We start from the raw sequence: 71,931 nt of genomic DNA, 5'->3' as shown, positions 1-71,931 counted from the left end.
ATTCTTGTGATTTGTGCAAACACCATGACATGGTCAATTCCATCCTTTTATTTATAGTCCTTTACAACAAGTCAAACTTTGTATCGTTCTATCTCTCATTAAGTGTAACGTTCTATTTCAGGGTGTCCCGAGTAACTATTTTCTATGAATAATTAAATATAAAACATTAAACAATTCATAAATAATAATTTTGTCTTTCGAATATCCTTAATTTAAACTTGAAACAACTGTTTAACATCAAAATGATCAAATATATATGTATAATATCAAAATTTTCAATTCTTTTACAACAAAAAGAGATCAACAAAAAGAGGTCTTCTTTTACAATTGGTAGAAGGGACCTCTTAACAAAAACAAATTACAAAATATTGCTTCTAAAACTAGGTCATCTTAAAGGAGACACATGTATGGAAGATGTGACATAAACTTATCCTCCAAGGATCTCTATGTACTTTTAACCTTTTAGAAAGGTCAACCTTTGCTCCTCAAGCTTTATGTGAAACACTCCATGCATTGGGCCAAGCTTAACAATGTTCTTCTCCTCTCCGACAAGGACCTTATCCTGTCTACAAGGAGGGTTTCTCCCTCCACCTCTCCAATTTCTCCCTCTCCTCCCCAAATTTTATTAGTTTACAAAAATGGACTTTGGTAAAAATGATTTTACTTTTACTTTTACTTTTTTTTAAACCCTAATCCCCTTTCCTTTTTACTATAGTGTCGCAACACCCCCACCTCCAGCTCCACACTGATTTCTTCTCCTTCTCTCTTTCTCTTACCCCTTCTCCCACCCCCACACTTTCGGATTTTCTCTCCTACTCTCTTTCTCTTGCCGCTCTTCATCTCTTCTTCAAGTTCAAAGGCTCCCTTTCAGTCTTTATGTGCTTTCATTCTTAGGCTTGGTTCTCGTTCGTTTGATCTTCAAATTCTGGTTGATTCATCTCTTCGTTTCAATGTGTCGGTGCTTTAATTTACTAGTTTAATGTTATAAGTGTTTGATGTGGGTTTTTGATTTTGATGTATATTATTTGTTGGATCTTCAACGAAAATGAAGAACCATTGTATCTTCAATGGAAATGGAGATCCGTTGGATCTTCAACGAAAATGAAGATCCGTTGAATCTTCAACGAAAATGGAGATCCGTTGGATCTTCAACGGATGTCAATATTCGTCAATAGATATCGATATCCGTTGAAGGCCCAATGAATCTCCCATTTTCGTTGACGCCTTCAACGATTTCTTTTTATTTTTTAACCTTTTATAAGGGACAAATGTGGAATGAGGTGGTGAAGGAAAAATCATGTGGTGGTGTAAGGAGAAACCCTTTTGCAAGAGCTGTAAACAAATAACAGACAACATAAATAAAATTAACAAAATTAAGAAAAACTAACACTAAATAAAGTTAAATATAGAGCAGAAAACTCATTGTCATGCTCCTCGTAGTTTTATGCTAGGAAAGTATTTTGTATTGTATGGATACTCATCAGACCAATGAACCAGGCGGGCAAGCAATTAACAACTCTGTAACCGATTGGTAAAGACAGTCGTTAAGGTAATTAAAGGGTAATCAATCATAATAATAATCATTGATTGACACTTAATGGAATAATGAAAGTTGAAAAACTCATTTTAAATATATGTTTAAAAGAGGGTCATGTAACTAATTATGAGGAGTCATGTTTATTAAACATTATTAAACCAAGTTACTGACTTGAGCGTCGGAGTGTCTTCTGCAGACACCCTCCCCCGCGGCTAGGATAAGGAGAAGAGAAAGAATAGCGCAACTGGATGATGAAGTGGATAACTTTGAATGCTTCGGGTTAGGGATCTCAACCCTACCGAACCATTCTAACTTTTCAATCCTTACGTCCTTCTGCACATCCTAATTTTGCGTCTTCTTGGTTTTCCTCTTCTGATGTTTCGATGTCCAGAGTCTTGCCCGATGATTATTCATGGCTTTCGGACTTCTTTGTCGGTGCTTTTTGATTTGGAATGGTCGGAGACGCTTATGCGGATAATGCAATTGTGGATGTCCAAAAAAGAGCCAAGAAGGAACGCCAGCAAATTGAGGAGTTAATTAGAAGTAGAGGAATTCGTCACATTGATTTGGGTGCATTCTACTCTTTGTGTCTTGAAAATAAAATAAAAAAGAATTCACAATCACTATGCTCTAGTTTCGATGATGCGATCTTCAGGTTCTGTCACTATAATGGAAATAGGCTTAAATATTTACTTTGTCCTCATGTTAAGAGGTGAATTTATGTTTAGTACCTAGTTTTAAAAGTGAAGACATTGAGTCCCAAAATTGTAAAAATTGTATGAATAAAGTCTTATCCGTTAAGTTGGTAGGAATGACGTTCACTTCACGCTTACGTGGCTACACTTTTTTTCTCTCTCCTCTGCTCTTCCGGCCACCTTTTCCTCTCTCTTTTCTATTTCTCTCACCATTAACTAAAAGTAGAAAGTGAGAGATCTATAAGTTCGGCGGAGAGGGCAAGTCGAGCTTGGAAATGTCAACAAAAAGTGAGACCAGCGATGGTGGTTGGAATCTGGCCGGAGAAGGCGTTGGCGGAGAGGTCAACGTACTTGAGATGTAGGGAAAGTTCGGCGGAAGGCAAGTCGAGCTTGGAAATGTCGAGTTCGTCGGAGTTGGATGGTTCGACATGGAGAGAATCGGAGGAGTGTTCCAATTGGTGGTCGGTTTGGTCAAAGTGGCGGTTGAGTCCTTTGAAGGCTTCTTCACTTAGGAGGGAGGAATTGGGCGTGGTGATGGCGGAGGGGAGGAAAGTGGGAGTGGGCTTTAGGCCTGTTTTGAAGGTGGGCCTAGGGGAGTGGTGGTGTGCTCGGAGGAGGTTGTTGAAGTGAGACTTGGAGTCCAAACATTGCAATCTAACAGAGGAAGTGGAAGTAGTGTTTGGCCTCTAGTAGTGTTCGAGAGCAGGCGTTTGGTAAATGGAAGAAACGCCTATGAGAGACACCATTTTTGGAGAGGAAGAGATAAAGTGAGTGAGGAAGATGATAAGGGACAATGGTGAGAGGCCACGTTGTACGGGAATGAATGTATGGCCTTTCCAACCTCCACCTTGCTCTGCTTCCTCCAGATATATAAGCTCTCCATTATTAGATATTTTTCATTTTCAAAATTCCCCTTATCCTTTCATTCTGTCTAAATTTTCCTTCCTAAACAGATTATATGAATATTACAAGTTGGAAAAAGCTGTGATATATGATTCTGTAGAGGAAGATTATTTTTTTGGATGCCATGATGAAGACCTAGAATAGTCCATCCTATAAAATTCTAAATTCCCTCTAATTTACTTTAGATAAATTTACAAAAGAATTGGTACAAAAGAATTGGCCAGATTCCAACCACCATCGTCGGTCTTTTCGAGCTTCAGCTTATAGTTCTCTCACTTTCTGCTTTTAGTTAATGGTGAGAGAAATAGAAAAGAGAGAGAAAAAGGTGACAGGAAGAGTAGAGGAGAGAGAGAAAAGGGTAGTAAGCGTGAAGTTAACATCGTTCCTACTAACTTAACGGATAGGACTTTATTCATACAATTTTTACAATTTTGGGACTTAATGTCTTCACTTTTAAAACTGGGTACTAAACAGAAATTCACCTCTTAATATAAGGACGAAGTAAACATTTAAGCCATGGAAATAAAAACTATATCTAATGGTGGAGTCACAATTATAAGTTGTTAAGTTTCAAATTCCTCATGGTTGTGATATTTCACAACTTATTACAAATCTTACTACACGTCTTGGAACGAAGGCTGAAGTCCATGGAGGTGGTTTAGACCTGTTATTATGAGCTTGGAACAGCCAGTTGCTTGGCAACTTACCCTTCCATCAGAAGAAAAACATATTCCAGGGGATGGCATGTCATCGAATGATATAAATGTAGAAGATACAAATCTATGTATACTCTTCTTTCATTCTCTCGTTGGCTCAGATAAGGCTGAAATTGAATTCATTAAGCAAGGGGAATTAAGTCCTGAAGAGGTTGATGCTTTCATATCTTTTTACAATTAGCTAGTTACAAGTTGGGACAAAAAAGCACCCTAGAAAGAAAACCAAAGGAAGAGACTGAAAAAGTACATCGAAAGATGCTGAGATATCATGGGACAACATTGCTGGTTATGAAGATAAAAAAAAATCACAAGGCATTAAGCACTAATGTCTCAGCCATGACACATCCTAATATGGATTTCTCAGTTTGGTCTTCAAAAGTTCAATCAAAGACAGACCAAATGATATCGCTTGCTTGGTCGTCCAGCCTTATAGCCTAAGCTATCTTGATATTAATTATCTAACCTCATAAATGTGTTGGTTTGATCGACTATACTTTTTCTGACAATTCAAATTCGAATTGTTATTTTTCTTCAGTATAGATAACAAGACTCTGCATACAAATCACTTGGCCAACTAGAGCTTGTCGCTCGGTGAGGAACGCTTTCGTAGCTCTCACCTGAGCTTCTTCGACCTAGGGAACACTTTCATAACTCCTAGAGTCCCCCGCTCGATGAGAAACGTTCTTCGTGAACTCTCACTTGAGTCTCTTTGACCCAGGGAATGCTTTCGTAGCTCTCACCTGAGCTTCTTCGACCTAGGGAACACTTTCATAACTCCTAGAGCCCCCCGCTCGGTGAGGAACGTTCTTCGTGAACTCTCACTTAAGCCTCTTTGACCCAGGGAATGCTTTCGTAGCTCTTAGAGTCCCCCGCTCGGTGAGGAACATTTTTCGTAACTCTCACCTGAGCCTCTTCGACCTAGGGAACGTTCTAAGTGAACTTCTAGAGTTCATCGCTTGATAAAGAAAGGAGCGAAGACTTAAAGCGCATAAAAATACTCAAGCTCATAATAATCCATGCACAATTCTATACAAAGAAGTTGTTTGGGCTCGGAGGGCTTGTGTATTGTATGGATACTCGCTAGGCCAATGGACCAGGCGTGCAAACAATTAACAATTCAGTAACCGATCGGTAAAGACAGCTGTTAAGATAATTAAAGGGTAATCAATAATAATAACAACCATTGATTGACAATTAATAGAATAATGCAAGTTGATAAGCTCATTTTAAATATATCTTTAATAGAGGGTCAGGTAACTAGTTATAAGGACTCATGTTGATTAAATATTATTAAACCAAGTTACTGACTTGAACGTTAGTGTCTTCTGCAGACACCCTTTCTCGTGGCTAGGACAAGGAGATAAAAGATAATAACGCAACTGAATGATAGAAGAAACAACTTTGAATACTTTGAGTTAGAGATCTCAACCCTACCTAAACATCTTTTATATTTTTATGTAAGAATCTCATCACTTTTTATCTACCGCATAGTAAATAAATAGAAACAAACACATTCTACATATGTTGAATCAAACTCACAAATAATAAACCAAAGTACTAAAGAAACCTTATTTTTAAGTATAAAGATGTGAATTGGTTTTATTTTATTTTTATAAAAACTTAAAATCAATGTCTTTATAAACTTAAATGAAATTTAAATTTATTTGAAGTGGTTAAAATATTATTCAAACTTAATATTTCTCATCTATCTAAGAAAGCTCGACATGACTGAAATCACTACCGTTATTTTTTCATTCCTAATTTCCTTTCCGCAAAAAGTATATATTAACGGTCAGAATGCGACGAATTGCCACCTCCTCCACGCCATTCTTTTCTTTCATTTTACCGTTAACGGGAATCAGAAGAGAAGGCAATTCCCCTTTCAAAAGGCATAACCTAGAGAGAACAGTACACACACAACACAACATCCAAAAAGGCCACGTTAAGAAAATAAAAAACATATGTTAGAAGGAAAAAGAAATCACCGAACTAACCCCATGTGCCCTTTCTTCCAAGACATCCAAAGCACATTCCCACCACCATCATTCAGTACCGCACCAACAAACACTATAGCAGAATTGAATTAAACCTTTCACTCCAAATCCCTTTCTAATTCCCCAACCACGATGCCTGAAATGGACGGTTCCTCTGCCAAACCCCCACAAATCTCAGAAATGTTCCAGAAATTCGCCCTCGCTTTCAAGACCAAAACCTTTGAATTCTTCTCCGACGAAAACGCTTCTCCCCTTGACGACATCGACGGTTTCTCTCTCCTTGACTCCACCGAAGAGATCATCCCCGACCAAAAAGTCGTCGTCATCAAGCCCGACCCCGATCCCTCCCACAATTTTTCTCCGCCGCCGCGCTCTCCGCCTCCACAATCCCCGCATGAATCTCAAAATCCACCGCCGCGATCTCCGCCTTTACAATCCCCGCTGGAATCTCGAAACCCCCCGCCGCAGATCACTCCTCCGGCCCCCAAATCTCCCGAGCCCGAAAAGGCGCCGGCGTTAACCGAAGCTCAGATCAAAGAAACGGCACACGCCCTGATCTCTTCGGTCTTCGCTGCCGTCTCCGCCTTCGAAGCTTCCTACTTCCAGCTCCAGAGCGCGCACGTGCCGTTCGTGGAGGAGCAAGTAACGAGTGCAGACAAGGTGTTGGTTTCGCATCTGCAGAGGCTGTCGGAGCTGAAGAAATTTTACCTCGCTCCCGAACATCGTGGATTTCCATTCGGTTCGTGTTTGGAAGCTGAAGTGGAGGAGAATCAGAGCAAATTGAGAACCCTCGGCACCGTCTCGAACCGCTTGCAATGGGAGCTGGAGCAGAAGCATGACGAGGTGGTAGCCCTAAGAGCCAAACTGGACGAGTTTCACAGGGGTAACGTGAATTTGTCTAAGAAGCTTTGTGCTAGCGCTTTGAACCCCTCTTCTGATGTTTTGTTAACTGTTAAGGTGTTCGATTTATTGCTGCACGATGCTTCTAGAGCGACACATCGGTTTACCAAGATTTTAATCGGTTTGATGAGGAAAGCAGGGTGGGATTTGGGCTTAGCGGCCAATGCTGTTCATCCCAATGTTGATTATGCCAAGAAAGGTCACAACCAGTACGCGCTTCTGTCCTACGTTTGTTTAGGGATGTTTCATGGTTTTGACTCCTTAGATTTTGGAATGAAAGAAACAGTGTCCAACGAACACGTTTGTTCGGATGTGGACAAAAGAGACAGTTGTTTGAAGCAACTGCTTGAGCATGTGTCTAGCAATCCCATGGATTTGTTGGGTATTCACCCTGGTTGTGAGTTTTCGCGGTTCTGTGAGCACAAGTATGAGAGGCTCATCCATCCATCGATGGAGTCGTCCATTTTTGTCAATTTGGAGGAGAAGGAGGCTGTGTTGAACTCGTGGCGGTCCTTGAGTATGTTTTATGAGGCGTTTGTTGGAATGGCCAGTGCCGTTTGGACACTGCATAAGTTGTCCTACACGTTTGAACCCGCAGTCGAGATTTTTCAAGTGGAAAGAGGAGTGGAGTTTTCTATGATATACATGGAAGATGTAACAAAGAGGTTGACCTGGCCAAACAAGGGAAGGGCCAAGGTGGGATTCACTGTGCTTCCTGGTTTTAAAATTGGCACGGTAGTTATTCAATCGCAGGTTTATATAGGTACTTTCAGATGTACAGACAAGTCTAACCAGAGTTCTTCTTGAAGTTGTGGGCAGTGTTTTATGAGACTACTATGTGCAGGAGTCAAATGAATCCTGTTGATATTTCTAGTGTTGGGGTTTGTGTCTCCCCTTGAGTGAAACATACCACTGTTTTGCCAGAATTTATCTAAAGACACGCCTGGATTGGAAAGACGATGCCAATGTTGCCCTATATTCCTAATGATGTTTGCTTCTTTGTTTGATACTGAAGCAGGAGCAGTAACAGATTTCAAGTTCAGTATTTGGTGCCAATACAATGAGGATCAGTAGTATTTTTGTTGGTATTTGTTTATCTCTTTCTGCTTTCCTCCCAGTTTTGCTTCATGGTTGTTTTAGGTCACTTGTGTAGATTTAACTGTACAGAATATTCCTCTCATTCTCGGTACAATAACAACAAATACATCAGTAAATTGTGCATGTATCACTTGTAATGTAAAATTTCCTCTCATTACTTATATATGACAAATGACATTGGTTTTCTCAATACTCAATAGAAATTATTTGTCTCTCCAGTCTCCAGAATATTCTAAAATATATTTGTAATGTAAAATTTCTCTTAGAATGGATGAGTGTTGTCTCCTCAAATCAGTTCAATTGATTAAGCTGCAGACATGAATTGTGAGTGCACAGGTACGATCTCCTACACTATCCCCATTGGAACTGTTATTTAGGGCCTACTTTTGATTAGTTTCTAATGAGGGTTTTTTAATTATAAATCCTACTGTTTAGACAGTTTAAGGGCAGAATTTGAGGTTCTGTTATGTTTATAGATTCTTATTGTTAAGTTCATTCAAAGTAGATTTTAATCAACTACTTTTCCCTTTTTCTTTTACTTGTAGTTGGGTCCGGCTTTTCCCTAAGTGAACTGGATCAACTGCATTAGACCTGGAAAATCGGTAGCAATTCTTAGCCGTCAGTCAAGGCACCAAAACCAAACTTTCCAACCAGCCAAACCTCGTAGTGATTGAATTGGTATTTTGCAATAGTAATTAGAAAAATTCAATTTAAACCAATTTGGAGCTTAATTTGAATGATGAAAGAGGGCAGCACTCACTTGTTTGGTTAATGAAAGTCAGGAGGAGTCTTAGTATGTTGTGTTAATGAAAGTCTAATATTCCAAAGTTCATAAAGTGCTTGTTAATTAGGTGTGAGATGAATATAATCTCCCTCATAGCTTTTAGGTGTTTCACTCACTATCAAGTCAAGCGTTTACTTAATTTTCCATTTTATACATGTTTCACTCACTATTTAATGTAGGACTTGGAAACACTGTGCAGCATACTGGTTGGTTAGTTAGTTTAAATCTTTCCAGTTTCTTTTTGTTATAATATATTTTATAGTTTCTTATATACTTAAATTTTCGGTTTAAATATTTTTCCTTCATAAAGTATTGAATTTTGTTGTTAACTTCTAAGAATTTTTATTTAATGTTTTCATCCCTAATGAACTTTTTTATTCGTTTTTATTTTAAAAAATCTGTTTAAATAGTACTTTGATCAGCGAAATAAAAAGTGTTCTGGAGACAAAAAAATGAAATAAAAATTTATTGGAGATGAAAAAGTTCAAAAAAAGTTATTAGGGACAAAATGACAAAATTTATAAGTTATTAGATATTAAAACTATATTTCATCCAAAAATTTATATTACTTTTAACACATTGTTAAAAAAGTTATATTATAAACTAAATAGGTCCACTCTATTAGCTAAAAGCAAATGCAGAATAATCAAAATCCGGATGTTCGTTGTGACAATTTTCTTACAACCTTAAAAGAGGAGGAAGTAAGCAGAATAATTTGCTTTGTTGTCCTTTAACACAGTTAAGTTATATTTGTGTAATGTTGGGAATGTTTGAAACTTTGAATGTTAGGCTTCGGAGGGGGCAGGCACGGGTGTAAGGTTTTTCAGTTTTAAGTTGATATATTTATATTATTATATCTACTAATAGAAACACATGTACAGGTATCAATTATTTTTATATGACAATAAAAAGTAATAAAATTATTATTATAATTATTATTATAAAAATAAAATTATTATTATTATAATTTTATTATAGATAATTATTTTAACTATTAAAAACTAATTAAATTTATTAAATTGATAAGAATATACTAACAGAGAATCTTTTATTAATGTTATATATATAAATTCCTGAAAAAATTATGATTGTATCAGAAAAACTTATTGTTGGAATCATTTTTGAAATGAGAGATTCACGTATACTTTCCTTTTTATCTAATGCCCTTTCTTCATTAAAGCATGGTCCAATTATCTGCGTCGTACTGAAATAAAATTTAGATGCATGATAAGTCCGAAATCAAAATTCACATTCCAAAATGAGTGGAACCTGCTTGCTTCCAATTCTGCGTCGACTTTTGCGGCAAGGCACTTTTGTGTCATCCTTCAAAACGAACGTATTAGACTAAATTAAACTTTAAAAGTAGGTTGGAAAAACTGAATTACATTGTGTATGATATATATCATAGATTGAAGGATTAACACTAAGGATACTTCAGTCCATCCGATATGTTGATATTGATCGTTCGGTCATCTGCTATATAAACAATGTTGAACCATAATTAGGTCAGCGTTTAAATTAAGATATCTGATTAAAGATATTGATAAACCGTTTATGAGTAGCTGACCAAATCTAAAGGTAACTTTGTTTTTATTTTATTAGATCTGTACTAGTTTAGGATCCATGAAATGACTTATAAATATAAGGTTAGGGTCAAAAATTAGGTACGTTTGACCAGAACTCAAATACTCAATTGTGATAAACAATTCACTAAACCGCTCCTAACTTGAGCATCATAGTGCCTTTTGTGGGTACCTCCCCTTAGTCAAGAGTGCAAGCAAGCGGAAAAAACGATTCAAATATTGGAAAACAAGAAAGTCACATCAGAAAGGTACGTCTCTCAGTCCTACACATTATACATTATGCAGAAATACATTGCATTATGGTTTTAAATGAATTAACTAAATTACATGATAGAACTAAATTAAATTACACTAAACTATTCCAAATCACTTGACTTTTAAGGAATTATTTGCATTACTATTATTAATTCTCAAGTGAACACGGTAATAAGCTCATTTCTTTGCTCTAAATAACCTCTTGACAATACAATAAATTTTCTTCAGTGAACAGTTTTAATGGGATGCCATGGATGGAACACGTGACAATGAGTAGCCGCCAAACTATCATCCCTTGACCAAGCTAATATTGTCCATGTTTAGGACACATGCACCGACGAAAATATACAAGTTATTCAAAACTACTAAACATATCGCAACTACATGGACAAAATATAATTTTAAAAGCATATATAACTGCAATTTATAAGTCACCAGTGTATTGGAGTACAATATTAAGTAATTTATAAACGTAAAGAATATTGACTCTTACATTAATTAGAATCAATTTACAGAATATAAAATCAATTTACAAGACTCATCTTATAAACTGAATTTGTAAAATTGAATTAAATTTAAAATCTATTTTTTAACACGATATAAAATCATATTATATGCTATTTTATTCACTGTCAGACGGTTATTGAATCTAGATTTACGCCTGATAATATATATATATATATATATAAAGTATTATTAATGAAATATTTTAGAACTCTTACATTAATTAGATATAACACCAATTTATAATATATATAAAAATTTAATAATACCACTTTATAATATATAAATAAATTTTACCTCATAAATTGATTTTGTAAGATTGAATTAAATTTAAAGTTTACATCTTAACAAACATCACATATAGTATTTGACAAATAATTTTCAGCTAAAATAATAAACATAATTATAAAACAGAATAAATATATTTTTCGAGGTTCTCAAATTATTATATTTTTAAACTAAATTATAAACTTTCTAATCTCTAAACTTAATAAAAATTATGTAAAATATTATTTTTAATAAAAAAATATATAAATGTGACAAATGGAATTAGATAATAAGCTATAATATAATCTTATGAAAGTTTATGAACAAAATATTTAATAATTCAATTTAAGAACAAAACAAAATTATTATATTAGTTTAGAGACAAAAAAAATATATTTATTTCTTATAAAACTAATAAAACTATTATTGTTACTTGCCATTGTTAATAGAGATAAATATATGCATTTATGACTCAAATATCAAAGTGCTTGAAAAGAAACAAGAGGCACAAGAGCAGTGCCTTCTCAATTGACACTATTACATTATTTTTACCGATGATGATGATTATTATGATTGATTATGATGCTTGCAGCATCAATAATACTGAGTATATAATATGTACAGGTTTCTTTTTTTCTTGCAAATGAGAGGATTCAAAACAAACAAGCTAATCCAACAATTTTGAAAGAATCAATTTCTTTTCTTGCTCTGTAAGAATGTAATTCCTCTATTCCCTGTTAAGACACGATAAAAGAAACAAAATACTATAAGCTACCATAGTACGGCAAGTGATTCAATTCAATATGACTGAACTAAACTAGCATTGCAAATTATACCGATGAAAACACTAAATAGATCTAAACAAACCCCAGTAACATAATCCTATCTAATGCTTCAGTTCATAACTAGAGAAAACACATGACATTGTAAATATCTAATAGTTTACAATGACTAAAATACGACAATCCATTCCATTTTGTACGCGAATTCTTGTTTAAAACTTGTTCGTAATGTTGAGTATAAGAATTTGATTATATCATATTATGTTGAAATGGATTTCAACTTTTTTTATCACACCCAGAATCCCATATACCTATTATCACTCTTGCAAACAGATTCCTACCAGAGTATTTTTCCTTGCAGAAACTACAGTAAAACAAATTTGTCATGCTTCAGGTGTTGTAAGAAAGAAGTGAACATGGTACTTACGGATAAACTTCTAAACATACTTTAAATAAAATAAAATTAATTTTATGTTCAAACTAATGTGTAAAACTTATACCATAAATCAACACTCACTCTTTTATTGGATGATGAAATTTAAATTACCTTCTAACAAGCACAAAGAAAATATATATAGAATATGCACCTTGTCTAGACTATATAGGCTGACTTGACAGTGACACAAATCTATGTGGAAGGTGTTGGAACTCGAAGTATTTGTTGCAGAAAGCGTGCTGCAAGACGTTGAGTGATCCCCCCCATAACACGTTCCCCAAGTCTGCGTGCCTCAGGTTGCTGAAGAACCTGTTCATGTGCAAACATAAATTCATCTAAAATTAAACTACTGGCAGATTTGATTAAGAAAAATGAAACTGAGGGTCAAATATAAAATGCCTTAAATTCACTTCAACTAAATATTTAAAATTATTTCATTTAACATTACTTTCAATGTTCCTTTCTTTTCGTCAGAATAGTTTTACATTACTTTCAGAGCAATTTGATTGTTCCTATCTTTAATAAGGTACTAGGTGTGAACTCTTTTTTATTATTTCTTTTCCTCTCTCTATACATTGGTCGCAAGATTACAAGTCACCATAAATATGAATATGGGTATCACAATGAATCAGCAGGCTCATGTATTTATAAGTCCAATGGCCTCATTATTCAAATATAGAAGAAATATATTCTTCTTTATAGCTCTAGATCTTGGCGAGTCTTTGACCATAACCTTCATTGTGGCTTTGCTGCGCCACTCTCATCACTATTGTAGCCTTTTCTGTTGCATAATATACCTATATGGCTGAGATCATGAATTCTGGACGGAAATTGGGGACAGATCCCAAACTACTACGGAATTGTAGAATGTCCAGCCCACAAGTACGTGCACTCTAATATATTCTAGTAAGCTTTCATTTCAATTTTTTTTGGTCTTAATGCTTTAGATACACGTTTTTCTGACTATTGGATACTAGACTATGGAGTCATTGGAAATATGACCCCACTAACCAAATACTTCTCCACATATTCTCCATGTCCTAGCAACAAGAAAACTTTCACAGCAATAGTACATGGAGAGGTCCAAATAAGCACATCCATAACCTTAAAAAGTGTCCTTAAATTGTCCTCTAATCTGACTTTTGTACTAAAACAAAAAAGATCCTTCATGTAATGTTTTACATAGTAAGATTTATTACAAGACAAGAACTTGAAGAGGACGATTGAACATGCTAGAGAATGGAATAACTTTTATTATATGGAGGACCCTATTCAACTATCAATAGTCACTCCCTCAGCCAAATCCACCATGACCAATAAAGAAAAAAGTTCAACTATACCATTATCGGCTGGCACATCCTTCATTCCAAGTTGTAAGATTTATTTTCCCTTTCTTGTTTAAAATTTAAAGGTGAAATGTCTCCTTGTGAGGTGTGCGAGTTTACATACTAATATGAGAAGTCTTGTCCCTTTTTATCTTGTACATACTAATATATGGGGTCCCACTAATGTTTCTAATATCTAAGGTGCTAAATAGTTTATAACCTTTATAGATGATTGTATCCGAGTAACTTGGGGTTTTTATCGAACCACAAACTTGAGGTTAGTTCTACTTTTATTCAATCTATCACAATGATTAAGAATCAATTTGGAATCAGTAGTAAAAGAACTAGGTCTGATAAGGCCGAGAACAACTTTAATTTTGAGTTCAACTCCTTTTACCGAAAAGAAGGGGTAGTCTTCATGTGCCAGCCCACCTCAAAAGAATGAGATTGTTGAAAGAAAAAATGGGCACTTAATAGGACAAACTATACTTTCTAGTATCATGTTCCTAAGAAATTTTGGGGGGAAGTCCTTCTTTCTTACGGGACACTTGTCAGCCATTCTAACATTTGAGGACTTCCTATCACATCTTTTGGGCATAAATGTATTTTAAAAATAATTGGTGAACCATTCAAATGTATATGTGTATTTAATGAAAGATCCTTTGTATGTGCTTTTGGTTGGTGTGTTTTGTCGTTGACATATCTCCAACTTCACAAACTTTTTGTTGTAATTTGATATAATATTTTTAGAATCTTCCTAATTAGAGGAAATAGATATATAATCTATTATTTTATTTTATTTTCCTAGTTTCCTTATTTCTCTTTTTAGGAGAATTAGATTATTACAAATAGAGGGTATCGGAATGTATTTTTTATGATTGAGAATAATAAATCAGTCTTATTTTCCACTATTTTGACAAGAGTCACCGAATGTGTCTCCTAGGATACTCTCTTCTCCGTAAGAGTATCATTGTTATTCTCTTAAAAATAACATACTATATGTTTGCAAGTGTTACAAGTGTTTGCAAGAGGTTCACTCTGTCCAACAAGTCTTCCATATTACATTAGTTGAACTCTTGGTCTTCCTTGCTCATGACACCCTCAATCAAATCAACACTTTTTCTCATAGTCATAGTCCACTAAAACCATCATCGTCACCTATTGTATCAACAATGATTAATATTGACTTTTGAAACACTGATATTTGTTTTAATTGTGGTTTTGGATTTGTTCTTATGGGGATCTCAAATTAGCATGTGTTTCAATCACAAATATATCTTTAATGTAATCTTATAGTATTTCTTTATTTTGTATTCAATCAGTGAGCTGCAATCATATGTAGTACTCTTTGTATCAGAGTTGTTTTGTACTTGTCTTGTTTCACATCATTGCTACACAAAGTTGTTGACCAAGTGCTATAGCTGTGCTAAGTTTTTGTTACATACGAAATCAGTTCAATAAATAAATTAACACCTGCCGAATGTCTCTATAGTCAGTAAATGGTTCATATTCTATAGAAATACAATAATGCAGAAAATGCTTACCTGTAGTATAGGTAGTAAAAGATCTGGATCAAAATCATTAGATGATTGCAAAAGTCCCCATATCCTGAATACTTGATCTCTAAGCTCTATCATGTTTTGTGTTTCAACTTCGGACATTATAATGGGTCCATTTGCATTGCCATTGAAAACAAGAGTCTTCATAAAATCAGGAACTGACTTGTATGTATCAGAAATTGTGCTAAGTGTAAAAGCTTCAGTCACTTGAACAGCTTCTTTAATAACAAGGGTCCTGAGTTCTTCACCATCTGGACTCAACAATACCTTCAGGACAGGTTGTAAAGCCTCTTTTGCAGAAAAATCTCTGTCCATTCTCCCCTGGACTAGCAGGTTTTCAAGTCTACCCCACCTGCACTCGACTAGATCAATGTCTATTCAAGTAAATTTACTAAAAAAAGTATTCTATCATCATGTTCAATGAATGAAACATGGACTTTATATAGCTGAATGTATACCTGAATCTCCCATCCTGGAAAAGCAACTCTATAAGAGCATCTCTTAGATAGGGGTTTGGGTCTGTCAACAGCCGCTTAGCAAAATATGGGTATGATGCCGCAAGAACCTTAAAATTGGGATCAGCATAAAGTGCTAAACCTTCTAAGACAGTGAGGGACCTCAATATTAAAGCATAGTAGGCTGGGACTGCCAAAAGAAAATGAAAAAAGAACCCAAATCCAAACCATCAAACTCTGCAACAAATAGCAGGTATATGTAACAAAAATTACTTGTTGAAATAGACAATATCATCAGTCAACCATTTAAATTGAAAGTTCTAACAAAAATAACAAAATGTTTTATTTTCTTTCACAGGTAGAATATAATTAATATCAATGTGTTTTTTGGAAGTGTGTATCTATCCCTGGCTGAAATGACTCAAGAATCACTATGAAACAAGTACAAGATAAAAATGAGAAATCGATAAAAAGCATTCTGTGATCTCACCATTAAATGGAAATTGATACAAAACGTTTCCCAGACCATCCACCAGTGTCTTGAAGTTAAGTTCACTCACAGTATAATTAAGTGCATCATCAAAAAAGTCTCGTAGTGCTGGTACAATTGGTGATACATCAACATCAGGTGACAGGAAATCAAGAGCATAGTAGTCACGAGCCATAGCTTCATAGTCTCGGTTAACCAAGTGAACAACATGGCCAATTATGGCAGATCTTGCTTCTTCCGGAGTTTCACTCATCATCCCAAAATCAAGAAAAGCAAGCTTTCCCTCCGGTGTTGCTAAAAGGTTCCCAGGATGTGGATCTGCATGGAAATATCCATACTCAAGTAGCTGTCTGAGACTGCACTGAATGCCTGTATTAACCAGATCCAACACTTTTAATCCTTGTCTCTCAATAGCTTCCTGCTCGTTTAGTTTGACTCCATCAACCCACTCCATCGTCAGTACTTTGGCACTAGTATAATCCCAGAAAACATCAGGGACACAGATATCTTCCTTGTCAGCATACAATTTTTTGAACCTCCTTGCATTTTGTCCCTCCTGCAGGAACCTGTCAAAATTTACATTCAATCCTGAAAAAGAATCTTACATAATTTACAAATAAGTAGTTTTACTATCAATAAACAGGGAGCATAACACCCCATAACAACAAATGAAGAAAGCTACAACTAGTAGATTCAAGCATTTTCTAGACAAAAGTCAATAGGCTAAAGATTCAATGTTTTATCATTTTATTGTTTTTCTAAAAAACTTACAAAATGAAAACAAAGTTCAAAAGAACATATGGAAATGATGGAAGAACTTACCTGCACATAGTTGAGCTCCTGAAATACTCTACGTGCAAATTCATCAATAAGCGCAACAACATCACTAGTGATTATGTCAACATATTTATTAATGAAAAGCCCAAGACCTCTTATCAGGTAGAAGTCCAATCCTATTGCTTCCTCAATACCAGGGCGTTGCACCTTCACAGCTACAAGTCTTCCTGAATACTTCAACTGAGCTTTATAAACTTGTCCCAAACTGGCTGCTGCTATGGGTGATGGTGATATAGAAGAGAATATGGAGTCAAGAGATAGACCCAATTCCCTCTCAATGCATGCAAAGGCCTCCTCATCAGGAAATGTAGGTAAACCATCCTGGTAAAGTACATCCAGGATCAAAATTACCCTTACTTTTAATTCTTTAATGCAGAACTTCATAGCAAAAATTAAAATAAAGGGCATATACCATCGTACACCACATCATCAAATAAATTTTCACATTGCAATAACTTTGATCAAGTCCTATAAGAACCAAGACATTATACACAAAAGTATGGTAATTTACGCTACAATATTGATGAGTCACTCAGCAAACCAAACTTCTTAGGCACCGTTTGGATGGACTTATTTTCAGCCCTTTGTATAAAGCTAGTTGAAACAACCCACATACATAAGTTGTCTGGTCTTACTTCCATAAGCTACATGCTGAAGCTTAAGAAAGCAAGCCTTGGGAAAATCAACTCTTGCTTATTTTCAAACAAAATACCTTCAATATATCATCAAACTTCCATTCTTTACCCTTGCTGAAATGTTTATCCCAACAAGATTTATCTTCTTTTACTGTAATATAAGGTCTACTCAAACAAATACCTAGGCTCTACTTGAATAAATTTCTTTATATGTACTTAATGAAGAGAAATAGAAAGTAAACTGAATTCAACTTTTCATACACAGAAGCTCTCATCTAACTTTACGCATTAATTGATTTTAACTTGTATACATTTTACTTTATATTTTCTTCTTCATGTTTTCATACACAATTTTATCTGAATTAATATTAACTCGAGTAGTTTCTCCAAACAAAGCCCTTAAAGGTAGTCAACCTCTAGAGCATGCTCTAAAATTTTTAAGTTTTATGGAGTTATAATCGTTAACTAACTAACAAGCAAAAGAAACGCTGATTTTGAATCAAAAAGAGTCAAAGGGAAGTGAACACAACACTTGAAGCTCAGAAAGCTCTTCCAAATACTCCGGTGGGCATATGTCAGGCCTTGTGGACAATCCCTGACCCAATTTCACAAAAGTGGGGCCCAGCTTCGTAAATATGTTCTTAAGCTCAGACGCACGAACTCTTCTATTCTTATCAAGCGCTCCATTCCTCTGGTCCAGCAACAGCTTCAGCCCAAACGAACCCAACGCAACTACAATCTGAAGGGTCCTCCGCACCACCTACCACAAAAAAGGGATCAACCAATCCTCAGAATCCGAGCCGTACCCACGAATGAACTTCCAAAAGGGTATCCAAAAAGGGTAAGAGAGAAGACCTTAGCGGGCTGGGAGCCATACATGGACGCTATCAGTTGCGGGTTGTAGACAGACGCATTGGCCGCGCGTGTCATGGCTCTGGCCTCGGCTTGCAAGTCATTGGCACGTGACAGGGTGAGGACCTGAATGGAGCTATTGTCTCTGGGCGCGGAAGGTGGAGGCGGTGCTTGGACCAGAGCAGCTTGTGGGGTGAGGCGCGTGAGAGTGTTGATTCTGCCCCTGAAACGTCGTCGTGTGAGGCGCTTGGAGAGCGGAACAGAACCGCTCGTCCATGAAGGACACGGCTGCGCCACCGTTGCCATTGTTCGTGTCGGGTATGTCAACTCTTATTATGCCGTGGACAGTGGAAATTTAAATGGCGGTTGTTGTTTTGGACGAACCGAAAATGAGTCAAACGAGTAATGGGAAAGGCATACACGAAATTGCATTTGGGCGACACAATATTTTTTGTGCACGCCATTAATACCCATATCAATACAAAAATATTAGATATGTATCACTTTTTCTTTTGTAATACGTAGAATCTGTTAAACATAATGAAAATTATATATGGAATTAATCTTCCTTGTGTTAAACACACATAGGGTTCTCTATTTATAATAGAAAAAATATGGGCTAAGCCCAAAATACAAATAATAAATATTAACAAACTAACTGAAAGATAAACTGAAAGATAAAAGATTTAATATTTCTAACACTCCCCCTCAAGCTGGAGCATACAAATTGTATGAACCAAGCTTGAAATAACTAAACTAGGTTTTCAACTTCAAAAATGTACGAAGGAGAGCAGCAGAGAAGGAGAGCAGCAGAGAAGGAGAGCAGCAGAGAAGGAGAGCAGCAGAGAAGGAGAGCAGCAGAGAAGGAGCAACAAACACTTCAGATCTGTGTGACAGATACAATAAGAAAGGAAGAAGAAGGCAAGAACAGCAATACAGAGGCGAAACCCTCTACAGCAATACAGAGGCGAAACCCTCTACAGCAATACAGAGGCGAAACCTTCTACAGCAAATTACGCAGAAAGAAGGAGGTCCAAAGATGCAAAAACATGCGACGAGAAGAAGACAGATTTTGATGGCAGCAATCACTGCTCTGGAAGGTCTAAACAGAGAGAGGGAGGTCCGGTCATTCAGAGGAGGCAGTGGTTTCTAGGAGACTTGTCTCTGATTCTGGATATTTTTAGGGGCTGCCGGCGACCATGACGGCCAGCCGCCGGCAGACAGCAAAGACCACCGGAAGAGATCAGAAAACCAGGCTCTGATACCATGTTAAACATAATGAAAATTATATATGGAATTAATCTTCCTTGTGTTAAACACACATAGGGTTCTCTATTTATAATAGAAAAAATATGGGCTAAGCCCAAAATACAAATAATAAATATTAACAAACTAACTGAAAGATAAACTGAAAGATAAAAGATTTAATATTTCTAACAGAATCATTGTAGGACAAATAATTGATACAAAAAACTTTCTACTTCCATTTTATATTATTTTATTATCTTTCTTTTTATATTTTTCTGTAAAATACAAAAAAAAAACTTTTATTAAGATCATTTTATTCTTATACTAGATTGTCCAATAATGATATTTATTGATGTCAAATAATTTTTTTCTTTTTTGTATTCTTACACTCATGTACTTAAAGATATACTCATACATGTGTCAAGTGATATGCCAAATAGAGTGTGAGCAACGTTCTCTATTTATCTAAAAAGACCTTGTTTGTTTTTTCCTTAAGCAATTATTTTACAAAGTAATTTTATTTATGGGTTGAAATTCTTTTTTATTCTTCCCAATTTTATGAAAATATAGTTTATCATTAAAGAGGAAAAAAAGTGTAGATTTTTATTTTGTATTTTTGTGTAACATAATTAATTAGAGTGGCGTAGAGTTGTGGTCATGTGAATTCCATGATCCACAACCACTTATATTCGGATATTTAAAATTCTATTCCCACAAGTTTCAACAAACGCTTATCTTTACTTTCTTCTCTGAACTTCTGAATGAAGAAGCCATATTTATGGTATTATCTATTTCGCACTAATGACCCACATAGATGCATACAAAAGAATTTTTGGACTTTCCTTTTCACTACCTCCCTTGTTCATTGGTTTTCTTTTGTATTGCTATTTCATTTTCATCCAATGAGTAAGAGAAATTAAATTTATGTTACACCATCTCTCTCTTATCCGAATCACTTTCATATTCAATATATTATTCCAAAGAAGCTAGTAAAAACAGTTGTTTCAGGGAAATAAAATAACTAGTATGTCTATTTTTTTCTTGGAAATAATATTATATACATATTTTCCTTTCAATTTTTTTATGAACCAAATAAAATTAAAAAAAAATAATTAAACCTGTGGTAGGAATATTGTAACATCCCAAAAATACAGTCTAAAACTATATGATAGAATAATTACATTAAATAATATTACAGATCAGTCTTACATTAAAGAGTACATACGCTTATGGCCGAACGGCCTTACAAAGCAGAACGAGAAAGTAAAGTTGTACAAAGGTACAAACCTGACCGAACGGTTTACAAAAGAAAATATACCGAACGATCATACTAAACAAAAAGAGAAGGTAATCGAACGACCACCTTACAACAAACTAAACTACTGACCGAACGTCTTACTGTTCGGTCTTCACTTCAACCTCGATCAAGTTCTCTTCTTCCAGTGCATCTTCCAACAGCTCGTCTCCTTCTGCTCACATCCATACGGATGATCATTGCAATGACAAGACGAACGTACAAAACAAGACAAGATAGGAAACACAGGGTAAGCTTATGTAATTTAATTCGTGTATAAACATACATTTTCACAAAATCAAACACACAATATATATATTTCATCATACGTTCATACAAAGCCTAATACTAGACTGACTGTCCGGACTGTATGAAATCTGTGTAGTTATAGGCGTTCGTGCACCCGGGTGATGTAGTAACTAGGATACCCTCAACAGCTGCCACATGAGGTTAGTCATATCTGTCTAAAGTACCCCTAAGGACTAGAACCTCCTGTCGTTCCCACACATGACCTACCCTCCTCTACGTGAGGACGAGTACTCACGGAACATCAGGATGAACTGCCAGCTTAGCATGCCCACATTCATACTTTACCAATTCCAATATTCATTCATGAGTCGTTCCTTCCCGGAACGCTCGTCCATAATCTAACACATTTCATTCATATCATATTCTCTTCATCTTTCATTATCAATCATCTCAATTAAACCATTCGTTCAAAGATCACTAATGGTACCAAATACCGAACGTTAAGCTTTAACTCAGAACCAGAACGAACGCTGGGAACGAGACCGAGAGGTCTCCAGTTCTAGAATAGATTAAGACCGAGAGGATTATTATCGGGTTGAGAAAGAAACCGAACGCAATAGATATTGCAAGAACGAATGGAACGAACGTTAATTACAAGGTGAGCCAATTATATAAACTGACTCTTGAGAACTCCAACCGAACACCAAAAAGATCATGCCAAGTACTAAGACTCTAGGCTGGAACCAATGGATATAGACACTTCAAAACATTCAAAGAATAATACTTAGAAGAAGTCACATAAGGAGACCGAACGTTTATGAATACTTAGCTTATTTGAGTTTAACATCAAGAAAACCGAATGTCAATCAATGACCGAACACGGTAGAGAGAAAACTCTATTGAAGTTGAACATATGCTATTTTTCTCAATATAGATTATAAAAGAAACGAGTACGAGCGCTTGGTGTAAGACCGAGCACTACTAAACTTATAATGGAAGGTCGTGATAAATATAATAAGATATTATTGGAGTAGTATTTATGAACAACGAAAATATACAATTACATATATATATATATATATATACACACACACACACACACACTTAAGTTTATAATCGAACGTCAATAACCAACTGTTCTTGGCCGAACGCTCATGCACAATATTTCGAAGTGAAGACGCTCGTCCTCAACTAGGATTCTTCCCAAATGAAAGAATCCAATTCTAACCAAGTTCACTAGAAAACCGAACGGTCAAGGACCGTTCAGTGACAAACGTACACTTTCATAGGGGAAATTTCATACTTCGACATCATTTATCTCAATTCAATTCTCATCATATATCTTCATAATTTCATACATTCATATCATAGTAAATTTCATATACTTCATACATCAGGACATAGCAACCATCATTTTTCATATAATCAAACATCTCAACAATCATGCTTCACTTTAATTTAGCAACTCAGCGAACGTTCATACAGAACAACAAACGTACAAATTAAATTAAATAAGCTTCCCTTACCTCTGAGCGTGAACGAACGTCCTAGAGACAATACAGTTCGTCTGACTACAATTTCCTTCTACTCTCCACGTTCAACAACGCTTCAAACCAAAATTAAACAACAAACAAAATGGTTCAGAATGATACTATGAATTCATGCAAACCAGGACTTGGTTTGCATGTGCCAGAGAACGAACGACTAACGAGAAGAAGAACTTACCAGTTCAGAATTCGAAACCGTTCGGTTCAAACTGAAACTCTGGACGCTAGAAAAGCTTCTACGGTGCCTGAACGGTGATCGGAGAAGAGAAAAGGTGAGATTTGATAGAGAGAAGGGGGAGCTTTTAGAGAGAAGTAGGAGAATTTGATAATATCAGAGTTTAGAGAAGAAGATGCATGCAGAGAGTGTGACGTAAACTTTCCAAAACTCAGTTTTGCTTCCCACGTCAAACGAACGTCCGCTCATCTGCCGACACCTGCATTCCACTATCTGATTTCCGAATTTACTCCGCTTGACACCTGGCGTCCGTTCAGAGGACTTTTTTTTGGTGCGTTTTTAATGATTCTGACAAATATTTAGTATAGTTTACAAAATAAATAAAAAATTATACTATTGTTAATTTCATAGGTAAATACCATTATTTATGAGTGAGTATTTGTTTTAAATATATTATATTTATTTTAGTTTAATCAGATTTTTTATTACTTATTATTTTATTCAAACCAGATTTATTATTATTTATCATTTTATTTGAATCAAATATTACTATTTCCTTACTTCTATCTATAAATACAACCTATGCGTATATGAAAAACACACAATAACACAAGAGCTCATATTGAAAAGTTTTTCCGTTCTTTGTTATATATTATTTTTTAAAACATTGATATTCATAAGGAATAATATATTTTTAACAAATATTTTATGTAATATTTCAAAAATTATTAACACCTTCGTAACCATTTGGTTATAAACAAAACTTAATTTCTAGTAAAATCCCTCTAATAGAAAGAAAAAAAAACAAAAACCTTTCCTTTAAAATTTGAATCATTTAATAGTTAACTTAACAATCTAATAGTTTAAATCTTGAGTCACGGGCTAAAAGGGATATCTATAAAGGTTTTAAGGTTATTCCATTTAAGTATTATTTTAATAAGATTTTGGAAGTGGTTATCGTATATTTAACCATTAGACAATTTAACTTCTTTTAAAGTTATTTTCAAAATCATGTTTTGAAGATGTTTCATTAGAAACCATTGATTATTTATAAGTAAATGGCTTTCAAAGTGTTAAGAAAAATAGGGATGTTATACTTGTCTAATCATACTTAGATGCTTAGAAGTACTTATGGATGCTTGCTCACAAACGTCTCAAATCATTCATGTAGACATGCTCATAACTTATCATCAATTCATTAACACAAAACATGACAATGTATATCGATACTCATTCTACAATCACAAGAAATATTAATTTTCCTCTCCTAGATTTAGTATGTAAAACTTCAAAGCTTCTCCTATGTTTGAATCTTACTCGTGTTTTTCCTCCAAATATGCTTAGTCACGTTCTTCCTCACCAAGCATCACGTTCATTCACCCGTTTAGTATGTATATAAAATACAAGAAAACACTAAAATGAAGAGGGGGTTGAATAATGTTTTAAAATCTTTTCGCAAACCAATGTTTAACGACTCTTGCAGTGGTTAGATGGTCTGCAATAATTCTTAGATGTTGGTGTGTTTAAAAAGCGTTTAGGAAAACATTTTATAAAGCAAAGCAATAACACATAATTTTTATACTGGTTCACTCTAAGCTGAGCTACATGTTCACCCTTAAGACCTCTTAAGAGGTTCCACTAATCTTTAAAAAGATTATACGAGTTTAACCACTCCTAGTTTACAACAAGTATTATCAACCATTTATGGTCTCAACTTTAGTCAATTGACTAGATCGTTTAACTCAACTAAGCTAAACATTAAGTGTTTTAATTCACTTATGAATTTACAACACAACTAAAAAGGTTTTTCAAACAAGTTACAGATTTAATAACTCTCAAAGAGATAATAGGTTTTCAATACAAAGCAAATTTGAAAGACTTGTAAGATTTTCTCTTTAAATGAATGTGTTAGACGACGTAAAGAGACAACGTAACAACAAGTTTGATTATATGCACATATTATTCTTGTCTTCTCTTCATGTAATCATCTATATGTAGTCTTCTTTGAGAAAGATATGTTAGATTGAGAGTTGACTTCCATGTAGGCTTTGTTGCCTTTTTAGGTAGGTAGTCAAACTTAGGTCTACATTGCAAAGCTACAGTGCTTTATCATAACTTTGACAAAAAGTATTTTGTACGATTCTATAGAGCTGAAGCTTTAAGGAAACATTCTCGGAATGTATTCCTATCTCTTAACATCTTTATCAATCTTGTGCAGGAATTCGAGTAAACTCTTGTACTTTCATGACTGCATAGATAAAGAGAACAAAGCATACAAGCAAAGAAATATTTTTTCGTACATGCAATAAATGTTTTAAATGTTGGAAATCGTTTAGGAACATTACATGTTTAAAACATTTTGGCATATGTCAACTCGTTGATAAAAGCATAGTTTAGGAATCAAAGCGATTAATATATAATCTTTAGACGATATAAAATATTAGACGCTTACTTTATAAAATTGTTTGTAAGTTATATTGTTTACCGAGTTTTTCCTAGACGGTTCTTTTTTTTTTTAAATGCTTATACGTTCAACACTATTTAGGTATAAAATTTTAAGCTTCAATGTTTTGTTAAGCATACACATAAATGTTTCATTTTGTTAGATGTTTTTTGTAAAATATTATTGGTTAGACAATACATGTTAAAAAACGCTATTTTTACATAAAGTTATTTTAATAGACAATTTATTTGTAAACTCTTATTTCGTTTAACGTTGTTTGTTAAACTTCAAAATTGGAAATGATCATATATTGTCTCATTTCTTTAGACGACATTGTCTTAACATTATATTTATAAGCTTTACTCTCACCCTTAAAATCCTATATACTCTTAAGAGATTTTACATAAGCATATTAATAACCACAAAATATCATATATATATATATATATATATATATATATATATATATATATATTCTCACCTTTCTCTTTATTAGATCTCTCAAATAAAATCCATATCTTTAAAGATAATCCTTATAATATCCTTTGAGATAAAATAAGAGAAATTATCTTAAAGACAATTCCTAACAATCTTTAAAATTATTTTCGTATTATCAAATCTTTTATCTCTTAAGAAATATAAAAATATTCAAATTGTACATCGGTATTCATCTTATTTCTTATGTAATCTTTCGTTAACGGTCAAATATTTTTTATGATAACAAATTTCATAATAAATATATTCTCAATATCCTCCTTGATAATTCTATGAAAGATAATCTTACCAAAATCTTCTATCGTCCAACAAAATTGTATCATCTACTTTCTTTAGTTATTAGTATCATTTAAAGCTTATGTCATATAGTCTTTCTATTATTAAGGTCATATAATGCTCGTATTGTCTACTTCTCCAATGATATAATGTTCACACTATTTACTCCATTCACAAGTCTAGTACTCACATTTTAACAATAATACTCTTATTGTCTACTTCTCCAATCGTCTAGTGCTTACATTGTCTACTCCAATAATCGTCTAATAGTGACATTTTCAACAGTAGTCGTCTACTCTACCTTATACCTAGCATCTACTATCCATAATATTTATTACATTTTATATTTATACAAAATACATTTCACGGATCTTACATTTTAGGGTGCCAAAATTTTCTTTTATAAATATATACAAAATTGAGGAGATATATTTTAGGTGGTTTTCAAAGATTGAAAACAAATATTGAAAAGGGTTTAGATATGTTGGAAAATAAAAAGAGAAAATAAGAGAGAGGGTGGCACTCTAGAAACCTTACATGAAAAGAGAGAGTGAGAGAGAGGGATGTTTTTCTGGAAAGAGGATTCAACTGCAGAAACGTGATAGGCTTGGGTGTTATTGTCTGGTCTTTATGGGTAGAGAAGACCCTAGTATTGTCCAAAGTATAAGGAAGTTTACCTTATTTTTATTGTATGTTGTATGTGGTTATGTTCTTGAGTGTCTTGAATGATATGAGAAATGCATAAAAATGTGTTTCTGCATTATGATATGTTGTATACCATGATGGTTAGGAGTTTTCCTATGATAATAGGGCTTTCTTAAGGGTTGTGTTAATTATATATGTGTGATGATTGGGTATATGAGAAATATGCAGGTTGAGGGAGTGCCAAATGTAGGTATGTGTTGTATAAAGTTTTATAGGGTTGTATGATGATTATATGTAGTATTATATTTGATGAGAATGAGTGGAATCTATATAATGGGTTTGGGATGATTTCTTTGGTAATATATGTTTAGGGTATGTTTCCATGTATCTATGAGGCTTAAATGTACGAATGATGTGCCAAGTATGTTTCCAAGTGGTTTGGGAATGATGTGTGTGTGTGTTTTGAACATTTGATATTTGTCTAGAATGAGTTTGGATTTGACAATAATCCGTTATCATAAGTGATATTCGATTATTTGCACATCGTTTTGAGTTTCGTCACTAGAATAATCGATTATTTGATATGATAATCAATTATCCTTTCACACGTTGTATAGCTAAAAAATTGGGTGTTGAACCTCTCTAGAATAATCGATTATCATTAGTGGTAATCAATTATCCCAGTGTACTTTTGTTGGAAAAATGCATTTTGAAGAAAAGTGGAGGATGAACAAGCTTCAAGGGTTGTAGAACGTGATATTGAACAGGGAATGGAGCTATTTGGTTTGGTTGGGGTCAGATTGGACTCTTGTTTGACATTGAAGCATGAATGTGTGATTGAATGCGCTAATGGTGGTTGATCAATGAGCATGAGAGGTGAATGACACATGTCTTCTTGTTGTACTAAATATTGATTTAGACTATATGTCACCCAATATGGGATATGACTCTCTTTGACCTTGTGTGCGAAAAGAGAGTGATGTTAGAGTGTTGAACCTTGTTTGTATGGAGAATGAAGTGTTGAATAATGAAATTTTTGAAAAAGATGTTTTTGCGCTATAAGGATGTTTTGAAATGTTCGATTTTTGTAATATCTTTTGACATTTGGAATTTGGAGTGTTACACTCTCTAATAATTTCTTCATTTGAAATTTTGTCCTATTTGAAATTTTGTTCTATATTGTTATTGTTTGTTATAAGAGTTTATTTGGCTTAATCTTATTTTATTTATATATCCAGGTGTCAAAATAATATACTCAAACTAAACATAATTTTAATATCTAATATTCATATAAATATATATAATTTTTTATTTGTTTTAAAATAACGTGAGTGAGTTTTAAGACCAAGGCTACCCTAACCCAAATAACTTATGCTAGTTTGTGTGTGAGCGTGTATGGTTTGATTTTGAAAAAAATTGAAATTCATAAAAAATGTAATTATATTATATGTATAGAAATTTCTACAATTGTGAGACAACGAGTAAATGATATTTACTAGATGATATATTATTAGATGATAAGTTAGATGAGTTGTGATAATATAACTCTAAGCAAAGATATTACCATTTTCAATTTAAAATTTTAATTTTTTAATTTTCTAGACAAATATTCCAAAAGTTGTATATAATATGGGTTTAAGAATATAATTATTATACTTCCATTAACAGGAACAATTTGATCTCTATATAGAAATATAGACAATAAACACATTTTACCATTTTCAACTTTACGCAATGAAAACTTTACATAATGTATTGAACTTCTAAGACAACAACTTCACGTAATATATTTTTTATCCATCTTAAGTTGTTACCTTATTTTATTTAGCAACCTTATGATATTATATATCAGACCTTTATTCAAAAAATTGCTTAAATAAAAATTAGTTTGGTTTAAAGAATACTCATGCTTCTGTAGAAGTGGGTGCCTAAAGAATGTTTGTAATTTAGACAGAAACGACCAAAAAATACATTTAATTTAACCAGAAGTGATTGTATCCAAATAATATATATTTGTAGTTTAGTCAGAAATGATTGGGTCTAAATAGTACTATTGTATCTTATAATAATAGTACTTTATCATAGTGAAACATGTTTGGACAGACCAAGAATTAACCATAGTGTGCATGTTTCATATGAACCTATATATAAAAAAAGCCACCAGAAATCTTTATACCTTTAACTCTATATTGCATGTTATTATTTTGAAACTAACTTAAAGAAGAAAGTGTTGTGAAAACATTTTCTTTAGAATGAAGTTTTAACTGTTCCATTGAAGTTGTATATGACGAATTTCATAAAATGCATCTTTGAAATGAAAACAACATTAAACTTTGTTTGTTTGTATTTATCAACATTGTAAAAAGTTTTTAAAAATATTAAAACACAATTCAACCCTTCATTTTTGTATTTTTTTTTTTGCCTCTATTGTCATTACGCGAAATATTGTATTGATCATCATAAGAAACATTTGTGTATATAATGTTAAGATAAAAATAATCTTCACATGTATTCTCTGTTTTACAAAAATCACTTGAAAAGTGTGAACCTTCATCTAACGCAAACGAGATATATTAAGAAAAAAACAGTGTTAACAATTAATTGTTTCATTTAACATTTTTATCTTGATAGTTACTGCAGTACAATTGATTTTGATGGTGTAATATAGCATAATACCAAAAACACTTATACCAGTATAATATAGCATAATACCAAAAGAAAGGTCAACATTTTTAGTTTGTAGATCTTTCACCTGCTTGCTGGCCATACAAATGAATTCAGTAAATAATTTGATATAGTTGATTGATATGATCGCTTCTTTCACAAATAAACTTATAAATATGTGCAAACCGAATCCTATGTAGGGAGGAATTTTCTATATCGAAGGAGGTTTGATAAAAAAGATGAAAATTTACAATTTGTCTTATACACTTAATTATTGGATTAGACACTAATCATACATTAATCATACACTAATCATACACTAATAATACATTAATCATACACTAATCCTACCTATAAACGATTTTAACCTTAGGCAAGATTGTTTAATAGACGAAATAAAATAATGTTTAGAAGATACAAATATCTAGGCTTGTGCATCTCATCCGGAAGTGAGTTGCTCAATCATTAACAATATCTTGAACTTTTTTAGAATAACCCCTGTCGGCCTTGTCGGCCTCCATTATCTCTTCATGCTACCTTCCCTTGTGTTTGTCCCTTGCTGTTCCTTTATTTGACTTTTCTTATTTAATAATACTAATTATTATTATTATAATTATAATTGTTTCGTGTTTAAGTTGAATGTCAACAGTTCATTTTTTATGTGTAGTTTAAAGTTCAAGTACTATAATATCAAAGTTAGATGAATTTTTTATACATAAAAATAAATATTATAATTAATGTGTAACCTATTTTCATATTATTTCATAAATGACTGTCAAATATGTTAAATGATTGTCCAAGTTTAATAACTTGTCTAAGTTTTAAAGTTAATTCACTTTGATCTTTCGTGAATGGTGTTGCAATTTATTCAATGATTATTTGAACTCAATGACTTGTCATTTAAATTGTTTAATTGTTCATCTAGACTTTGTGATTTGTCTTTGGTGGTCCAAGTTATGATTGATTGAATATTTATACACTACAATAATAATTAATAATGTGCTTTTTATACATTTTATATTATTTTATCTTATAAACAATACGTAATTCACTTATATATAAAAGAACTACCCACCACAAATTATAGTTATTGTGAAGAAAAAAAAAATATAAGTGTTTTCATTTCATTATATAATTATAATATTTTAAAAATTAATAAAAGTTCATTTTTATATGTTTTTCATTTTAATAATTATTTTTTAATTATAAATATTTTTATTATCGTGAAAAAATGGACACAAAAAACAATTCACACCTAATAATGAGAAGGAAAAATTATAATTTATATCAATAATAACTAAACTACACTACTTATAAATTATATCAATAATATTTATAATTTATATCAATAAAAAAAATAACCAAATCATATATTACATTTTTTTTTCACAAAAATGTTTATTATTTACATAATTAAAGGCAGCCTACATAAGTGCCTTTCTTAAACAGCTGTTTAAACAATGGCTTTTTCTTCCTGCGTCGTCCCAATTATTTCTTCTGATACCTGCATATTATAGAAAAGGACTAAAATGTCCTGCTTCACTACATCTCATCCCCACCATTGTCATTGCTATCTCTGCTGTCATCATCATTCTCATTGTAACTCTGTTCTTTACTGCAGAGGAAGGAGAGACGGAGCACATTCCAAAATAAAGCTCGTTCTGAAAAACTCATTCTAAAACACATTTTATGTGTTCTGAAATGCTTACTTTAAGAAAACTTGTTCCAGAAAATATCACATGTTCGAGAAACTTGTTTCTGAAAATTGTGTTCTAAAACACTCATTCAAAAACACATTTTATGTTTCAAAAGGTTAAATCCGAAAATCCTATTTTAAAAATGTTCTTTCAAAAATCCTATCATGTAATAAAATTTCCAAAAACTTGTTCTGGAAGGTATCTAGAAAAGAAAATCCAGAGATCACTTTTAAAAAAAAAAAGTATTTTCAAAATTATAGTGGTGCAACTAGAAATTAGGGGTGTGCCGGAAGAAAAAACCTAATTAGTCTCTTTTTTTTCATGGTCTTTTTTCCTTTTCAAACAATATTTTTATTATTTTCTTAAATTTTATTTAGTAAAAAAGTACAACAAAGGAATAGAAGAAATATGAACAGTCATCACGCCTGTGTTTTTATATATTAGTAATAATAATATTTCATTAAGTAATCTCTACACAGCTTTGATGAACTCATACAAGCATTGGGTTTGGTCTACAACTCGTAAGGAATAAAATGACGAAGTCACATTCACATCTCCCTCGTAAACTATTTATGATCAGGTGTCACCAAACCAAGAAAACCCAACATTTTAGATAAGAAGAATTCCATGCACCTCAATATTTCAGGTAATCGCATGCTCTTTCTTTAGAGTGCACGTATAATTACTGTCCATCAGGAATTTTGCATATTGCATATGCTTTCTTGCCAATCTTACATTCAATACCTTTGAATTTACAGCTAAAAATACTCTTGAAAGATTTTCCCACAGCGCACTTCATTTCCTCGTCGACAACTTTCTTCAGTGAATGGGAAATGTCACCCAGTGCCCATGCTAAGGATATGTGCGGACGAGGATCCTGTAATGAGTAGTTCAAGTTCAAATACTAGAAGAGAAACAGGGATAAGACAGTAGTTATGATGCAGTGGTTGTGGTGGCAGCATTACTCAATAAAACTACTGACCTTGTAAAACTCGGGAAGATTATGAAGTCTGTAAACTGTATTGACTGCTTCGATTTGCTTTGAAATCTGCAATTAATTGGAAGGAAACAGCACATTTCACATTCATTGATAAGCTAGATGGATGGAATGAATTGGCCTAAAGATTAAACAGTGAGAAAATAGTAGTCTTTTCAGATATTAACTCTACTTTCCGGATGTTCTCTCATCAAATCTCTAGTCTTTTTTCCAATTCTGTGTGACTTTCCATGCAAGACCAAAAGAATGTACAAGACTTATGAAAATGTACAATTCACCTTTATTTAATTCCGTTTCACATGTCACTCTAACGGTTTAATTCAGTTTCAAATGCAATTTTCCAAACTTCCCGTAGTTATATTACGAATAACATGATTTCTGTTACCAAGAGAGCATTAATATGTTTTAAATCAGCAGCTTTATAGGCAACCAACCAAGATACAAGTATTAAGCAACTATCAACACACATTTAAGCGACAAATGCAATACATAATCCCAACTTGAATATGATTAAGAGTAACACAAGCAACAGGGGCATGCAAAAAAGAAAAGTAAGGCTGGAAATCATACCTCTATTAACCCTCCTTGAACAACTTCTACTGAGAGAAAGGTGCGAGTGTGATCATCATTAACAAAAACCTCCCACTTGTTAAAGTCTATCCAAAACCTACTTCAAAAGGAAAAAATAAGGAAAACAGGTGGAAACAAAAATAATGTTCCATTTTCATAAGTGAAAAATAGAAGAAATAAAACTAACTGGCGCTGAATTTGAAGCTTCTGTTTCAGCATTGAGATCACTGAGTCAATCTGGTGCACTCGTATTGGAACAGTTCTTCCCAAACTTATATGAAATTCTCTTCCTAAGGCAACTTGTTCGAGCTTCTCGTCATTTTTGCAGAGCACATTTAATGGGACATCAACATCAACAACATAAAGATTTGGTTCCCGGGATGAAACTTTTTTCAAGAAAGCAGATAGTTCTTTCTTCGATGGAGATGAAATGTTAACTGTAAAGAAAAACTGTACCTTTTATTACCATGAAATTTTTTTGAACAAATTTACTGGCATGATGAAGTCTATTAGAGATATGTGAATAAATCATTGACGTACTGGTAAGGGAACAAGAAAATACAAAATATCCTTGCATGTAGTGCTTGAGCACGATCTAAAGATTAGGAAGGAAAAGACCTTTTGAATTCAAATCGTAAGTGAACTTATAATGTCCCATTCAATTTTAAGAATATCACTTTTACAACTAAATCTTGCAGGTGATCTGATTATACACCAGAAACTTCTAGGGTTCAAGAGCAGAAAGTTCAGACATAGACTGTAGTGAAATAGCTCAAACAAATTCATAGCAAATCTTCTACCACACAACGAAGAAAACAATAATAGAGTAACTTGCAAAAGAAACAACTAGAAGGTTAACAAGGAAGGACAAGGAAGAACCACACAAAATTTTTGTTCAAGTGTTAACAAACTTTAGTTTACGTCCACGTTAGAAATTCAGAATGAAAATAGGTATTACAACATGAAGTTTCTGAACCAGAGAACTCTTGTTCAACTAAAAGTTTTCCATCACACAATTGAACTCACAACTCCCAATTAAACAAAACTATTAATACAAGGTCCTATTGTTCAAAATAATTGTCGTAACTAACTTCTGTAAATCATGCCTAAACTAGCGGAGAAAACCTGTGACCAGTGCTCTTCTACTGAGCTTGAAACATGGAGACGAATTTTATAATGATAGATGAAGATAGGAAGTTAAGATCTGATGCAAGGTAGACGGTTTGATACCATCAAAAAGCCCTAAAAACATACGCACTGGTCAAGATAGATGCACTTGGGCCATCTCAGACGATCTCAAGGGTTTGATTCAGAAGGAAGGCAAAGTTAAATTAATGTGTGAAACTGAGAGATGTTGTGAATAACAGATTACTAATATTAAAATATCTTAAGAATTTTCTTATTCATTTCCACATATTTGTATTTCCTTATTTTAATGAATTTGATTATAACAAATAGAGATGATGAGAATGTGTTAGGATATAGGGTATTTGGGATATAAGGCTATAATGGGAAATGGGATTAGGATAGAAGGTAGAAGAATTGTATAAATAGATTGTTTGGATAGTTAGAAGGCAGTTTTTTGAGTACATTGTTTGTTAACAGGCCATTGACCTGTGAAGAGGGTTATGCCTCTGGATCTTGTATACAAACACTATTCTTTCTGTTAATAATACACAATTCACCATATATTTCTCTCTGTTTTCTGGGTGTGAGAGACTGTGAGGGAGTTCTTGATTAGGTTCCCAGATTAGGAACCTATCAATTGGTCCGACCTGCCGGATCCCAATTCGGAGAGGTGAAGTCGCGCTTGATGGACGGAAGAGTGGCGGCAGTAGAAGGGCAGATGGAGGCGGTAGAGATTGCGATAGCCGAGACGAAGGCTGATAAGGTGTTCTTGCAGCATGAAACTGGGGCATTGAGGCAGAATTACGAAGCAATGCGCCAAGATATCCAAGCGATCCTGAAGATGTTAGGGGATCGCAATCGCGACCCACACAGGCCACGCCGAGAGGGAAGTCAATCCTTTGTGAATGAGAACGAGGGCGAACCGGAGGGGGAGAGAGGAAGACGAGGAGAAGGGCGACAGGACGGACAGATTAATTGGAGAAAACGGGTGGAGTTACCCGTGTTCGAAGGTGGCGAACTGTGGAACTGGATCAGTAGGGCGGAAAAGTTCTTTGAGGTGCAGAGAGTGGACAAAGACGAGAAATTACAACTGGGTTTCATTAGTATGGAGGGGTATGCTGGGATTGGAGAGAGAAAACCAAGAACCATTCTTGGGAAGGGTTGAAGAGAGCTTTGGGGATTAGGTTCGGGGGAGGAACGTGGGGAACGGTGTATGAGAGGCTATCGGCCATTAAGGAGGTCGGGAATGTGGAGGAATACGTAAGAGAGTTCGAAGTGTTGGTGGGGCAGACCACCAAAATTCCAGAGGAACAGATTATGGGCTACTTCATGGCGGGACTCCAAGAGGAGGTGGGCGACCATGTCAGGCCGCATGATCCCCAAGACTTGATGACAGCCATGCGAGTCGCACGTGATGTGGAGAAATTAGGTGCGCATACAAAGACGGGAGGGGGATCGGCGCCCAAGAACCAGAGTTCGTGGGGACGAACAGCGGGGGTGGTGGCGCGAGTAGAGTTCCAACACAATACGCAGAGTCAAGGAGGGGCCGCGGAAAGTGTCGGTTCTGTGAAGAAAGAGGCGACGCCGCAAGAACCACTGGCGACTGGAGGGAAAGGAATACCCGCAACCTACCATATTCGGAGTACGTGAAAAGGAGAGAAGAGGGAAGATGCTTCCGGTGTGGAGGGCCTTTCAGCCCAGGTCATCGATGTCCAGAGTGGGGATTGCGAATGCTGATCTTGGCCAAAGAAGAAGAGGAAAATTTGCCACCGCCCAAGCCCCCTGACTTGAATTGAAGGGCACAGCCAGTGGGTTTCCTTCATATGGTAACCCGATGAGGAAGAGGATCCATGAGACCAAGCTTCCCCATTCCAACCTTGAGGACAAGATTGTTCTGCAACGGGGTGTAATGTTAGGATATAGGGTATTTGGGATATAAGGGTATAATGGGAAATGGGATTAGGATAGAAGGTAGAGGAATTGTATAAATAGATTGTCTCGATAGTTAGAAGGCAGTTTTTTGAGTACATTGTTTGTTAACCGACCATTGACCTGTGAAGAGGGTTATGCCTCTGGATCTTGTATACACACACTATTCGTTCTGTTAATAATACACAATTCACCATATATTCTCTCTGTTTTCTGGGTATGAGAGACTGTGAGGGAGTTCTTGATTAGGTTCCCAGATTAGGAACCTATCAGAATGTAACTAGTGTGATTATTGTCAATAAAATCATTCTTTATTTCCTTGCATAGATCAAGTAGTTGCAAAGCTCCTAATCTTGGGAGTCCTACTTTTTGTGCCACGTTAACAACCACCACCACCGTTGTTTGCCATTGTCATCGAGGTTAGAGGTGGGTCATAAAGGTACGTCCCATGCTGGTGATTACAACACTGACGGTTGCATAATTAGCAGAGTTGTCACACTATCATGTGCCACCACCAGCATTGATGTGTGCCCACTTGTTGTCATTGACATAAACATGAGCAAGTTTTACATACGGCTTCATCATAAAAGACTTTGGCATCCCTCATTGAATCTTATAAAATCCTTGTACCCTCGTTTGTTTACAGAAGAGTCCATTGAGTCTTTCAAATGTGATATTTGTTGACTGTCTAAAATTGTCATGTATCTTATTCCATCTGTGGTAAGGAAAATAATTTCTCATTTGACTTAATTAATTTTTTCTATTTAGGGATCTACTTTAGAATCTGTTTTTGGAGCATAGTGGATTGTTACTGATGTCAACCCCTAGCCAGAGATCCAATCACAAGAAGCATGACCAAGCAAATCCAAGAAGAGTCAACCATGGAAGGTGGAGTCAAACTCTTCTTCTCTTGGGCCATCATAGAATAGAATAATTTTGGGTTTTGTATCATGGGTCTAGTAGTGTCGGATTTGTTTTTGGGTCTTGTATTTTGGGCCAAGTAGAATAGGGTTTTTGACACTCAAGTCAACAAAGGGTCAAGGTCCAATATTGACCAAGTGGACGTCCAAAGCTTGTTTGACCAAGGGGTCAACATTTTCAAGCTAGCTTGGTGAGCAAGAGAGTGGGCGTCCCACCTTTTTAGGTTTTGATGCTTCTCATGGCAATGAATACCTAAGCTCTCCATTGTTGGAGTTAGATGTTACTTTTAGAAAGTAAGCAATAGGCCCAAGTGCAATTTAAATCTAAATGTGAGGCATCCTAATGTGCATAGACAAATAAATGAGTAAATTCAATAAAAATCACTCCAATGGCAAAACCATCACATGAAAAACATATAATGGTATGTTGACACAAATAAATTCTTCTAAAGATCATAATTAACTTACTTGGTATGTAAATATGCAAGGCATAGTTACCATCGACATGAGGGAAGCTCCTAACTCTTGTTGTCTGACATGTCTGCAGATCTAAAGGCCATTTACCATAAAAGCCATGAACAGTTGTTAAAAAAATAAACATTGCATACCAGCACATAATAAGAAATGAATTAATGACACTTCCAACATAAGAAATAAGAGTTTATGAATTCAGAAAAAACTTATAAAATCAACTAACATTTTGAGGTTAATAAAATTTGTGATTCTTATTAGTCTCTAATGGATCACCTAAACCTATCCAACAAGATAAAAGCTTCATTTTCTGTTTTCCTTCGATAATAAGTAAATAAAATCATCTTAAAACGTAGAATACCAAGAAATGCCGATGGGTCAAGGAGAGAGATAGGAGGTGGTGGCAGGGGTGTAAATACAGCTGAGGGAGCAGAGGTTGGAGCTGACGGTACAGATTCAGAATCCGAATCAGAAGATCCATCCCCATAACATGATTTCAGTGCCTCCATTTGTCAGTCTACACTTTATAACATACAAGATCTGCACATAAAACTCATAACATTTATGGTACCTCATATAAAACAAATATAATAATTAAAGAATGATCAAAATCTGCAGAAAGTAATCCCTGTGTGTTTATGCAATTATATAGCTCAATTATAAGAAGCAAAAAAATATTTCTCTCCCATTTAATTTGTAACTTCATCCTTTATGTACTTATTAATTTGCACTTATAAATCTAACATAGTTGGATGCTAAATGAGGTTACTTATAAAATAATACTTTTAAAGGACTGCACATTCAGGACTTGGCATGGGATTTCATTACTTTCTACTGGTAAAGCTCGAGCTAAAACCATTAAGCATGGCAAACTGTTTGTAATGGAACAAAACGCTAAGCAAGTTTCACCATAAGCCATTCCCATATGGGCAAAAGGAACACGTATCTCATCAGGTTCTAAAAGCTGTACATACAAAATATACAGGTTACAAGCAATCTTTTGTACAAATGCCACCGCAATCCATAAATCCAACCATTGAGGCATTCTAAACAAAAAATTAAAAATAAAACCATTAGAATAAGATAAATCGAAGTCTGATCAAACACTAAAAGGAGATTACAGAACCATTAGAAGAGTTGAGAATTAGTAACCTATGGCCCCCGAAATGAAAAAAAGGAAAATGATGAAAGGAAGATGGCACCATGTTGCATGCAGAGCATTTATTGCAGCATGCTTGGAGAACGAAAAACCTTCAAGACTATGGAACAGCTAGAAAGTATTTGCAAATGCTATTTTTCGTAAGACCTCTATACATTGAAGACATCTTTAAGAAGAAAGGGGTTGATTCCACATAAGAATACATCTTTCTCATCCTTTAACCTTTTTGAATTGTATATTATAAACCTATTGTTTAACAAGTTAAAAAAGGTGATTTTTTACAAGGTTTGTGAAAATACTTTTGACTGTAACTCTGTCAACAAAAAACTACACCTGATAATTTTCAGTCTTAAAACCTCTTTATCAAATCACACATTCTAGCTAAACATAGAGAAAAATTTTAATACACAATTCAATCCCCCTTTTTGTATATTTCCCTTCTTTTCACATTGTCATTAATAGCAAACCGTGTTTAGGAGCTACAGTACTAAAGTATATTTATCACTAAGAGAGAAAAGGTAACAAGACAATAGATACTCAATAGAACTAGTGTCATTCATGACACAAAGGAGTAACCTGTAAATGAGATATAAGGCAATTAAAACAGCTTCTCGCCAATGCATTTTGGGAACAAAAATCTGGAAAAAAAAGATTTCTAGCTACTTCTAGGAGATGACAATTCTTCATTTTTGCAACCCCATTTTGTTGTGGATGATAACACATTAGTTCATAGACAATACTACTAAGGGACAATAATTTGGAGAATTCATGATTCATATATTCAGTATCATTACTGGACCTAATTTTTTTGATGTGTTTTCCAAGTTGATTTTTGACAAGACAGAAAAAACTAACTAGTACAACACCCACCACATTGAAATAACTCTAATTTACTTTCCATATGAGTATAATCATGAATAAAAGTAACAAACCATTGTGCTCCAAAGATAGATTCTAAAATAAATCCCCAAACATCAAAGTGAATTAAATCAAAAGGGAAGTTACTTTGTTTATTGCTATTTGGATAAGATGCATGTTGGTGTTTTGACAATTGACCAATATCACAATTGAAAGACTCAACAAACATTTTGGTAAACAAATGAGAGAACAATGATTTGATAAGATTGAACAAGGGATGTGCAGGTCTTCTATGATGAATCCATATTTCAGAATTTGCCCATGATTTTGTTGTATCTTGTTGGCTTATAACCTCCTTTATTTTGTTTGGGTACTTGGACTCTAACACATAACTCAATCCGCTCCTTCACAATCAAAATCATTGTGGCAAGGTCCTGAAAGATATAGTAAGAAGAGGAGAACATTACTAAACAACTAAAATCATTCGTAAATTTTTGTATAAAGATATTGGTCATTTGGGGGACATATAAAACACTTTAATTCAATAGATGATTCTAAAATTATATTGCCTGATTCGCATAGAGGTATACTTTCACCATTTGCAATTGTAATGAATTATTCTCTGTTCATTTTAACATACAAATTAAAAATTATGGGAATCAAAATCATGTAATTAATTTTTCCTGAATCAAGAATACAAACACTTGGAGACACATGCCCAATTGAACACATGCGCAATTCTATTGAATGAACTCTTACCTCTAATGGACAAGGTACACAACTCAAATGACTTACTCATTGATTCAATCTTTGTTCTCACATGATCAAGTTTCTCCTTAAATAGGCTTTCATATTAAGATTTAGTTGACAAGGAACACTAGGTTGATCTGTTTCTTCAAGTTCTGAGGTAGTATTGTTTGCCCATTCATGTGAGGTTTCTTTGTTGCCTCCCATTCACTCCAGTACTTTGTTTCCTCGATAGAATTTGAAGCATATTTCCTTAGTTTGCCCATATCTCTCACAATATTACCAATATTCTCTAAGGTTGCCTTTTGTATAGGGTTTTTGGTCGGATACTAAGAGTGTATGAGAGGAGAAGGAAGACAGGGGGAAGGTCAGGCCGAACGGCAGAGGAAGAGAGGCCGAACGGTGGGGAAGAGAGGACGAACGGTAGCTAATCGCAGAGGAGAAGAAAGGCCGAGGAACACTAGACCGAACGGTATCACTAGACCGAATGATATCAGTAAGCCGAACGGTTGTTTCAGTACGAAGGAGCATGGGAGTGAGATATTATAATGTGACACTATAAATAGTCTTCTTTGTTTTCTTTTCGAGGAGATTTCTCCTTTTGGGTATAGACTAGCCATATTTGCCAGTGGAGGAGGTTAGGCTTCTTTGGGGGAGATTATACTTGTAATTTTCTTCACTTTACAGTATCAATAATACATACGTACATACTTTCATTTGTGTTGTTCGAGTATTTGATTGAGAAGAGAGCATAGATTTAGGTTACTCGCATAAAGTAACCTATCAATTGGTCCGACCTGCCGGATCCAAATCGGAGGGAGAGCAAGATGGAAGGGAAGTTACATGCATTGGAGAACCGAATTGAAGGGAGGATGAGCGCATTGGAGATGGCGGGAGAAGAATTGAAGGCGGACAATATGGGCATCGTTGTCCAGAGAGGAGTATGAGGGTGACCATTCTGGCGGAAGACGAGGAGGAAGAAGAAGGGGAGAACGAGGAAGAGAAGGAACCGAAGCCCATGGAGCTATCCTATTTTTCAGCAAGGGGCCTCACCCAACCGAAAACTATGAAGCTTCAAGGATGGGTGAATGGGAGAAGTATACTGGTACTGATTGACAGCAGTGTCAGTCACAATTTCATAGCCAAAAGAACAGTGGAAGAATTACAACTGCCTGTGGGAGAAACACCAACCTATAGGGTATGTTTAGGAGATGGCCAAAGAAAGGAAGCACAAGGTTGCTGTGAGGGGGTGACTGTGAAGTTGGGTGATGTGGAAGTGACGCAAAAATTTTATTTGTTCGAGTTGGGAGGAGTGGATCTTATCTTGGGAATGGCATGGCTGGCAACTCTGGGTGAAGTAACCATCAACTGGGGTACTTTAACAATGGGGTTTAAAAGCAAAGAGAAGATGGTTTCGATCAAGGGCAACCCTACTCTGGCCCGAGAGGTAGTATCACCTGCGGCTTTGTTAAAAGTCAATGAAATAGAAGCTATAACACTGGTCTGGGATCTGGGGCAGACAGAATGGGAAGGAAAACAAGCAGAGGAGAGGCAATTGACGTCAACACAGAGGAGAGAACTGGAAGTGGTGCTGGAAGAGTATGAGCAGGTCTTCAGGGAACCCCAGGAATTACCTCCTGTTAGACAGTGGGATCATAAGATACCCATTAAGGAGGGAGTAGACCCAGTGAATGTAAGGCCATACAAGTACCCTTATTCAATGAAGGCCGAGATTGAAAGACAAGTTGTAGAAATGTTGGAATCAGGGATTATAAGGCCTAGCAACAGTCCCTATTCTAGCCCAGTAATTTTAGTTAAAAAAAAGATGGAAGCTGGAGATTCTGTATAGATTACAGGGCTTTGAACAGGGCAACAATACCTGACAAGTTCCCTATTCCAGTGATAGAAGAGCTTTTGGATGAACTTAAGGGAGCCAAATTCTTTTCTAAGGTGGGTCTGAAAGCAGGGTACCACCAAATTCGGATGGGGAAAAAGATATTCCAAAAACGGATTTTAGAACACATCAAGGCCACTACGAATTTTTGGTCATGCCGTTTGGGCTTACAAATGCACTAGCAACGTTCCAGTGTGTGATGAACAATTTACTGCAGGCCTATTTGAGGAAAAGTATACTGGTGTTTTTAGATGACATCCTGATATATAGCAGCAATTGAGCAGAACACAAAAAGCATGTCAGGGAGGTATTGGGCACTTTATGAGAACAAAAGTGGTATGCCAATAAGAAGAAGTGTGCTTTTGGCAGAAAACAGATTAGTTACTTGGGGCATGTGATATCTGAGGAGGGAGTTGAAATGGATAGGAAGAAGGTGGCAGCTGTGATCGAATGGCCAGAGCCTAAAAACATCAAAGCTTTGAGAGGATTCCGGGGCCTCACAGGATATTACAGGAGATTTGTGCAGGGGTATGGTAAGATTGCTCGACCTCTAACTGATTTATTGAAGAAAGGACAGTTTTGTTGGACTTCTCAAGGGAGTGAGGCTATGAAGAAATTGAAGGAAGCTATCACATCAGCCCTCGTTCTGTCCTTACCTGATTTTTCTCAACCCTTTCACATTGAATGTGATGCATCAGGTAAGGGAGTAGGAGCGGTGCTATCACAGAACAAGAAACCAGTGGCTTACTTTAGTAAAGCAATTTCAGCGGCTTCATTGAACAAGTCCATATACGAGAAAGAGTTTATGGCCCTAGTCCTCGCAATACAACACTGGAGACCATACCTTCTGGGCCAACAGTTTCTAGTCCATACAGATCAGAGGAGCTTAAAGTACTTGCTAGAACAGAGAATTACCACACAAAACCAACAGAATTGGCTGGCGAAGCTGCTGGGATACAATTTTGTGATCAAATATCGCACTGGAGTGTCTAACGGAGGGGCAGATGCGTTGTCACGTAGGGGAGAATATGAGGAAGAGGAGGACAAGGAGGTGAACTGGATTGCCAGACCCTACTGGCAATATTTTCAAGAAGTCTTGAAGGAGGTGGAGGGGGACCCAGTTCTACAGAAAATCACTGAGGAGTTGAAGGCTGATGCAAACTCACATCCATGTTATACATTGGAGAATGACAGATTGCATTACAAGGGGCGGTTAGTTCTCTCAACTACATCACAGTGGATTCCTAAATTGCTGAATGAGTTCCACGCAACCCCAACAGGAGGCCATTCAGGTATCTATGGAACTTATCGCAAAATTGCACAATCCTTGTACTGGATCGGGATGAAGAAAACTGTGACAGATTTTGTAGCTAGATGCTTAGTCTGTCAACAGCATAAGTACCTAGTAGCATCTCCCCAGAGACTAATACAACCCCTACCCATACCGCAGGCAGTCTGGGAGGAAATTAGTATGGACTTCATAGTCAGGCTACCGAAATCACAAGGGTTTGATGCAGTACTGGTGGTCGTGGACAGACTAAGTAAATATGCTCATTTTATAGCACTGAAGCATCCCTATACAGCTAAAACAGTGGCAGAAATATTTGTTAAGGAGATAGTTAGGCTGCATGGGATGCCTCTGTCCATTGTCAGTGACAGAGACCCACTATTCTTGAGTATGTTTTGGAAGGAGATGTTTAGGCTTCAGAACACACAGCTACAAATGAGCACAGCTTACCATCCGGAAAAAGACAGACAGACTGAAGTGCTGAATAGGGTGCTGGAATCCTACTTGAGGTGTTTCTGCTCAGAGCAACCTAAAAAATGGTGTGTTGTTTTACCTTGGGCTGAGTATTGGTACAATACTAGTTATCAAGGGTCGGCCAAATGCACTCCATTTGAAACAGTATATGGTAGGCCTCCACCAACCTTAACCAGATACATACCCAGGGAGACTGCAGTGGAAGTAGTAGCTCAGGAGCTACAGACCAGAGATGAAGCTTTAATACCGCTAAAATTTCACTTACAAAAGGCTCAAGATCAAATGGCCAAATATGCCAACAAAAAAAGGAAACCATATGAAATAAAGGTGGGAGACTGGGTCTATTTAAAGATTAGACCGCACAGGCAATCGTCCATGCCAGCAAGAATACATTCGAAGTTGTCTGCTCGTTATTACGGGTCGTTCGAAGTACTGAAACAGGTGGGTCTGGTGGCATTTAGACTGAAACTACCCGAGACAGCAAAGATACACCCGGTTTTCCATGTGTCACAACTAAAACTGGTCGTGAGCACCCAGCAAGTGGAGAAAGAATTACCCTCGGAGTTGCAAGGAGAGGGGCCTAGTTTCTGGTCGGTAAAGGTCTTGGACAAGAGACATCAACAGAGCGATGAAGGCAGAGTAACTCAGGTATTGATAGAGTGGCAGGAAGGAGGGAGAGAAGGGGCGACCTGGGAAAATATTCTGACCATACAAGAGAAGTTTCCAGATTTCAACCTTGAGGACAAGGTTGAGGTTGAAGGGGCGGGTAATGGTAGGATACTAAGAGTGTATGAGAGGAGAAGGAAGACAGAGGGAAGGTCAAGCCGAACAGTGGAGGAAGAGAGGCCGAACAGAGGACGAACGGTAGCTAATCGGAGAGGAGAAGAAAGGTCGAGGAACACTAGACCGAACGGTATCACTAGACCAAACGGTATCACTAAGCCGAACGGTTCTTTCAGTAGGAAGGAGCGCGGGAGTGAGATATTATAATGTGACACTATAAAGTCTTCTTTGTTTTCTTTTCAGGGGGATTTCTCATTTTGGGTATAGACTAGCCATATTTGCCAGTGGAGGAGGTTAGGCTTCTTTGGGGGAGATTATACTTGTAATTTTCTTCACTTTACAGTATCAATAATACATACATACATACTTTCATTTGTGTTGTTCGAGTATTTGATTGAGAAGATAGCATAGATTTAGGTTACTCGCATAAAGTAACCTATCAGTTTTTGTCCATTGTTTGATCCCTTAACAACTTCTTTTCCTATTGTCATGGTATAGCTTATGTTGGAGGTTCTTGCATTAAGCATAATAGCTGTCCAAGTTTCTACTCCCTAAAAATAAAGTATACTTTTGACAGAGGAGGCAATATTTCTATCCCTAAGATTTGTACTTTGATTGGATCACATTCATTGTCCAGACCATATAGGAATTTATGTATTATTCCTCTTTCAACAGCTTCTTCATGTGCAACAAAATCTATTTTACACATCTTCAAATTTTGGTACTTATCTAGTTTATCCACAACACATTCAAAAATTTTGTTATATAGATGTACAAAGATAACTATAGTTTGGTATTAAACACCCTGCTTTCAATGTTATAAGAAGCAGCAAAATTGCGCTTCCAAGAAAGTGTTATTTTGGTCATCCCAAATTTCTTTAGCAAAGGATAAACCATAAATTTGACTTATCTCAGGAATCATGGAATGACATATTCCGGTCATGATTAGTGAAATCTTCACTATCCCAAATCTCAAAAATAGGGTCATTTGGCCCTAATCCTCCTCCATTGATGTGGTTTGACTTTAACTGTCCTTTTTAGAATCCTCCAAATATACTAGTTCCACTACAAATATCTTTGACCATCTGACCTGACCAGTACGGACACTCACCACTTTGGGAGATAATTAGGTCCCATAGGGGAAATTTTCACCTTAGCCATTGAAGAAAAAAGTGCAAAATGTAAACATAAAAAAGGGAATTGTTTGTTAAGAGAGCAAAAAACTTAGATCTACTCAATTCGGAGACAAATACAATGTTACCACCCTTGGGATGGACTCAGGGATATTTGCGGTCCTGTCTGTGGTGGCAGCGGTGGGAGGGTTTCACCAGAACAAAGTGCATGGGCTACACACACTGACTCTAGTAGTGGGGCATGACAGCACATGGTGTTTCTGTAGGTGATGCAACTGTCAGTGTTGTCATCTCCTGTGTGGGACACACACGGCAGCAGAGGAGGCAGACGGTGGATGATGGCAACAGCAACAGTAGCAGTAGCAGAAACAAAGCCCCAAAATTGAGAGCTCTGGTGCCAACTAAATAATGATGGAATAAAAAAATCTATTATGAATTTTAATCATGCTAATTGCATTCTCAACTCCTATATATGTAACCATCACGTTTTATTAATAAAATAAATTCTATTGGAATGAATGTGAAGATTATAAGGATATTTTATTCTAATTACCATGGAGATATTAAGATATTTTTATCCCAACATTCCCCTATCAACAAAATCAAATACATCAATTCATAATTTTACATTGTCACAAGTGACTGGAATCAACTACCTCTCAAGAACCAAACATTAGTATCCTCAACAAACTTTTACATATTAGAAAAAAGTGGACAGAGTAGCTAAAGCCCGTCTAAGCTCACAAGTGATTGCAGATACCGAAGGGAAAAAAAACTGTTAGATTTAAAAAATATTTCCTTCACAGATTTGTCACATTTTCTTGACAAACAAAATACAAAAGTTGAAAATCAGATGAGGAAAACATATTAGTGTTCTGATGCAAAAGATTAGCAAGCATCACAACATCAGAAGACAAAGAAAGAAAACGCATGGAATATAGTTTAAAATATTAGATGGAAAGATCCTCTATGATCGTCCCGTATTCATGATCCAGTTTCAAAATATGTCAATAATTAAAATTGTTTTATATCACCTCATATTGAGAGAAATTAGATACCCTAAAATTAGTTTCAAGAAATCACAGGATTAACCAAAATAAAAACGAATTTCATCATCAAAAAAAGAAAAATCATGCTAGATATTTTATCAAACACGTGACTTACAAGCTCAAACTACCAAGAAATCAAACAAAAGAAAAATCTCAATCTAAAACGAAACCAAAAGGACACCTAAAATATTCAATGCATTGAAAAAGAAAACTGAAGCAAATGTTTGTCATCTTATTTCAGAATTCACCAAGAATAATACATATACATGTGTGCGGTCATCTATAAATATACAAGAACGAAAGAAAATAATTTTCCAGACACAAGAAAAAGCAAAATTGAAGAGAGCTATCATTACAAAAATCAAGTTTTAACTGATGTCACTATGGAGCACTGTTAAAAAAAAGCTACCAAGGTCACTGACTAGGTCGAGGAACTGTCCGGTGCTTTAAATATATTGGAGCTTGCAGCTCATAAAACTTTTGGCTATAGGGAAGGAAAATTAAAGTAGAAACAAGAATAACATTGGAGTAGCAAATTTTAGTCAAAAGTAAGCATAACAATGCTAATTTGGACTATAAAAAGGGAAATACGAGATATTGAACAAATGACAATAACAAATGGGAAATTGATTCCTAATAATTGTTTAATCTAAAGCAAAAACGGTGAACGAAAACAACAGTTGCATTATTGTGAACATTGCTTTTCATTTTCTGTATGAATTTTCAGCTACAAAGAATCAGTTAGATTAATTGTTCATTAAAAAGGTTATCTATCAGTTACGAAGAATATGCCTAAGGTTTTTCTGCAGTTTGGAGCACGGCTATGTTATGTGCATTTAATTTATATCCAACCAAATTTAAAACATGAACAAGTATGTGAAGGGAGAAAAAGGTTACCTCAAAGTTTTGCGTTATGGTGAACCGGCCACGTCCGCCACTGTCATCAGGTTCGCGATGGAGAAGAAAGGGGAGAAAGGCTAAAAACCGAGAAGGGTTGCAATGTTGTTCTCTTTCTCAACGTCTCTGTGAGCTTGCGACTATGTCATGGTTTTAGGAAATATTAAAATGTAACATATTACTTAGGTTAATTTAATAAATCTAATAAAAAAATAATTATGTCTAAGATAAGAACGAAATTACGAAATTTAATTAAAAATGTTCTTATTAATAATCATCTAAAATTCATTTTCAAAATAAAATAGTAAATATTTTCAAAATATATATAATAGTAAACAAAAAATATTTTTATTTAAAAAACCCCTTATCTTGTTCGCAAATTTAAAAAATAAATTAATTTCGTACCATAGGAATAATAAGGGAAACATTCGAATTAAGTTCATGATAAATATAGTTGTTATTACATAAAAATTTATTAAAAAATAAAAAATAGAAGTATGAGAATCATACCAAACTTCATGATAAAAAGACAAATTCTTCAACACATTAAAAAATTTATCATTAATCAACTCTCTTACATTTTCAAAACGACATTTATTTTTAAGAAGATTTTGCTTGGAAGGATTTAGTATTAACTTTAAAACTAAGAATATTCACTTTGTTAAGTTCCATATTATTGCATCAACCTTTAGGAAGAAAAAGATGTTTGTTAGTCTTGGCAATAAGAATCTTGTCCTCAGCATCTCTCATGTTCTTTTGAGCATTGATCTTAATTTTTAACTTTGAGACAGTAGAAATGAAGCTCTTCAAGCTTCAAGTCTCCTTGAGATCAATCTCCATATGAAGAGGAGAGAGTTGTGTCCTCCTAACCTTTGCTAGTCGCTTAACATCAAATAGTTCAAGTTTATCAATGAGCTTCACATCAATGCCCAATTGCATTTGCTCTGATGTTGGCGACACTAAACCTTTGGCCTCTAAAGGCCCCAATCAATAATATCTTGTTCCTTCCTAGAAGAGGAACTTTAGGAGAGGCTAGAAAAATCCATCACTCCTTGGTGTTGAATTACTTGGTATATTAGATAGTCATAGCAACTCCAATATATGTCAAGGTTAAGATTATTCATACTAGGGACTAGGTTGATGAACAAGTGAGGGAGGTTGAAGGGAATGCCCGTCAAGAGATGATAGAGCACAGACCTTCCTAGCTCCATCTTATGGTCCCTTGCATTGCTCTTGTGAAGAATGGTCTTGGAGATGACATGTTGTAAAATCTTTGTGTATGGGGTGAGCAGCCGGTAGGTGATCTCAATTTTTACATAGGCTTGAAGTTGATCCCGTATAGCCTTCCTTCAACAATACAATCAAACTCATACATGCGGTCCCAACCCTCATAATAGTATTTGTCGAATTATTCATAGTTTACACCAGCGACAATGGAGGCAATATCTACTCGGACCTCCTTTCTGATGACCTTGGAGACAATGCCATTTATGCTGACGTCTACATTTGTCTAGAATTGCCTTATCAGCTCTAGCAAAATTGGGGTATCCCAGTCGAATTATTTGTGAATGTCACATAGATGAACATTGGTGAGAACACAACCCTGTAAGCATGGAGTTCTTCAAGGTCAATCCAGTGTTCTGTTGGGTCTATCGAGGAGGAGGTTCCTTATGGGTTACACAAACACCAATAAAATATGAGCCAACTATATAAGGGATCGACACCACTCTTTACCCAAAACCTTAAGGCAATAGGTTAATGGGTCTTTCACCTTTATATACTGCTCTACTTTCTCATTTCTATACAGTGTGGGACTTAGACTCACACTTGGATTCCCAACAATCTCCTCCTCAAGGGTGAGTCCCTTCCACATAGGTACACTCTCCCTCCAGCGGAAGCATTCCCAACCAACAACAACCACAAGTAATCCTTTCCAACTGTCGTTCATCTTAATGGAACTCGCTTATCTGAATACCCTTTGCCAGAAAGACTTTCGGTATAGGGATCATTATACTCATCTGAGCCGGTCACTAAGACAAACCATTGTCTTTGATACCACTGTTGGGTCTATCGAGGAGGAGGTTCCCTGTGGGTTACACAAACACCAATAACATTTGAGCCAACTATATAAGGGATCGATGCCACTCTTTACCCAAAACCTTAAGGCAATGGGTTAATGGGTCTTTCACCTTTATATATTGCTCTACTTTCTCATTTCTATCCAATGTGGGATTTAGACTCACACTTGGATTCCCAACATGTTCCACATATAGTTGGATGGGTTTGTCGAGGATCAAGTTACTCATGCTAACTAGCCTTGAGGCATTACATATCTCATCCAGAGAAACTTCAACAATCTCTTGGTTCCCGATGTGATCATAGATGGGAAAAACATGAAGAAAACAAAAGAGTAAAGAGTGTAGAATAAGTTTCATTGAGGCTTGTATTTCTACCTTAGTAGTGTAAGTTGTTGATTTCCTTGTTGTACCTTTTGATCTAGTTTGAGTTGTAAGAAGCTTATATATTCTTCTCCTCTTGAAAATGCAAGCAATGTGGGACATAACATAGCTTGAACTTAAAAGAAAGAATAATAAATAAGTCTTCTTCCTTTAGATAGCTTGTAGCACAAGGCAACTCTTTCTTAGCATTAATTTTGCTCTTTTAACAAGTTAGGTAGGTTATATACCTTTAGGATGATGAAGAATTGGGTGATGTGGGACTTAAGCTACCTTGCATGTGTGCTTATGTAGTCCCTTGCATCTAAGTCCCACATTCCTTAGCCCAATCACCAATGATTTTGTCTGTTGGGTGATTCTTTGTCATTAGACGACATGATCCGTTAGCTTCTCTTAACTCTTCAGGAGACTTGTCTACTTGTTTTGACAATCTAGGAGCAGACGATTCGTTGGAGGGCCTAGACGCTTTAGGATCAGAGGATGTTTCTCTATCGCTTCTTTTGTTTTTCGTTTGTTTATCTACATATATGCAAATGCTTCATCTAGCTCTGACATTTTATTGTCAGGCTCATTTTCGTTAAATTTAACATGAATGCCTTCTTCTACCTTATATGTTTTAGAGTTATACACTTTATATGCTTTTGAGATTTCTAAGTAGCCAAGTATGATACCCTCATCACTTTTTGAGTCAAATTTACCTAAATTCTCTTTAGTATTTAGGATGAAACATTGACATCCAAAAGGATGGAAGTAAGAGGTGTTGGGTTTTTTGTTCTTCCATAATTCATATGGAGTCTTGCTAATGATAAACCTTAAATAAACTTTATTTTAAAGATAACAAGTTGTATTGACTGCTTCAACTTATAAGTGTTTTGGAGTGTTAAAATCGTTTAACATTGTTCTGGTCATTTCTTGCAAAGATCTATTCTTTCTCTGAATGACTCCATTTTTTTGGTGTCCTTAGAGTTGAAAAAATGGGATTTATGCCAGAGTTTTCACATAAATTTCAAAATTGTTTAATTTCAAATTCTCCTCCATGATTACTTCTGATTGATACAATCTTACAAACCTAAATTTTCTATCTTGTTACAAAGTTTAAAAAATTCTTCAAAAGCATCATCCTTATGGGTCAAGAACTTTACCCAAGTCCATATAGTAAAGTCATCGACGATTATTAATCCGTAGTATTTACCATTGACAAACGCAGTTCTTATAGGACCAAACAAATCAATATCCAGTAGTTCAAGAAGTCTTTCAGTTGAAATATTATTTTTACTTTTAAAATACTCTTTGACCTGTTTACCTTTCACACAAGTATTACAAAAGATCGTGTCCTTGAATGACACTTTAGACAACCCTCTCATGAGGTCATGGCATTACAACTTTGAGATTAATCTCATATTTGTATGTCCACATTTATTGTACTATGATATTGCTTCATCTTTTATAGATATTAGGCATGAAACACTTTGATTCTACAGTTCGTTTAGATTTATTTTATACAAGTTGCCTTGTATATTAATAGTAAATACTGTTAGACCTTCATCGTCTAATAATTTACATTGGCCTTTTTAAAAAATAACATTATATTTGTTATCACACAATTGACTTGTGCTAAGCAGATTATGTTGGAGGCCATCAACTAATAAAACATTTTCAATAGATAGGAAACAGTTTATACCTATCTTTCCAATGCCTATTATTTGGTCTTTTTGGTTTCCACCGAATATGACTATTCCTCCCTTCTTGTTCCTTAGGCTTTGGAACATAGATCTTTCTCCCTTCATGTGACGTGAGCACCCATCGTTCAAGTACCATGATAGGGATTTTTTTTCTACTGTCAACCAAAAAACTCATCACAACACATTTGAAAATGATATATGCAAACACACGAGTTTTAATTGGTTTAACAACTAACGTAATCGATTCAAACTAGTTGTTTTGCCACAGTTCCAAAACCAAGTTGTCTGATGACCTTAATTGATTACTACAACACTGTAATCGATTATGTCATGCATATATGCTTTTGTGCTTGTGATTTTCAATACACATAAACATATAGTGTGCATACATAGATATAATCACATCATAATCACAATAGTATGCATAAATCACACAGTATGTCCAATATATGCACTTGTCACAGTATATGTATTTATCATAGTAAGCATGTACAAATTCACATATGTATAACGCAACACAGAAACATTTTTCTGTTGTGACATTACAACATTCATGTGTTGTTGCTATTAATGTGTTGTCATCATCAAAAACATTATAAGAGAGATTTGGTTCAGCTATCACTTTGCTCCCCCTATCAACAACTTGTCAGAGCAGAAGTCTTCAATAGAAACATTCCCAGAATGTTCTTCACTTCTTCTCAACGTATTTATCTAACGTGTGAAAATATTCTGACTAATCCTTTGTGTATTCTTGTTCTGCACATATAACAAGGACAAAGTATACAAGAAAAATAACACTTTACAGTACATGCCTTAAACGATATTAAAAGTTTTGAACATATATAGACATTAATTTATATTGCTTTTCCAAAACATCTTATCACACGTCTTGTCAGTAACCAATGCATCGTTCAAGTATAACGTTCAAGAAATGTTAAATTATGTATAACACATTGACAGTAGACGATGTTAAGACTTAGATTCTTATGAGAATTTGTTTTAGATGTGGATTTTAACGTGCTTTTCATTAGAGGATATTCATAAGACACTTTAGCTTATAACACTATTTTTAGATGTAAGACATTAAGCTTCAATGTTTTTATGATTCTCGAGGAAAGATGTTTCAATTAAAAAGCTTTAGAAAACATCTTATTGTTTTGCACATATCCTTGGATGATACCTTTGTAAATTGTTTTTTTTTAACACTTCATGAATAAAAATCCTTAGACTTATTAACACAAAAGGTTCATGTAGGTTTTGCTTATTGATTAGACGCTTCTTGTAAACAACATGTTAGACGATATATAATTCAGGAAAATATTGTTTTGTGTGTTCTTATTTTGAAAAAACTTTGTATTAGCATTTGGACGATTTTCGTAACTTCTTGTATAAAACCTTAGGTTTTTCATTGGAAATGTTTAAACGCTTCAGGTTAGGTATGTGCTTGACTTTCTAAAGAGATACTGTACTTACTTATTGTTAAACTTCAAAATTTGGATTACTAAACCGCCTAATCTTTCTAAAATACAAAATAAATATAAATGAAATTATAAATGAATATTACTAAAATTGTCTAAACATAAACACACAAGAAAACACAAATCATAAAAAAATAAATATATATGAAATTACTAAAATATCATAAAATAATAACAATTATATCTAAATACAAATAAAAATAGATTCAAAATGTTTTCGCAAATTTGTCTCAAGGCGTGATATTTCTAGGTCGTGACGTAAAATTAAGAGTATATCAAGTGACAACATTAATTTATTTTGACATTTAATTATTTCTGTTACTGTTGTTGAATTAAAAAGTTGTGTCCCACTCTATTTTTTATAATTTAATTTCTTCAATTTAAAATTTTCACTTTAATCACTTAAATGGACATATCGAATTAAATTAGTCATGCATTTATCATACTCATTTTTTTCAACTTGATGATATGTCGTAAGAAACTACCAAAAAATGTGACGTAGTCAACGTTGACACCACAACGCAAAACCAAATTTTTAACAAACTAAATAGAACCTTTAAAATTCAAGATATCATAAGCCAACTTCTGTTTTCTTTAACGCCAGACCGTAAGCAAATTTAAAATTAAAATAAAAGATTAACCTTTTTTAATTGAATCTACTTTAATAATATCTGTTATGAAGAAAAAAAATAAAAAAAATCTGCATAATATTTATTTTATTCCCCTTTCATGTCATTATCCATATTTCTTTTATTCATGTACCACTCTTCTAATTATCCACCATGTTTCTTTTAGTTAAAAAATAAAAAAATAAAAAAATAAAAAAGAAAGAAACAAATTGATAAAGGAACCCACCACCACCATTCCCCCTTTTTAATTATTATAGTGATGACTTGCCCAAGATTGAAGGGTGGTCCTCTCCATTTTCTTTTATTTATATATGTTATGTGGGACACACAGTGCTGCTCTCTCAGAAGGACCACTGGCATGCATAGCTAACAAAATGAGTATTCATCTTCTATTTGTGAACCCTAGTTAAAATATTTGCAACCTGCTTAAGAAAAACAAGTAATGCCGCATAACAAGTACCATCTTCGGTTAGTATTAAAAAAATGCCTTTTGCAAATCTGTTCTGGGCTAGCAAAAGCACCTTATTGTCCAGGAAAATGACTTGTTTGCCATTCTTTCTTTCTTTTTTTTCAAAACAAACTAAAGACAAGAATAATTATAATCACAACGAGAAGCCAAACATCTCTCTCATGCAACAACATGGCCTCAATCATTAAATATTATTATTGTGTTTGCTGAAAGCATAGTTAAATGAAGAGTTTAAACTAATTTCAAGTGGGGTCCAGTCACACTAGACCCATGTGATTTCATTAGGGGATTCATTAAAATACAATTAGTCGAACAACTTCTAGTTCAAAGTATTATTATAAATTCATAATACAAGCGTTGGCATGCCCAAATAAAATGATACACAATGTCTTAAATATTCGGCGACGTACGTATTATAATAATATTAATAATAATAATAATAATAATCATAATGCTAATAATGGTAATAAAAGAGTAATGAATCCAACGACTTACTTAACCCATTATGATTGACCATAGGAGAATTATAAAATGAAGATTAGTTATACCCTATAGATACATGTGTTTGAGAGAATTTAGGTGACAGGATCCTACAAAAAAATTTCAGGCTATCCTTGGTAATATTCATGAGAGCAAACGAATCACAACGGGAAAAGTGAAGTAAAAATAATGAGGAATTCAAAACTCCAGCAGTTACAGAATTTTGGATCAGATTCATTTTTCAATTAGATTTTAGCATAGATTTGGGATCCTCACTCTTTCCATCGTGATATGAGAGAAAAGATGATCCAAAAGTATTGCCGCAAACATGCACTACCCTAGTATCTAGAGTTATTTTCAATCTCCTGAGATCAGCCGTGACAAATGGCAATTAACTATGACTTCTTTGGGTTGATTTACTAAGTAATAATAAACAAATTAAGGCATTAGCTTGAAGTAGCTGGCTGGAAACTAGGCATAAGGGTAATGATGTAAGTGCAAATGAAAAAAGTGTCAATGCTATGAAATGTAGAATGGAACCTCTACTATCTGAGTAGGTTATGATACGCAAATGAGGGTCTGAGTCCAAAAAAATTATTGGTCAACTTTAAATTGAAAGACTTGATGAAGCATAATTGTGCAGATTAGTTAATAACTAAGTTGTGATGAATGGTACAGCAACAAGTGCTCAGATAAGTACTCAACAACCACAATAAGTATTCATAAAAATTTGGCCTAATATGAATTCTTCCAGGGGAAAGGTATGCATACAAAATTTATATCAAATGGAAATTTTGCAACTACCAAACTAACTAAAGAATTCACACCGAATAAAATAGGGTGCAGTTCATGAGCTATTTTCAACTACATGAGTAGTTTCACAGAGCAAATTGAGCTATTAGCATTGCTATAGAGAGAAAGAGAGACTTTATCAGGTCAAACAAAGCCTCAACTTTACAGGATAATTAGTTACTTGTCAAGCATACAATAAAAGTCCATCACTTTAAGCAATGAAAATGGGGCAAAATGCAGAAATAAAATGCCCATATTTATAGAAATACACTAAATATCAGAACTCATAAATTGGCATTCAGTTGCTAATTAATATGTTCACTTGCTTTACTGAAAAATAAACCCTAAAAAAACAGTTCATTAGCATGGAACCATGGCCAAGGCAAATTGAAGCAAGAAAGATCATAAAAAGCAGTAAGTTGTGCAGCACCTTTGAATTTAAAAATTAATTGGCAGTTCAAAGGTGCATAGTGCCTCTCGTCAGCATCTCCAGGTTGAAACTGAGATGAGATCCTTCCTTTGCCAGCAAAGAACCAGGGAAGACTGTCTTTTCTCAACATGAAATCCCTTACCTGGAGTCCTCTGCACCAAACACTCTGCTTGAGATTCTGTAAAGTTACTGAAGGTCAATGGTGAAAACCCAGATGACAAGAGAAGGTTTTTCCAAGAAAGTGTTCTTTCCTTAAAACCATGTCGACCCAAAACAAGCTTCTCCATTGCCGGTTGAAGATAATATTTCTCAATCATCTGAAGGACATCTGGGTGAACATTAACAGCATCAAGTGATTCAAGCAGCCCCGAATAAGATTGAAGTGCAAAATTCAGATGCTGAGGAAATGGTGCATCAGTTCGATCGCAACTTCTATCCAATGTAACCACAACTTTTGGCATGAGCTGCTTCACAAAGCGAAGGGCCAAAGGAAGATATGATGGGTAGCTTGAGAATGAGCCAATAGGCATGTTAACCACCACAGCTTCGCAATCACGAAGTGGCTGGGGCCATGAAGCAGAATTTAAAGATTCAAAGCTCAAAATCTCAAGCTCAAAGGACATGTTTATCTCGCCAGCATATTGCTTCAAATTCTCCCGAGTGAAACTGAGCTCAATTTCATCATAGTGGGAGGGTGACACAAATGCTGTGATCCTGAGTTCAGGAGCACCTCCGTTTCTCAGTGCTAACTCTTGCATGAAAGAAGACCACTGTCCACCAAACCCAATATCAAAATCAATTATGTGAATGCGATCAAACCCTTCCACAGCTTCAAGCAGTGCTTGATTACAAGTGAAATTGGCGAATTGCAGAACTGGTGAGATTTCTGAGAATGATTTGTAAGCACCAATTTTGAGCAGAAGGCCTGTGGGTGAGAAGGTCATAGAACTGTTGTTGGCATTTGAATGAAGTCCTAATTGCAAGGCCTCTTTGAAATAAAAAGCAGCCCTCTGAAAAGGCCTCCCAAAGGGGGAAAGTTGGTGATTGAGCCGCGCCAATATCCCGTGCGCGAGTTCCAGATTACCGGCATCGATCAGCTCTGCAGCCTTGAAAAGCTGTTCAGTTATAGCCTGTTGAAGCTGGTGGGTTGCCAAATCTTCACCGCTGGGGCTCGCCATTTTCTGCTTTGGGGCCACCAGCATGGATGACCTCTGCAGCAGATGGTGAGGAAGCAGTTGAAGCTGCTGTTGCTGCCTCCGTAGTAACAGCTCTTGGCCAGAGTCCAAAAAGGGTGCCTTAGGAACCTGATAATTTGGGCCACAATTCAGGCGTTTTGCCGGAGGCTGTGGGAGAAGCTGATGATGTTCTTGCAACTGAGCATAATTCAAAGGCAAAACCGAACCTGGGTTTGCCATAAACTGAGCTTGATTTTGGTTCAAAATAAATTGGGGATTGAGAACTTGCAGCTTCTCATCAAGAGGCTCTATTGCTGGATGCTGTTGTTGTGGCTGAAAAACACCCTGAGAGAGTGAAACTGGTGAGAGATTGCTAGCTGAATCAGGAAACCCATGGTTAGGCGGATTCACACCAGAACCAACTCTGGAAATATTGGAGTTAACATTACTATGGGAATTAAAAGGGAAGTCGGAACAATTCCCAGGACCAGAGGGATCAATGCTGCTCACAAAGTTGACACTGGGAATGGGATCAAGCACAGAACTTTGATCCACCAAACTAAAACCCACTCCAACCCCATTGAATTCAACATCCTGAGAGGCGCTTCCACCCTGCAAAAGCTTGGTCAGGCCCATAGAAGGGTCCTCAATGTCCCCCATAATCAATTTCAAAATGGAATTATCTTGAGCAGATGACTCAGACAACACACTCTCCCAATCCTCCATTCCCAGTCCACATCTTCCCTGTCCAACCTCTAACCCTGCTTGAGGTGGGTTGTTCTCCTTCTCAGTCGAGACCTTCGCTGCTCCAGCGCCGGTGGTGCTATCGGTCGAGCCGCAACCTCCACCGCAGCCGCTGCTGCCGCGTGAGGAAGACAGTGTAGAGGAGGATGTAGGAGGGCTTGTTTTCCTTTTGAGGTCCAAACCAGAAGTGGGCTCAATGCCCACATAGCAATAGTTTTCCCTGTGGGGATTCCACCTTTGCAGAAATTGCTCTTGCTGTGGGAGTAACAGCGAATCTGAAACAGCAACAGCACCAGAAGCAAAATCTAACACCCCGTTCCCTCTAAATTCCTGAAAGGGTAGGGGCACGGCCTTCATCTAAATCAACCCCAGCAAGTTGGTAGAAGAGTAAACTCCACCCCCACAAAAATCACGAAATTGGGTTTCAGTCAAGGACTCGGTGCACAAATTGATGACCTCAAAATACCAAGTAGGAAACTTGTGGTGAGAACAAAAGACAAAGATCTGAGCTTTAACACCCTAGTTGTCAAATACATGGAGTATAGTTCGACAAACCCATTTCAGTAACAACAAACATCAAAGAACAAAGAACAATAACAAACACACCTCACCTCATTCATTCTCCTCCTCCATCTTCTTTCACTTGCACAGCTTCCTCTTGTTTTTCTCCAATATCCCTATTTCTTTTTTGTTTCTCTCTCTTTTATGTGATGGTTCAAAAACCCATCTTTGTTCTTCTTGTGATGTGCACAGTACAAAAAGAAAAAAGCTTTAAATGGGGTTTTCTTTCTTTCTCTTGTCTGTGGAGTACCCTTGTCCTCCTTGTGTTTTCTGCTGTGGATGGATGCGTGCAACATATAAAAGTGGTAAAGTGCTCTCTCTCTCACTCTCTCTTTCTCTCTCTTAAAATTTATGCTTATTAATATAATATTTATGTGGCTTTTGTCTGTAGACGTTGTTATCTCGCATGGTAGGGTCTCTGTCACACTCTGTCCCCACTCGCAAATGTAGTGCGCACAATTTATAGTTTTGTTTTGAGAAGTGTATGTTATATTATCTCTCCATTTGTTAACATTCTGTTTGTTTTTCTAACTATTCTTTAAGAAATTTATTAAATACTTCCAATATTATAACATTTTATATTAAATACTCATAACAAATTTTCTTAAAAAGAATTATTCGTAAAATCTAAAATTACAAATAACTAACATTTTGTTACATAATTGAATGAGAAAAGTAAAAAATATGTGAATGAGAAATTACATAATCTCTTTAAAATTCCATAACTTTATAAAAATTCATTATATATGTTTTGACATTAACTATTATCACAGCATTTAACAATTGCCCATTTTCCTCTTTTTGTGAAATAACTTATTCAATAACTATATATCTCAAGAACAAAGATTAATTAATCATTTAACTAAACTGTTTAATCAAATAATACTTTTTTAAATGATCAAATATAAAATACATACCAGAAATTGAAAAATGTCTACTTATTAAAATATTAAATATAAAATATTACTATTTAACTGATAAAATATATTTTTATATAAAATAATAATAAGTTCTGAAGAATTATTAATTGATTAAAAAATAGATATGAATTTGGAAATTGCTCATATTTTAATTATTGGTGGCAGAATTTAATTTAGAATTTACCTTTTAAAATAAATTTCTTACAACTTTCTCAAATTAAATTCTTTTATTTTTTAAAGTTAAATATGTTTTTCCTTAAATTATAACAAAAAAAAAATTGCAATTAGTTTGTATTAAAAAACTTTGATTATATTTAGTCTCTCATTATTTAAAGCAATGAATTTAGTCTTTCTTTTTTTTTTAATGAGGGTTGATAGAGGAACTATGTTTAACTAAACTCATCTCACATATGATTTTTTTATAATGAACAAAAGAAATGTTTTATAGTTTCTTGCACAACAAATGACAAAATAATTGCTTGATCATATTTGTGTGTTTGTGCTTGAACTGATTGGTATATGCATTCATTGTATGAATGAAAACATATTGCACATTGTATATCTCAAAGAAATAATCGATTAAATTGTTTATATAATCTGTTAAATTTCTTTATATTTCAGTATATGCTTTACAGGAGCAAAACAACCATGTTTTAACCCATTACATTAATTGTATAATCGATTAAAACATGTTGTCATGCCATCATGTGTTTGCTGAGTGCATTGATGTGGTTTGAAAGGAAAATGATTTTGAAATTTGCTTAAGTATGAAACTTAACTAATTACATAAGTTTCCTAATCGGTTAAAATGTTTATATTGTGAAAATCATTTTCATTGAAAGCCATAATGTCTGTAACGATCATATTTGAATGTTCTTGGCTTGTATGATTTACATAATCGATTGCATGTGCCATTTAATATGTTAAATCTGAAACAGATGTAAAACTGTTAAAGTAGAAGGAAAAGCTTAACAAATTACATTAATAGCGTAATCGATTAAACTACGTCAATGTTTGAAAATTCTATAAATAGACGCATTGTTTGCTGCTTCAATATGAATTAATAAACTTACACTTTCATAATTGTTTTTTTGAGAATTGATTGCAGGAGCGTCATATACTTCTTGGAGAATCAAGATCATTCACTTGGAAAGAAATCATCAAGATTCTTGCAAGATAGTCGTGCTTACACATTGGTGATCATACGGTAATTACATACGGATATTACCTACCGATATTTTTGTATGTAAAATCCATATGTAATATTGACGTGCTTGGGCAGGAATTTTGCCTAAGGATATTTTTCATATGTAAGTATTTAAAATCCGTATGTAATAAAAACAACATTACCTACTGACATTACATACAAAGTTTTATAACTAATTATTAAAAATAATTAAAAAATAAAAGTAAAACTTTTATTTTTGTTTTCTCCCTTCTGTTCTGCCTCCCTCACATTTTTGTTGTGCCTCCCTCACATTTTTGCAACCTTAGTCCATCTTGCTCTGAGTCAATTCTCGTCATCAATTCATTTTTGTCGTTAGTCCTTGCCACCGTCACTTCCTGTCATCGTCTCGTCGTCACTCCCTCTCACTATCATTGTGAGTATGATCTGGGTTTGTTTATGAAATTCGCATCCTACGACCACAAAACTCTTGTCGTTGTGTCATTGAACTCTCATTCCACGACCACTATCGCGTCTTCTCACCTTCAATGAAACTTTCGAAGGGTAGGATAGACTCCTAAATTGAAAAGGTATGAAATCTAGATCCTATAACTAAAACCTAAATGGTTTATTTTGCACTCAAATCACAGGTTTATGCTCTATTTATCTTTGCCAATGACAAGTCTCAATAATTCTTTTGTACTCAAACCTTAGGGTTTATTTTGTACTCAAACCTGAAGGTGGATCAGTGTGTCGCTCAGTGCAAGAACTTCAATACATTGTGATTGGTGGAACCAAGGTGGTGTCCGGGGTGACTCTAGCCCTCATAACATAAGAGGTTATCTCAGGACAAGTCTCAGGTGCAAGAAAGAGTCACTCAGGTAAGCTTACAATTCAATTTCAATTTCATTTCATAGTAAGAGTCACTCATTTAGGAGTAACTGTTGGAGAAATTTTGCAAGTAAGTCAGTTTTGCAGGGAAATAAGTCTCAACAGGTTGTAAGAAAACTGTCATAGATGACCCAAAAATTCTAATGTCTCAACGAAACAACAAGAAAGTAGAACTTGAAAACACGACAACAATAGTCTTGCAAGACCAAGTCCCCTAGCATATCATGAAATAGGGGTGGAACTTCTTACAAGTTTTTGATCAAGTCTCCATCGTCCACTTCCAAATTCCTACCAATTGTGTCTACTTTCATGTAAATGTTTATCATTGTGTCAATTCTTTATGTCCACAATTGTGCTCTTATTGTTTTTCCTCTTTGGCTTTTGGAGAAGGTGCAAGGATTTTTCTTTAATGTTCATACCAACTATTCGATGACTAATAACATAGACGATATATGGAATATTCATAAAAGTAAAGGTTATTCCCTCATCCTTATCCTAATTTTAAGTTTTAGCTCTTACATGGAAACACTGTTAAGTTTTAGTCCCATATAGGCCTAGGTGTTTTAGCCTATGAAACTAGAGACTAAATTTCAAATGATATGAAAATATATAAAGTTGTTTTTGCATGACAAGACTTTAACAATGTGTGATAAAATGAAACATGTTCCATACATTTTAGCTTTCATTTGATGTATGTTTTATAAGTCTTCATTTTATTTATTTTGATATATGATTTGATAACTATTTGGATTAGACATCATTGTAATTATCTCTTCGATTATGATAAAGATGTTTGGAATTTAGAGGAGATTGTACGTATGATTAATAAGCTGAAGCTTGATGTATTTTGCTTAGTTTGGTGATTTGGCACGAAATTTGTTTCCAGGTGGACATGGAAAGCCTTTTGATGACTTGCCAACTTAGTATCCTAAGGCAATGTGCCCAAATGAATTTTATAATTAACTTTATCTATTGTTTTGATTTTAAAGGTTGGATCCTAATGCATAGTGGTTACTGATAATTATTATGAAAAAGGTTGCATTATTGTTCATGGATTGGGTTAATATTAAAGTGAATTTTAATAAAGTATCCTATGAGAGGGACTTTGACATTCAACCAGAGAAACTAATTAATGTCAACCATTTAGAATCAGAATTGAATTACTCATTCCATGACAATACTTTTTTAGTGGAAGCTCTAGCCCATGGTTCTTACATGTTGCCTAAAGTTCCTAGATGTTATCGTGTATTTACTTATGCTTACTATTCATCATTGGAACCTTGCATTAGCACAAATTCATTATATATGAATGAAATTTCTCCAACCCTATATTTACTAGCCTATCTTTTGGTAGGATCTGATAAATAGTAATGAAACGCATTCTTCATGATCAATAATTTTTAATTCATATTCTTTTTACTTTGTTCCATTATCTTTATTTGTAAATGATGTACTCCTTGCTTTGGAGAGACTAGAATTTCTTGGAGATTCAATGTTCAGTTATCTGATTACTTGGCACTTTGTTAGATATTTCTCCTGCTCTAACACCATAACATAAGGAAAAGGAGGCCCCACGTGGGAAGAACAAGTTCTTCTTGGCAAGGTGGTTTGGTTTTGGTTCAAAATGAATACATCCCATCCATCAATGCCATTGGTAACTTAAATTTTGTGAATTCTTGCATTACTGCCGTGGTTTTACATACAAATTTTTGTTCGTATGTAATCCTTAGGTAATACTGCATTACATACGAATTTTGGAACTTACGTACGGATTTTATCTATAGATAATGTTTTTTCTTGTAGTGATAAATGTTTTCAAAAAGCTCTAAAAATGTCTTTAAATGTTGGTGCTTAAACAACTTCTGCAAGTTTTCAAAGTTCTCATCCTTCAAAGTTCTCACTTGGATTTTGTCTTCATTCCCCACAAACCAAGACTCCAATCTACCTTCTTAACTCATCATCTAAGGCTAGTGTGAGAATGAGTACATGATTTGAAATTCGATTTCTAGTCTCCATAGAGCTTAGGAGAAAAAACAAAAATTATTCATAAAGATGATAACAAATATATGGAATAAAACCCGTCCACCGTGATGTCATGTCTATATACAAGTAATAAAACTTACATTTCTAATTATTGGTTTTCTGTAAATTAAATAGCTTTCATTGAAGATAGAAACTCTCCTAATATGATGTTATAGTATATGTTTCTACAAGGCATGTCGGATACTCCCAATTCCCAAATAGCTTGTCCTCTGTCCTTCCTATCTGTTTCTTTGGTCTTCAAGGTCTCTCGTTCGTCCAAAATTGTTTGAATGATATTTGCATAATGTACTTTGACACTCAAGTCAAATATTTGAGTAAATGAGTATTAAATGTTATGATGCATGTGTTTAAACGATCATACATTAGACCTTTATTTACAATAGTTGTTATGGACTTTTACCTTTTTGTTAGTCTAATAATGACTCAACCATACCTTAATCAAAATTAGCTAGATAATTAGTGGTAATAATTGCCTAAGGTTAATCTAATTATTATTCTACAACTAGTCAGTCTAACCAATCGATTTGGGTAGTCAACCTATTAGTCAATCAAGATAACTGACCTATTAATCTATAGAATGGTGAGTCCAAAGGTGTGTTGATTAGTTTGTCGATGAGTCTGATGGACTAAAAGGGTATATATATAATTACAATATATTTTTTTTATTATTATGCTGTAATTTAATGTTTCTCAAATAATGTTAGAAGTAAAAGAAGTTAAACGCTTATAAAAGTTATAAAGAAAAAGAAATCCAGAGACTAAAAATAAAAAAATAGTAAATTACATAAAGTCAAGTCATGTATATTGTGTGTGTAATGTACATTCTAGTATAGAGTAAGGATTAAATTATCGAAGAAAATAAGCTGTTTATTTTCAACGAAACAAGAAATCGGCGTAAGAGCAAACATTCAAATTTTGGGCCGTACGCAATTGGACTGCGCATTTCCAGTTAAGTGCAAGCAATACGGCTGCAGCGTGTACGGCCTATGAGCAACCGCCGATCTCTCTCTCTTCATCGTTATTCATACTCAAAGCTACAAAACATGGCTTCTTCTTCAAATTAAACTATGGGCTATGTATGAAGTAACAAATAATATGAGTAAATTACACTCCAGTTTCCTGAGGTATTTTCAGATTACATTTTCACTTACTTTTCAGCATATAACTTTCCATATGGAAATACATATGTAATGTATTTACAATTTAAGAATATACATATGTAATGGATTTAAAACTTAAGGGGACACATATGTAATAAATAAAGAATACTATAATGTTTAAAAATAATAAGAGGTTCACGTAATTTAGTATAAATCGAAAAATTCCTGTGTCTGTAATTTAGTGAATAATATATTTCCAAGTGCTTATCAATCTCCAGGATTCAACTCCTTGTATGCGCTATCTATGCCTTTGATTATACTACACAATCTAATAATTTTAATTATCTGTTTCATGCATTGGCTTATCATATGCATACTCATCCAAAATCTTATCTTACGAAGAGGATATTTATCAACAATTTATTCATGAAAGAAAACACGTGAAGCTCAACATCTTTTAACTTTGTTGCTAAGATTATGCGTTCAATGTATATAAACGAGTTGTGTTATATGGAAGCAAATGCTAAATTAAACTTGTGATAAGTTAAATTAATTTATAAATACAACGATTTAAAGAAGTCTCCTAAACACTTGTAAATTTTTAATTTAATTTGTCCACAAATGAATGCATTTACAATTTTTTTTATCTTAAAATAAGTTGTCCTTCAACATACCTTTCTATATAACTACATCTCAGTTCATTTCAAGTATCAAGAAACACAAACCCGAAACTGCGACTGAGATTCTTAGAGAGCATTTTCTACATTAGGGAACATATACCTAGAGATTATTAGAAAATGGTTAGTATTCTTGAAACTACAATGTTGGCCATTTCATGTATTTTGTGCAGTGTTTTGTTAGGGTTTTCCAATGCAGCTCCAACTCCTACATACAATGTGGTGAAGTTTGGGGCAAAAGGTGATGGAAAAAGTGACTCGACAGAACCATTCATAAAAGCTTGGCAATCAGCATGTGCCAATCCCAACCCTGCCACTATTTACGTGCCTAAAGGGAGATACTTGCTGAGAAACACTAACTTCCGAGGTCCATGCAAGAGGAAGGTGACATTCCTCATTAATGGGACTCTTGTGGCTCCTGAAGATTACAACGCACTAGGAAATTCTGGATTCTGGATTTTATTCAATCATGTGGAGAATCTAGTTGTTTCTGGTGGAAAATTAGATGGTAAAGGTGCTGCTTTCTGGAATTGTAGGAGATCTGGAAAAAGTTGCCCTCCTGGAGCAAGAGTACGTTCATGCTTCATTTTCCATGTTTTTTTTTTCTATACCTTCTATCAGTTTCTTTATGAAGAGTTGTATAAAATAATTGCAGTCAATGACATTCAACTGGGTGAATAACTTGGTGGTTAGTGGGTTAACTTCGGTGAACAGCCAAGTAAGCCACCTTGTAATCAACACATGCAACAATGTTGTCGTGAAAAATGTAAGGCTTATTGCGCCTGAGCAGAGCCCTAACACCGACGGCATTCACGTTCAAGGCTCAACTGGGGTTACCATTAATGGATGTACCTTACAAACTGGCGATGACTGCATATCCATTGGTGATGCCTCCTACAACCTCTTCATCTCCAACATAAAATGTGGCCCTGGCCATGGCGTAAGGTACCAACTACTCAGCAGATTCAACTTTAGATCATTATTTTTATGGTTTCATTGTATTTTTTATTTTGTAATATATTTATACTAATTATAATAATTGCAATATTTAAAAATAATTCAATGCATGTTTTTTCTGACAAATTTTCATTATATTTCAGAAAAATATCAAGTTTTACATAAACAATAAATTAATAGAGTTATACATAGTAATCTAAGTGTACATGTTTGAACCAGCATTGGAAGTTTGGGGAAAACGGCGGACGAAAAAGGAGTAGAAAATGTGACTCTAACGAATGCTATTTTCTCTGGATCGGACAATGGGGTGAGGATAAAGACATGGGCCAGGCCGAGCAATGGGTTCGTTAGGAATGTTGTCTTCCAAAATATCGTAATGGACAAAGTTGAGAATCCCATCATCATAGATCAGAATTACTGCCCCAACAATCAAGGTTGTCCTGGTCAGGTAGTAAAAAATAATTAATCCAAACCATCATCATTATATATTTTCGATCTTTCTATGGGAAATTAATTTTCTGTTTGGATAACAAATATGTTATATTTTAAAGACTTCAGGAATTAAGATCAGTCAAATTACATATTTGAACATAAATGGAACTTCAGCAACACCAGAAGCAGTAACTTTCGATTGCAGCCCAAGTAATCCATGTCGAGGGATCAAATTTCAGGACATAAACCTAACCTACAAGAACATGGCTGCAACCTCATCGTGTAAGAACATTGAGGGGACGAGCAGTGGAACACTGGTGCCAGAAAGTTGTCTATAATATTAATAGATTGAATTATAAGTCTCTATCCATTCTTCAAGATGAAGCAGAAGCTGGATGGGTGTGCGTCACATGCTATGCTTGTATTGTTTAATGGTTTACATGATTATGTGTGTAAAGGTCAAATGAACTTGCTCAAACTTTTGTCTTTCAAAATTTCTGGAGGACACAAAATGTATTTCAACTGCGTTCTATACTCTATTCTCCACACACAACGACCCCGCCCTCCTCCCCTCCCCGTCACAAAAAGTCTAACAGAAGAAAAACTTGTATAAATCATAATATTTGATTTCTCATATTGTTCATCTTCATTAAAAAGTATAACTTTTAATTTTGGTTCATCAAGAGATAAGTTAACAATTTCAAGAATTTCATTGTCATCAAATGAAAAGACATCTTTAATATTTCACAATTTAGTTTCTTCTTTGTATGAAGAGGAGATTAATAAAGAAGACACAAATTACTATGGAGAAATACCAAATCATCTACCGTCTGAGGTCATCTTTTCAAAGAATATATAAAAGATTAGGTACACCTAATACAATCAAGAGTAACAACTATAGTTATTTTTTTATGTTAAATTACGGTTAATAATTAACTGTAACATATCAAGTCATAATGAAAAAGAAGACCTTTAGACTAAATGGACTATGTTTTATAAAAAAAATAGTCTTTAGTAGTTCAAAACTAACCAATAGGCTAAAGACAATCGTAGCTTTAATGGTTTTCAAAAATAGAAATAGACTATAGTTGTCTTTAAAACCAGCCTATTATTATACTGAAAATAGTGTAAAAGAGATAAGATAAAACAACATAGAAGCAAATTAATAAACATTTTATTTCTTTCCATGCACTTCACTTGTTTATTTATTTGTTCAAATTAATTTGTCATTTGTCTTGACTTTTATATACGTATGGTGCAGCCATTAATACTACATATTTTTTTTAGTCATGCATTGTTTTTAGGCCTATGCCATGAGGTGAAGGTGTCGTTAAGGGTATATCGTATATTGCATGTTGGTTGAGTTAGTGGGTGTAACACTAAACTATTTTGCATGAAGGATGATGTTGCATATGAAGTCGTAGTATTTTATATGTTGTTATGGTAGTTTATAAGAAGTCCTAGTATTTTTATATGTTTTGATATTGTATAGAAAGTCGTAATTTTTTTATATGGTGTTGTAGTGTTTTATAGTAAGTCATAATATTTTTCTATGATGTTGTGATGTCTCCCGAATGTATGATGGTGTTAGATACCTAGTGTGCGTTTTGGAAGTGTTCCTAGGAAATCGATGATGATTGCAATGTTGTGAGCCTATGTATAATGATGTGTGTTGGTTGTAGGGATAATTATGGTGAGTTGTAGTGATTACATGCATTATTTGTACTATTGTTCTTGCATGATGTAGTTGCCAAGTTAATTGAATTGTGTGCCAAGTGGAACATGAATTGGTTGAGTTGTTGTTTACCCTTTGGTTGTTTGATAAGTCATGCTAGTGAGTGACTGTTAATCATGTGTTTTCTTACGTACTTATTGGCGAGTGACACGAGGAAGTTCTACATTGGTGTGTAGGTCTTGTTTTGGTGAATAGGAAAGTCACCGTTGGTGCACGGATCCAGTTTTGGTAAATCAGAAAGTCCTAGTTGGTGCTAGGCCTTGTTTAGGTGAACTGGTTGTGTGTGATAGAATACTGAAGAAGAAATAGGGCGATAGTGATTAGGGGTAATGACATGATTTGTTTGGGTTGGAGTTGGATTAACAATGTGTCATTATGTTGTGAATTTGATCTATGTAGGAGTGTTGTGAGCTTATTCTTTAATTGATAATTGTATTATTATAACTATATTATGTATGATTTTGATATTGATTCTCTTAGCTCACTCTTGCATTTGTGGTGGTAGTTTCCACTTGTGATGATCTTATTTATACAATGGTAGATAATATAATAGAGAATGTTATTGATGATGTTGATGCGGTGTAGAACGAGAGACGAATGAGGAATTATTTTTGAGTTTTCAAAAAGTCATTTTTTTTATTTAAATAAATTATGTTGAGGAGTTTTAATACGTTATTTGAGTAATTATTATTTCGTATGTTTTTATTTATTTTCACGAAAACTTAATAAAGTTTAAAATTTTCACTATTATATTGTGATGATATCATAATTTTATTTTTCCTAAATAATAGTTGTTATTTTATTGAGACGTGACATCTAAATTAAAGTGTTACAGAATCAATAGATGAGAAGTAACATAAAGATAATAGAACAAAATAGAAATCAAAATTGATTATAAGATAATATAATAACTAATGCTTCTCTTTTTCATAAACAAAATTATAATCTATCGAAAAAAGCTTTAATTCATTAAATTACATTTTTAATACCAAAAAGATTAAATGACACAGATAATAAATTAATTAAATTTTATTTTTAAGCATAAGGTTATATTTAATTTTATCGAGGTACATTAGTACTAAAATTAATTTAATGTAGATATATTAGTATTAAAAAAAAGTTGAGACCTTTTATTCATAAACAAATTTTATAATTAGTTTAACAGGTAAATATTATTAATAATTTGTTTTTTTGAGAACTTTATTCTTTGAAGACCTAAAAATGGGTTAGAGTTTGTTTAACGTTAGACTTGGTTAAAAGAATAGACTTAAAGTTAGTTTAAAATTAGAAGGAAATTTTTTCATTACTTTTGAACCAACTTTAATCTTTTTTTACATGTAGCAAAAATTAAACATAAATATAATAATTATACTCTAATATTATAGTTAGATTTGGTTTAAAAATAATGAAAGAAATATTTAATAAAAATGTGAATTTTAATAAAATATGAGTATAACATTTATATAAAAAAAGTTAAATTTAGTCTCAATTTGGAGTGAAACAAAATTGTTCCATTTTTAAAAAAAATGACACTAAGTTAAAAAAATAATGAAAATTGGGACTAAAATGAATCTATGACACTAACATGTGACACGCGACATTGACACAAGACATTAACAATGACATATGACACTATTACCACCACATGACAAGATGCGACTTAACACATGAACCACTTTTATAAAATTAAGAAAGAATAAAAAAGTAAAAATAACACAAAAAATCAGGAATTGACATGTGGGATAATATATTCATGTATTGTTAACTATTTAAAGAGAGTTACTAAAAATGACTAAATAAAACAAAAGTAACAAAAAATAACATCTCATTGAAAATAAATTAAGACTAAATTGAATTAAATAAAAGTTATAATATAATAAAGGCTTAAATGCTTACTTCGTCCCCATGTTAAGAGGTGAATTTCTGTTTAGTACCCGGTTTTAAAGATGAAGACATTGGATCCCTATGTCATGAAAAATATATGAATAAAGTCCTGTCCGTTAAGTTGACAGCAACAGTATTAAGTCCATGCTGATGTAGCCGTATTTTTTCTCTTCTCTCTTCTAGTGTCCACCTTTTTCTCTCTCTTGTTCAACTTTTTCTTTGATGATTTGTTGAGCTTGTTCTTTTATTGTGGACCTTATTCATATACTTTTTCATGACATAGGGATCCAATGTCTTCATTTTTAAAACCGGGTGCTAAACAAATTTCTCCTCTTAAGTTAGGAATTCAAGTTTGAGTTTATGTTTTAGGGGTAGAAAAGAGAAAATTAAACATTATTTAAGGATTGTGACTTTATTGGAGGTGGTGCTAATACATTATGGGTTGGACTTTGATCTCATTATTGTTTATTTCCTTCGTGAATCTTCCTTCCAAAAATCCTTAGTATCATAATCAATGATTTGTTTAAGTGATTGGTTTAAATGATACAATATGATTCTTACACTGAAACTCTTCTTTGATGAATGATTCAAATAAACATGTTTTATTAAAATGAATGATTATATAATGAAAATGATACTTATAACTTAGAATGCTTTCGTTCTAAAAAAAATGTAACAATATAGAAGAAATTCATCTTTAAAAGAGAAATTGTTAGAAATGTCAATTTAAATTTCACAATAAAAAAATAAAAAAATTGAGTATTATATAATAATAAAAATCCATCTTCATGAATTAAAGTATTATTATTACTATTATTATAATTATTATATCTCCCAAATAAATTTTCCTTCCATGAACCCGTCAATGTACAATATTATTCTCACCACGAAGGGCATAAGATATTTAACTAATTAATTCATAATGAACACGTACGACATATTTATTAACATAATTAATGTATAGAAAATTTTAAATGTTACATCAAAGTGACAAGAGTATAGAATATTATTATTTTAAGTTTTAATATATTAAAGAAGATAATATATATATATATATTTACAAGTATACCTTATTATTAATAATAGGCATACTTCAATTTTAATTATCACAATATATGATAATGAAAAAGAAATATTCCGTGTAGCGCAAGAAAAATCAAATACAAGGAGGAAGAATTTGCCTTCATTTTCTTTCTCCGATTGCATCACGTCACGACCTCCCAGTTCTCACGTTCAAGTATCCGTGATCTTCCAGTATTTTTTTTATTACTTATTGAAATTCAATTTCTTGATTGCTTACAATTTCTTAATCAAACAAATGGTGACGAGTGACGATCCAATTGTATAGCGGTTAATTAGAATTTGATGCATGTGGGTTAGGGAATTGTTTTTAGGATGTCGAATTTGTACGGGGATTACAGCCAAAAGATTGATTACGTGTTCAAGGTGGTGTTGATTGGGGACTCCGCAGTTGGCAAAACTCAACTTCTTGCACGCTTTTCAAGGAACGAATTCAGCCTCGATTCCAAGGCAACCATTGGGGTTGAGTTTCAGACTAAAACACTCATCATTGATAACAAGACCGTCAAATCTC

At 34.4% G+C, this 71,931-nt stretch overlaps 7 protein-coding genes across 16 annotated transcripts in view; 4 read left to right on the top strand and 3 right to left on the bottom strand.

Moving 5' to 3' along the window:
- Nucleotides 1-5,701: 5,701 nt before the first annotated feature.
- Nucleotides 5,702-8,061, top strand: LOC124846646 (DUF641 family protein (DUF641)). The gene has a single exon (XM_047323950.2). The coding sequence runs from the start codon at nt 5,978-5,980 to the stop codon at nt 7,550-7,552; it is 1,575 nt and encodes a 524-aa protein (XP_047179906.1). The 5' UTR covers nt 5,702-5,977; the 3' UTR covers nt 7,553-8,061.
- A 2,366-nt stretch (nt 8,062-10,427) lies between these two features.
- Nucleotides 10,428-19,049, bottom strand: LOC124846648 (protein ACTIVITY OF BC1 COMPLEX KINASE 3, chloroplastic-like). Of its 3 annotated transcripts, none has more exons than XM_088115467.1 (8): nt 18,611-19,049; nt 18,288-18,515; nt 17,106-17,441; nt 16,284-16,839; nt 15,797-15,983; nt 15,324-15,690; nt 12,606-12,763; nt 10,428-10,769 (listed from the first exon to the last, which is right to left on the bottom strand). In XM_088115467.1, the coding sequence occupies exons 1-7, from the start codon at nt 18,911-18,913 to the stop codon at nt 12,647-12,649; spliced, it is 2,094 nt and encodes a 697-aa protein (XP_087971593.1). In that variant the 5' UTR covers nt 18,914-19,049; the 3' UTR covers nt 10,428-10,769; nt 12,606-12,646. The 3 variants fall into 3 exon arrangements, with proteins under 3 accessions (XP_087971593.1, XP_047179908.1, XP_087971594.1); XM_047323952.2 differs by lacking the exon at nt 10,428-10,769 and adding an exon at nt 11,683-11,970 and having other exon boundaries at nt 18,611-19,048; XM_088115468.1 differs by lacking the exon at nt 10,428-10,769 and adding an exon at nt 12,009-12,382.
- Nucleotides 19,050-31,738: 12,689 nt separating this feature from the next.
- LOC124846645 (uncharacterized) lies at nt 31,739-47,785 on the bottom strand. 7 transcript variants are annotated; one of them, XM_088116064.1, is made up of 9 exons: nt 47,638-47,780; nt 45,823-46,092; nt 39,725-39,806; nt 37,717-37,895; nt 37,353-37,433; nt 33,095-33,344; nt 32,908-33,004; nt 32,323-32,388; nt 31,739-32,217 (listed from the first exon to the last, which is right to left on the bottom strand). In XM_088116064.1, the coding sequence occupies exons 4-9, from the start codon at nt 37,862-37,864 to the stop codon at nt 32,023-32,025; spliced, it is 837 nt and encodes a 278-aa protein (XP_087972190.1). In that variant the 5' UTR covers nt 37,865-37,895; nt 39,725-39,806; nt 45,823-46,092; nt 47,638-47,780; the 3' UTR covers nt 31,739-32,022. The 7 variants fall into 7 exon arrangements, with proteins under 7 accessions (XP_087972190.1, XP_087972187.1, XP_087972188.1 ...); XM_088116061.1 differs by lacking the exon at nt 45,823-46,092 and having other exon boundaries at nt 38,330-39,806; nt 47,638-47,785; XM_088116062.1 differs by lacking the exon at nt 45,823-46,092 and having other exon boundaries at nt 39,520-39,806; nt 47,638-47,785.
- LOC148197692 (uncharacterized) lies at nt 39,813-41,982 on the top strand. The gene has a single exon (XM_088116060.1). It carries the CDS (start codon nt 41,063-41,065, stop codon nt 41,966-41,968), a length of 906 nt encoding a protein of 301 aa, XP_087972186.1. The 5' UTR covers nt 39,813-41,062; the 3' UTR covers nt 41,969-41,982.
- A 7,982-nt stretch (nt 47,786-55,767) lies between the features above and the next one.
- On the bottom strand, nt 55,768-58,870 carry LOC124846644 (scarecrow-like protein 22). 2 transcript variants are annotated; one of them, XM_047323940.2, is made up of 2 exons: nt 58,584-58,870; nt 55,768-58,491 (listed from the first exon to the last, which is right to left on the bottom strand). In XM_047323940.2, the coding sequence occupies exon 2, from the start codon at nt 58,327-58,329 to the stop codon at nt 56,104-56,106; it is 2,226 nt and encodes a 741-aa protein (XP_047179896.1). In that variant the 5' UTR covers nt 58,330-58,491; nt 58,584-58,870; the 3' UTR covers nt 55,768-56,103. The 2 variants fall into 2 exon arrangements, with proteins under 2 accessions (XP_047179896.1, XP_047179898.1); XM_047323942.2 differs by having other exon boundaries at nt 55,768-58,428.
- A 6,508-nt stretch (nt 58,871-65,378) lies between these two features.
- On the top strand, nt 65,379-67,311 carry LOC124831048 (polygalacturonase-like). Its single transcript, XM_047304934.2, has 4 exons — nt 65,379-65,899; nt 65,985-66,274; nt 66,506-66,734; nt 66,838-67,311. Exons 1-4 carry the CDS (start codon nt 65,450-65,452, stop codon nt 67,054-67,056), a joined length of 1,188 nt encoding a protein of 395 aa, XP_047160890.1. The 5' UTR covers nt 65,379-65,449; the 3' UTR covers nt 67,057-67,311.
- A 4,184-nt stretch (nt 67,312-71,495) lies between these two features.
- The window catches only part of LOC124831046 (ras-related protein RABA4d-like), a 2,897-nt gene continuing 2,461 nt past the window's right edge, over nt 71,496-71,931 (top strand). Inside the window, exon 1 of the mRNA XM_047304932.2 lies at nt 71,496-71,931. This exon is cut by the window's right edge and continues 28 nt beyond it. Within this exon, the coding sequence (XP_047160888.1) occupies nt 71,733-71,931 (199 nt within the window). The 5' untranslated portion in view covers nt 71,496-71,732.

This window comes from Vigna umbellata, chromosome 5, assembly GCF_029865625.1.
Source record: "Vigna umbellata cultivar VRB3 chromosome 5, Vumbellata_1.0, whole genome shotgun sequence".
NCBI classification, from domain to species: domain Eukaryota; kingdom Viridiplantae; phylum Streptophyta; class Magnoliopsida; order Fabales; family Fabaceae; genus Vigna; species Vigna umbellata.
Note: the sequence above shows the minus strand (reverse complement) of the source record. Positions and strands in the feature narration are given on the sequence as shown.

Bases quoted from the DNA above. Each gene is read 5' to 3' on its own strand.
- LOC124846646 (XM_047323950.2), top strand. From the start codon at position 5,978: ATGCCTGAAATGGACGGTTCCTCTGCCAAACCCCCACAAATCTCAGAA.
- LOC148197692 (XM_088116060.1), top strand. From the start codon at position 41,063: ATGAGGGTGACCATTCTGGCGGAAGACGAGGAGGAAGAAGAAGGGGAG.
- LOC124846644 (XM_047323940.2), bottom strand. From the start codon at position 58,329: ATGAAGGCCGTGCCCCTACCCTTTCAGGAATTTAGAGGGAACGGGGTG.
- LOC124846645 (XM_088116061.1), bottom strand. From the start codon at position 37,864: ATGGAGGCACTGAAATCATGTTATGGGGATGGATCTTCTGATTCGGAT. The intron at 33,345-37,352 runs GTAAGTTAATTA...TTTTCTTTACAG, and splicing joins CTTGCATATTTACATACCAA to TTAACATTTCATCTCCATCG. The intron at 33,005-33,094 runs GTTAGTTTTATT...CTTTTGAAGTAG, and splicing joins AAGCTTCAAATTCAGCGCCA to GTTTTGGATAGACTTTAACA.
- LOC124846648 (XM_088115467.1), bottom strand. From the start codon at position 18,913: ATGGCAACGGTGGCGCAGCCGTGTCCTTCATGGACGAGCGGTTCTGTT. The intron at 18,516-18,610 runs GTCTTCTCTCTT...TTTTTGTGGTAG, and splicing joins ATGGCTCCCAGCCCGCTAAG to GTGGTGCGGAGGACCCTTCA. The intron at 16,840-17,105 runs GTAAGTTCTTCC...AGGTTCCTGCAG, and splicing joins AGGAGCTCAACTATGTGCAG to GAGGGACAAAATGCAAGGAG.
- LOC124831048 (XM_047304934.2), top strand. From the start codon at position 65,450: ATGGTTAGTATTCTTGAAACTACAATGTTGGCCATTTCATGTATTTTG. The intron at 65,900-65,984 runs GTACGTTCATGC...AAATAATTGCAG, and splicing joins GTTGCCCTCCTGGAGCAAGA to TCAATGACATTCAACTGGGT. The intron at 66,275-66,505 runs GTACCAACTACT...TGTTTGAACCAG, and splicing joins GGCCCTGGCCATGGCGTAAG to CATTGGAAGTTTGGGGAAAA.